This window comes from Artemia sp. Qi Xiang Cuo, chromosome 11 (genome assembly GCF_049724085.1).
Source record: "Artemia sp. Qi Xiang Cuo chromosome 11, ASM4972408v1, whole genome shotgun sequence".
In the NCBI taxonomy this organism is placed as follows: Eukaryota; Metazoa; Arthropoda; class Branchiopoda; order Anostraca; family Artemiidae; genus Artemia; species Artemia sp. Qi Xiang Cuo.
The window spans coordinates 30,654,149-30,726,237 of record NC_142804.1 but is presented as its reverse complement, the minus strand read 5'-3'; the positions used below and the strand labels follow the sequence as shown (position 1 = coordinate 30,726,237).

The 72,089-nt window shown below is 36.2% G+C and overlaps 2 protein-coding genes across 3 annotated transcripts in view; both read right to left on the bottom strand.

Moving 5' to 3' along the window:
* Nucleotides 1–30,708, bottom strand: part of LOC148946866 (glycoprotein-N-acetylgalactosamine 3-beta-galactosyltransferase 1-like) — a 73,906-nt gene extending 43,198 nt beyond the window's left edge. The window contains exons 1-4 of one of the 2 annotated variants that reach the window (XM_089096681.1): nucleotides 30,638–30,708; nucleotides 28,265–28,378; nucleotides 23,663–23,805; nucleotides 15,233–15,562 (exon numbers count right to left, since the gene is read on the bottom strand). In XM_089096681.1, coding sequence (XP_088952807.1) covers nucleotides 15,233–15,562; nucleotides 23,663–23,805; nucleotides 28,265–28,378; nucleotides 30,638–30,648 — 598 coding nt within the window. In that variant the 5' untranslated portion in view covers nucleotides 30,649–30,708. The remainder of the gene's footprint in view (nucleotides 1–15,232; nucleotides 15,563–23,662; nucleotides 23,806–28,264; nucleotides 28,379–30,637) is intronic. The other variant, XM_089096680.1, reaches the window with a different exon arrangement.
* Nucleotides 30,709–46,507: 15,799 nt separating this feature from the next.
* LOC148946865 (glycoprotein-N-acetylgalactosamine 3-beta-galactosyltransferase 1-A-like) lies at nucleotides 46,508–65,883 on the bottom strand. Its single transcript, XM_089096451.1, has 7 exons — nucleotides 65,470–65,883; nucleotides 63,881–64,134; nucleotides 57,181–57,461; nucleotides 55,036–55,293; nucleotides 51,576–51,683; nucleotides 50,580–50,743; nucleotides 46,508–48,166 (listed from the first exon to the last, which is right to left on the bottom strand). The coding sequence occupies exons 1-7, from the start codon at nucleotides 65,881–65,883 to the stop codon at nucleotides 47,897–47,899; spliced, it is 1,749 nt and encodes a 582-aa protein (XP_088952577.1). The 3' UTR covers nucleotides 46,508–47,896.
* Nucleotides 65,884–72,089: the final 6,206 nt, after the last annotated feature.

Genomic DNA, 72,089 nt, shown 5'->3' with positions numbered 1-72,089 from the left:
AATCCAAGTGTCATTATAGCTTCATTTTTAGTTGGTAAGATTTGATACACAGATAGCTGATTTTGTCGACCTTTAGACGCCGGTAGTGAAGTGTCTGTTTATGAAAATAGGTGACTGCTTGTCTGTCTCTAAGACAGACAAGCAAAATTGTAAATTCTAAACAGACAAGCAAAAATTGTAAATTGTCATATGTTTACGATAATTTTTTCCCTGAATTCATGGAAAATAAAAATAAGTTTTGTTTACTATAAATCATGACTTTTTACTAGTTTTTACTAGATTTCGGGAAATTTATTAGATCCTCTAAATTTACTAGATTTTTTTTTTTACTAGATCTAGTAAAATCCTTCTGACGGTGGCAACCCTGGAGGGGGGTTAGTTGCCCTCCAATCACTTTTGACAATTAAAAAGGGCAATAGCCTTTTGAATTTCGAATCTAATGAGCCCTTTTCGAAGTTTCTGCGACAAAGCTTTCTATAAAAATCTTATATGCCCCCAGGGCATAACTTAAAACCATTGCCCTGTGGGCTCTGAGGGGAGTGTCCTCCTCAAAATATAATTTCTATCGGGAAATCAACAACGTTGAACAAAATGGCTGTCTCACAATTTTGATTTGATGTGAATTTCCAATCGAATGTTTCTACGAAGTTAGCCTTTTGAATTTCGAATCTAATGAGCCCTTTTCGAAGTTTCTACGACAACGCTATCTATAAAAACCGTATATGCCCCCAGGGCATAACTTACAACCTTTGCCCTGGCGGCTCTGGGGGGTTTGTCATCCTCAAATACATAATTTCCAGAACTTTCAACTGCGTTGAACAAATTGGCTATCTCTACACTTTTATTGAATGTGTTTGGGGAAATAATGGGCGTGAGAGGGGGGTTAATTACTCTCTATTCACTTTCAACTATCAAAAAGGGAACAAGCCCTTTCACTTTCCAATCAAATGAGCCCTTTTTGAAGTTTCTACAATAAAACTGTCTACAAAAACCTTATATACCCCCAGAACATATCTTACAACCCTTGCCCTGAAGGCTCTGAGGGGGTTATCGTCCTCAAAGACTTAATTTCCAGAACTTTCAACTATAAAAACCTTATATGCACCCAGGGCATAACTTACAACCCTTGCCTTGAAGGATGTAGTGGGGGGGGGTTGTCATCCTTAAAGACCTAATTTCCAAAACTTTCAACTATTTTGAATATAATGGCTATTTAAAAATGTTTATTAGACATGTTTGGGGAAAAGATGGGCGTGAGAGGGGGGTTAGTTGCCCTCAAATCACTTTCAACTATTAAAAAGGGCACTAGCCCTTTGAATTGCCAATCGAATCAGCCCTTTTTCAAGTTTCTACGACAAAGATTTCAAAAAAAACCTTATATGCCCCCAGGCCATAACTTATAACCCTTGCCCTGAAGACTGTGGGGGGAGTGCCCTGCCCAAAGACCTAATTTCCAGAAATTTCAACTACGTTGAACAAAATGGCCATCTCAAAATTTTGATTGGATGTTTTTGGGGAAATGGTGGGCGCGGAAGGGGTGTTAGTTGCCTTCCAATCACTTTCAACTATTAAAAAGGGCACTAGCCCTTTGAACTTTCAATCGAATGAGCCTTTTATTAAGTTTCTACGACAACGCTTTCTTTGAAAACCTTATATGCCCCCAGGGCATAACTTACAACCCTTGCCCTGAGGGCTGTGGCAGAGTGTCCTCCTCAAATATATAATTTCTATCTGGAAATCAACTACGCTGAACAAAATGGCTGTCTCAAAATTTTGATTGGATGTGTTTGGGGAAATGGTGGGCGTGGAAGGGGTGTTACTTGCCTTCCAATCACTTTCGACTATTAAAAAGGGCACAAGCCACTCCAATCTCCAATCTAAGGAGCCCTTTTCGAAGTTTCTGCGACAACTCCTTCAATACGAAGTGCCCTGATCTAAAGGAACAAATTTAAAATAATACATTGTGCCAAAATCGTTCTTTACTTAGGTAACACAATTGCGCTGCCTATGGTATTCATCCACAAATGTCGAGTGTAGTTTTTATGCATCACTACACAAATATTTGTTAACTGATCTAGGCTCAATTGCTTTAGAAGAATGATTGGCAATATCCAACCATCATTGCAGTTCCGAATTTACATCGGACGTTAAAGTAAGCTTGGTGGCAAAATTGCCCTGTGCGTGTTTTAGTTCTTGAGCACTCAACGATTCCGCTTTCTGATAAAACAAAGACCCTAATTTCGGCAATAGTTTGGACGGGGGGCCTCGTTCCTACAGTGGCCATTACGGTAGACCCCCTCCCCTTGCACATTTTTTGGTCTTTCAAATGATTTTTCCAAATCCATTACGGATTAGGCTTTGGATAGTGTTTTGGCAACATTCTTGCCAAACATAAACTCCGTCACTTTGACGTCAGGAGCACATAAAGCTCAGTGAGTCCAGCTAGGATCTGGACTCACTTCGAATATCATCGCATGACGTCTTTTTAGACTGGAATCACAATCGATGAGGCCAAGAATGTGAACTATATCTGTTAGGTTTTTGACAACCTTTCCTTTGATATCATGATTTTCAAGCTCAAGCTGCCTCTAAAACATAAAAGGTTGAGCGAACAATAGTCCGCTGCACTTGAAGTGTCTTAGCATCCCACTGTTTAGCCCGTGATGAAAGAGTAGCCCAAATTTTACTGTTAACCTTGGGAACAACAATTTTATCGGTATTCTTAGGCCTAGTGAGGCGCTCAAATAAATCCTTCAGCTTCCTATTGCCAGAGGCTCAAAGATACCTCTCTTTGTAACTTTGTTAAGTTTTTTTTATGGATCTTGGGACCTTCCTTGGTACGAGAACGTTCTTCAGAAACCTTTATAAATAGAACGTCATTTGACGTGCTTTCTTTTAATCTTTTGTCTTTGTGCTTTTCCGGAGAAGCCTTCCACTTTCTGTCATTTCTATGGTCATGGGTTTCTTATGGAGCACGGAGTGCCAGTTCTGGGAGCTCTAGAACCCATTTGTGGGTTCCGAGAGCTAGATCTTGTGTTCCTAGAACTAATTTCAGGGCTCCGAGAGCCATATCAAGCACGAGTTCGAAACTCGGGGGTCCCAGAGCAATTATTTGTTGTTCGATCACCATCCGCTGCTGGGAAAATTGAAACAAGAGCACCTAGACTTTCGGCAAGTTCTTGAATCGTGGTAGATTCTTGACTAAGAAGCTTTGAAACATTTTTCTTTCCGACAGGAAAATACGCCTTGATCGGGAATCTAACAGAAAACACAGAAATTCTATTTGTTAACTTGAAATAAGAACTGACTTTTCCAGTTGAATCAAAAACCTCAATTCTGACATTGATTTCACTGTTTCATGAATGATGTTTTGACATTCTGAAAATAGCCTTCCCAGAAACAGTGGCTGATGAAACATCCAACTACATAATAAACCAATACCCTTTGTTGAAATAGGAAGAAAACGGGTTATATGAGTTTTGTAAGAACTCTTGGGGCTCCCGACGACCAATTTGGCATAGACGTTTAAACCTAGCAACAATCTACTTCTGATTTCAAACAAAGCCACACTTGATCATCAAGATCAACAAGACATGAATATAAAAACCGACAAGGTCAACAGAGGTCATGTAATGATTTTTTTCATTAAGAGAACCGCACACTATCACTTTCCATCTTAAAAGGGCAGTATTAAAACGCTTTTGTTTAACTCTAAGATTCAGAATAAATCGAGAAAAAACATTTTTCCCCGGGACCATAAAAACGGGAGAAATACAGTGTTTGCTTTGTTCTGAACTTGGAACTTCAACAATAGCACCTTTATGCAATAAAATATCAACTTCTTTTCTTATAGCGTGTAGTTCTTCAAAAGTAAGATTTTGTTCTTTGTTTCCAAAACTTTCAATGGTGTTTTGTCAAATTCAATCTTATAGATTGAAGCTACAATATTAAAAATATTCAAATCACTGGTTATTGACTGCCTTTTTAAGACAAACCTACTAATTCTCTACGTTTTAAAGGTATCAGTCAAATGTTGTAACTGGCTAGTGAAATTTACAACAAAATCCTAAAAATCAAGGGCAGGGTATGCTAAAAAGTACACACCAGATATTTGTGATCCCATTTCTAGAAGGTCTGGAGTTTCGGCCTTTTTTGAGGGTCCTGGCTCTAACTGAATGAGCGCAATATTGGTTTCTATGCTTCTCATGATCATAATCGGCATCCATGAAATTGTACAACAACCCGATCACTATCTTATCATAACACAGTAAAAGCAGCTTATACACTTATACTTTGCGTCACAATTATTCATTAGTTAGTTAGGTGTTAATTCAAGCGAAAGCAAACATCAACTGGTATTACTCTTGGTCAATCCATGTGATCGCAGACGTCTATCTCAGTTTAACTCCAAAGCCCAGCCTAGGTGCTCCGCTTTGGAGTAGAATTAACATCAAACCTCTGAGTAACTCTTTCAAAAAGGGCAATCATCAGAGTTGCCACGGGTAGTACCAAAGTACTACTTTTAGTACTTTTTGATCAAAGTAGTACTTCTTGAATACTTTCTGCAAAAGAAGTACTTTTTCAATACTTTTTGTCAAAAGCAGTACTTTAGACCGAAAAGGGAAATTTTACAAGCATATTAGAAATGGCAGCCAACAATGATAACCAAGATAATCAGCTAGATTTTTTTTTATTGTTAAATTTCAATAAAAACCGATCGTAATAAATTCAGCTTCTTAAAAAGACCCAAAAAATAATTTTAATTGCTCCCTTCCCGTTTAATTTTTTAAAGTGGCTTGGTCTCAGTCTCACTTCCTCCAGCCTTAAATTTGCATCGCTCCAACATGAAGATTTGAGGAATTCTGAGTAACAGAATTTTTGTTTGGTTTTTATTTTATCAAACAAAAAATATTTCAATCATTGTTTTCAGTTCCTATACGAAACAGTAGTTATTTTACATAAAATGACTTTTTTTCGTTTTAATTTGAATCATAACTCCCAACCAAAAGAAAGCAAGAAATAAAAGAAGATTATTTCTTCAACCACACAATTCAACCCCAAGAATGTTGGCCAATAGCTGTTTTGATGGGTCCTGCTCTTACCGTTGTGCTTTACTGATAAAAGTGTAAAGTAACTGAACATTCGGGAGTGGTTGAAAATAATTCACAAATTAAAAAAAAATTGTGGTTCATAGAAATAAATGGAAGATGGAACAAAAAGATCAGTGAGTTAATAAAACGAACTGCAAATGATTTAATTAAAAAAATAGGGGGGATAATAAAAAACCTATAATTTAATAAAGAGATGCCGAGAAATTCGAAGAAATTTACGTTTTCAGGTGCTTGGGGCCCCAGCCCAACCTACGTGGTCCCTATGAATCAGTTTTTAAATAAACTTTAAGCCTACCCTAACAGATACAAGAGTGTTTATTTTCTCCATAAAAATGAGCACTAGTCTAATTGTCTTTTTCTAATGCCAAAATATTTAGTGATTGCCCTTTTCTGAAGAAAACACGCTAAACACACAAAAGCAGTACCATTCAGTTCTTTGATCTATAAGACTTTAAGTGAGAAGAAGATGACAATAAAAAACTGCATATGATTTGCATCTGATAATGCAAATGTGATGCTTGGGAAGAACAACGGCCTTGCATCCCTCATAAAGAAAGATATTCTCTGGAAGGATATTTTTGGATGAATCGGTAACTGTTTTTCACTATGCTCTTATTGTGTTTTTGATCTGTTACATAGATAGATCGTCATATTCACAAATGATATATGCACTCATGTTTTGGACAGTGTCAAAGGGCTCTGTGAGTATAACGAATTCCAAAAGTTCTGTGAAGTAGCCGAGCATGCACTCCTGTACCCATCTGCAACTCGCTGATTAGCGTTTGAGGCCGTCTCTCAGAGGCTGGTGGAACAGTGGATTGCTCTGACGTTGTTTTTCGCCTTACCTGCGAACGAAGGTCGGGATAAACGGCAGTGAAGCTTTATATAGCTTTGATCGATCCCGAAGTCACGCGGTATTATCTTTTTTCTGAATTACGTTCTTCCTCTTGTAAACGGCCTGAATCTTGAATTCCAGAGCGCAGAAGTGAAAGTTCACAAACTTTTAAAAAGCGTGGGTAATACTCTCTCCGAACTGACAAGGAATTATATCAAAGACGAGCTTTTGGCCATACATTCAGTCTTCGAAATAGATTTTTCAAATTCAAGAAACTTCAAACCTATGGAGACGGATATGCATTTTGGAGCCGAATTTGAGCTCTTTGCAAGACAGACACCTAGCTGCGACAAAGAAAAATTGCCTTGCGTTTTATATCAAGGTGTGCTCTGAAATAAAGCGAAGAGTAAACAGTGAAGACCCCTTGCTTCGAATGCTAGACTGGTTAACTCCAGAAACTGTTTTATCCGGATCAGTTCCTTTTATAAGCCCTCTTTTCCGCATATTCAAAGACCGTGTCAATGGTTTGCTGGAGGTTCAAGTCCTAAACAGAGACTGGAGGCGACTAATATTCTTGAAGAAAGAGCTAGGGGAAGGGAAAGTGTCAGTTTTCGAATTTTGGAATTCAGTGTCCACCCTCAAGGATGGTGCTGGGGACTCTGCTTTTGGTCGCCTACCTATATTCATAAAGGGTATTAAGTCGGTGCCTCATAGCAGCGCTTTGGCCGAACGTCAGTTTTCGCTGTTAAAGCTAGTTCGGACCCCCATCCGGAACAGACTACTGCCAGAAACAATATCCGATATTATGCATAACAGAAGGGAAGAACCGAATCCCGAGACTTGGGATATTCTAACAGAGCGAGTCAGGAGTGCGAGAAAGTGGATGCGTGAGCTTAAATAATATTTTATTACTGTAAAGGTCTGTAAATAAAATTCTCTCACTGAACTTTTAGGGTGACGTCTTTAGCGCGCTGCCCCCGTTTAGTCCCATTTAGGCAAAATGAGACGGAAAATTGTAGTGTGGACTGCTTTTCCTGAAAAATTGCCAAAAAGGAGACAATAAGTGATAAATAAAAGTAGCTTTTAAATGTACTAGCTCTTAAACAGAAAAAAGGTTAATTGTCTAACTGATGCTTAATTTTTTTTTTTCAGGTTTTGACTCAGAAAAAAACAGGCTTGATACGGATAACTGATATACTTGTACAGATTTGTTTCAAAAAACTGCACATCTTGACTACTTTTCCTGCTTCCAGTTTTCTGTCCTATTTTCCCAGAAAACGGATAGTCTGGACGCCCTACTACCCTACTAGGCAATTACGGAGCGTTCATAGTGAACATCCAAAGATAACTTCGATGATTTTGATTGTAGTTGCTTCCGATATCAGTGGCCCTTTTTTGCCATATCGGAAGTCAGTGTTCGACTGGCTATACAGAAAAAAAAAATAAAAATTACTCTGGCTTATATGATAAGCAAAAGACAAACTCCGGTGCTAAAAGGCCGCGTGTTGCGCGACGCGCAACACGCGGCAAATTTTTAGGCAGGGAGTTAGTACTTTTCTGTCGTGGTAGTACTTTTGAGCTATCCTGGCTAGTACCAGTAGTTTTCTTGAAGTGGCAACCCTGGCAATCATGTTTGAACGGAGATCGGACTTAGGTCTACCGGCTGTGCCAAGATTACTGTCATCGACAAAAGTTATAAGTGTATCGGAGAAGGATGAGCTTTTCAAAGAAGAATCTTGTGTGTTATTGAATCAAATGCTTTTCGTACATCGAAAAGAGCAGCACGTATCAGACCAAAGTCAAGAGGTGTATGTATATAATTCAAGGGATTCGCACATGCATGCTCAGTTAAGCGCTTTGTCCTAAAACCAAACTGGGAATCATGAAAAGAATTTTTATAACTAAGAAAATCAAGAAGTCGAGAAAGCATAGCGTTCTAATAAATTTTACTAAACACTGATAAGAGAGATATAGGACGATACCTAGCATGGTCATTCCGTGAACCACCCTTAAAAAGTATTATAACACGAGCACACTTTAAAGCACTTGGGAAGACACCATTTTGAAAGAAATATTGACAAGTCTCGTAAGAGCAGAAACGATGACAGGAAGACCGAACTTGACAACCATAGTAAAATTACGGTCTGGGCCAGAAGATGAAGAACCCTTCAAACCATTAAACAATTATGGCTATTTCAACTTCATAGATAGGCTCCAAAGCCATTGATTTAAGACAAAGAGGTCCAAGATAAGACCTAAAATCATTTAGAGAAGAAGAAGGACTTACAGAAGAGACTGTAGTTTTTCTAATATTAGCAAAGTAAAAAGTAAGTGCTTCCTGCACTTTCAACTCACCCTCTACGATTTTAACATCAATCAAAACACTTAAAGAGACAGAAGGTGGCTGAGAATATGGCCTGATAATTGAATTGATTACTTGCCATGTTTTCCTAATGCATTTACCGCAAGCAGAATATTTACTAGAGTAAAATGATGGTTTGACCTTCCCACTAAGCAAATTGTAAAATTTTCTATAAACTTTGAAAAGTTGGAGTCGAAAATCGCGTGAAGATAGCTTAGAAGACCTGTAAGCCTTCCAAAGGTTATTTTTTTTTCCTTCAGTTTTTAAGGAGTCCAGGAGTCACCCAAGGAGTCAAAGTGGCTGTTCTTTTTGATCCAAGATTCAACTGGGACGCATAACTAGTATCCAATATAATTTCTTTCAAAGAGTCATAAAAGGAATTAAAAAGTTAATCTACATCAGATTTATTTTCAAAAATGCAACACGAATTACGTGTCAACCGCGATCTAAGAAGACTCAACTCCTGATCATTAACTTTTAAAGACGAAAAACCAACTCACTGGTGCCTGCTAGGTAAGGAGTAAGAAAAATCATACACGGAAAAAACAGGTAAATGGTCTGAGATTTCACTCATCAATGCAGAATTTTGTCAACGCTGAAAAAACATTATCAAACAAAGAAGCAGTAGCATCAGTTATGCGAGTTGGAATACAACTGAAGGTAATGTGCCACAAAAAAGCATAGCTGAGAGAAAATCCAAGGAAGATGATGACCTCCGGTCACACAAAATAGTATTGAAGTTACCCATAATGACAAGTTCACATGAATGTTGATGGATTGCTTCCAAAGCCTCATCAAGAATCTGAACGAAAGAGGGAACAGATCCACTAGGAGACCGGTATATATTACCAACAATCAAAGTTTTATACTTTGAGTCGAAAATCCCTTCTTCATTTCTTGACAGGTCATGTCTTACAGGGTGGCCGTTGTTTACCCTCCCTCCGGCGATGACCCCCCAGGAAAATACTCCCCCTGCAAAATGCCCCCCCGGAAAATACCCCCCACCGCGCAGTAAATACACCCCGCAAAATCTACCCCCCCGGTAAATATCCCCCCGGAAAATACCCCCCCCTCCCATGGAAAATAAGGCTTTCCAAATTTGAGAATTTTACTTGAGTTTTATTTTTTTAATTTCTGTAGGGGGAAGGAATTTTGGTACTTGTGTATTATGCGCCACTCGCTCAATTTTACGCTGTGTAAAATTCGAGAACACACGGAAATTTTCGTTAGTTTCTTTGTTACTTTGGAAATAAATTTGGGCTATAGATTTTCACATTGGGGGGGGGGGGGTAAATTAGAGTGGGTCTGCATGGAAAATGTGTTTGGTACAATTATTCTGCATATTAGAGAGATAGATAAATAAATGTATTTTAAAGCCAAATATACGGCCATGATCACAGTAAAATAACATAAATGAAAGGCATAAATAACATAAAATTTGATCAGCGATTATTATAAAACACTTAAATGAAACGCTAGATTAACCTAATAATAGTATTAAATACTTATAAAAACGGCAATTTAAAAAAAAACATTTAACGCTTGGAAAAGGCACTTAAATGAAACATTACATTTACTTTATACTGGGTTTTTTTATTTTTTTTTTTTGTTAACAAAATTTCCAGATACCTCTATATTCTTCTGTAATTTTTTAGTGGCCATATACCTAGAAAGAATTGTTTTCTGACTCCAAACTTTCCAAATACTTTATCCCCCCCCCCTATGTGCAAATATATAACCCAAATTATATATCTCCCATATATTCTGTCACTTGTCTTTGTTTTGTCTCGCGCTAAGCTGAAAAAAAACTATTGAAGAAACCGGGTTTGTTCTTTAGTTTTACACAGCGTTTTACGTTTTACACACCTGAGTGAGTTGCCCTTAATACACAAGTAACAAAACTCCTTCCCCTTACGGGAATTAAAAAACTAAAACTCAAAATAAAATTCTCAAATTTAGAAAGCCTTCTTTTCTACGGGGGGGGGGGGGGTATTTACCGGGGGCTAAAGTATTTGGAGAGTTTGAAGTCAGAAAACTATTCTTTCTAGGTATATAGCCACTAAAAAGTTACAGAAGAATAACGAGGTATCTGGAAAAATTTTTAAATAAAAACAAGAAAAAAAAGGAAATAAAATCCCAGTATAAAGTCAATGTAATGTTTCATTTAATTGTTTTTTTTTTCAAGTGTTATGTGTTTTATTTTTTCAATAACCGTTTTTCCAAGTATTAAATACTATTATTAGGGTAATGTAGGGTTTCATTTGTTTTATGATGATCGCTGATCAAAGTTTACGTTATTTGTGCCTTTCATTTATGTTATTTTACTGTGTTCATGGCCGTATATTTGGCTTTAAAATACACTTATTTATCTATCTATCTAATATGCAGATTTATTATACCAAACACATTTTGCATGCAGACCGCTATACTTTACCCCCCCCCCCCTTCTCCCTGAAGTGCAAATATATAGTCCAAATGCTTTTCTAAGGTAAAGAAGAAACCGGTTTGTTCTAGAGTTTTACATATCGTAAACTTGAGTAAGTGGCGTATAATACACAAGTAACAGAATTTTTCATGGAGAGAGAGTCGGATTTCCCGGTATTATTTAAAAATGATCAGAAATTAAATTTAAAAAAAAAAGTTTTTTCAACTGAAAGTAAGGAGCAACATCAAAACTTAAAACGAACAGAAATTATTACGTATTTGAAAGGAATTACCCCTTCCACAATAATTTCATATCGTTTTTCAAAACAAAATAGAAATCTCCTTAATGTGCAAACCTATTTTTAAAAATAGGTTTGCACAGAAATTCTGTCAAATTCCCTTAGTACAAGATTTCCCAAGGAAAGTTTACCCCCAGAAATTTCCCTCCCAATGGAAAATTCTCCCCATGGAAAACTACCCCTTCCACACATAAAAACGTTAATATGCATCCCAATAAAATGTTTGGATGTATACAAAGGGCAAATTTCCAAACTTACAGCTCTTTCCCCAAAGGCTGTGGAGGGTCATGGTGCCACCAGAGGCATAGTTGCTAGACCTTCCATTTATGCTGAAAGAAATGGTTATCTCAAAATTCTTGTCAGACGACGTTAGGGAAAAGGGGCATGGGAAGGAGAGTAGTTACCATCCAATCTTTTTGTTCACTTAAAAAGGGCAGTAGAGCTTTTAATTTCCGTTCAAATCATCCCACTTCCAATCTTCTAGGTCAATCGGGCCGACAAAACCACCCCTGGGAAAAATAAATAGTAAAAATAACACGCTCATTGGATTGGAAAATGAAAGGTCTAGTGCCCTTTCAAATAGTCGAAAATGACTGGAGGGCAACAACACCCTCCCCCCACGCTCTTTTATTTTAGTTTAAAAAAAATCCAGACACCCGACTATTTTTCTCTAATTTTTAGTGGCCATATACCTAGAAAGAATTATTTTCTGACTTCAAACTGTCCAAATACTTTACTCCCTGGGGAAAATACCCCCCACGGAAAAGAAGGTTTTTCAAATTTGAGAATTTAATTTGAGTTTTATTTTTTAATTTCCGTAGGGGGAAGGAGTTTTGGTACTTGTGTGTTATAGGCAACTCATTCAAATTTACGCTGTGTAAAACTCTAGCTAGAACAAAACCGGTTTCTTCGTTAGTTTTTTTTCAGCTTAGCGCGCGAAAAGTGACAGAATATATGGAAAATATATAATTTGGGCTATATATTTGCATATAATATTGCAATATAATATAAAGTAAGAATAACAATTCTTACTTTATAATATGCAGAATAATTGTACCTACTTTACCCCCCCCCCTAATGTGCAAATATATAGCCCAGATTTGTTTCTAAAGTAGCGAAGAAACCAGTTTGTTCTCGACTTTTACACATCGTAATCTTGAATCAGTGGCGTATAACACACACATCAGATTTTTTCATGGAGAGAGAACTGTAACGTAAAGAGCGAGGTTTTGAGGAGGAGGCAACCCCTTTCATATATTTAATAATTTCAGTTCGTTTTGAGGTTTGATGTTGCTCCTCACTTTCAATTGAAAAACTGGTTTTTCTTATTTAATTACTTACAGATAATATTTTTAATGGGAAACATAAGTCTTTTAAAGAGAAGTAAAGAGCCTCATTAAACCAAAAATGAGCAGAAATAAAGTCAAATAATCTTCAAAGTAAAAACTTTGGAGTATAATGGAAAAAAAATTAAAAATATACGAAGTATTTTTTATATGAAAAAGACTATTTCAATAAAAAATGAACAGAAATTAATATAAAAAACTTTTTCCACAAAACAAGTTCTTAAAGAATAATAAACAGCCTTGTTAAGCCAAAAATGAGTAGAAATAAATTCAAATAATTTTCCAAGCATAAAACTACCACAAATCACCCTAAATAAATGAATTGAACCCAAAACGAATACAGAGTACAATAAATAACCAATTCAAACTCAAAATAGCAACAATTAGTACGAATAGGGCTGACAACCCCCACGCCTCTTAAAGACCAGAATATAATTTGTAATTTACTGAAAAAAAAATACATTTTAAATGTTTTCACTTTTTTGACTTTAAAAAATAAAGAAGTATTAAGACTAAAAGTAATAAATATCAGAATATGTATATAAAACTGGCAATACACGGTTAATTTTTTTTTTAAGTAGATAACTAGCAGTGATCTTGTTTGATGGTTCTACGGGTGGTGTCAGCCATATTTCTTTTACATTGTAATCGTTTCGAGCTTAGCAAGGCTATTTATTAGAATTCGTATTAATGCTGGGTTTAGCTTTTTGTCGGTCGGGAATTTGTGGTAGTTTTATGACTGGAAGACAAGAAAAACAAACTCATAGAATTTGACAGTGCTTTTGTCCGTAAAAACTTAAACAATTTAGAATTTGTTGGTTTCCAAAGCCAACCATCCTTTCAAAGGATAGCCAAACGTTCTTAAACTTTTTGGTGCCATATGTTTTAGCTTAATTTTGATGATTGTTCTTTTAATTTGGCACCAGCTACTGCCAAAAATTGCAGAAGTTCATATAACCTACCTAGACAGTTTAATAAGTTATTTATATATACGTATGAGACAACTTATCTGTTGTTATTATTGCTAAGCAGGGCGTATCTAGACAATTTAGAACATTCAGAGGAATTCGTCAAGGATGTACGCTGTCACCAAAAATTTTTACTCTGTATATTAGTGATTTTGCAAAGTTCCTTGAAAACAGATGGGCCCCAGCAGTGTCACTAGCGAATGTTGTATTTTCGAGTTTGCTGTTCGTTGACGACACAGCTTCAGTGGCCGAATCACCTGAGGACCTTCAACCTCTCCTGAATCTAACTGAAGCTTACCTTGAATCGAAGAAGTTGAAGCTAAATGCATCTAAGCCAAAGATTGTCATCTTCCAAAGTAAGAAGCCCAATGAACTCCATGTTTATCCATTTACCCATAAAGGACAGCCAATAAAAGTGTCACCCCGGTATAAATATTTGGGATTTGTGGTTGCAGCAAGTGGGAATTGGACCGAGCATATTAAACTGAAGATTTCACGTGGTAAGGCAGCGGCTTGTGCTCTGCTTCGGCAAAAACATATCATGGGAATAAAAAATATGAAGATGCACAAGTATCTATTTACGACCTAAGTCCTACCTGTTGCTCATTATGGTTGCGAGTTGTGGGGGACTGCTGTGGTGAAATAACTAAAATCTCTTCAGTTTCTGTATTTTAAAAGGGGTATAGGCCTCCAAAATAATTTTAGTAGTTGGGTACTCATAGGTGACCTAGGCCTAATGGATCTGCGCCATATGAGGGTCATCCAAGTGTTAAGATACTTCTGGTGTGTAAATTCCTCTTTTTCCCGTTCCTTAGCAATTTTCAACGAAACTAAGAAAAAACTCGAATAAACGTTTCAAAATTTAGAAACCTTATTTCCCACAAAGGGCGGTGGGAGGGTATTTTCCGTGAGGATATTTTCCAAGGAGCGGTATTTTCTGCGGGGGTTAATTTTCGTGCGGGGGTATTTTTTATGGGGGGACATTTTCCAGGGGTTAAACACCCCCCCCCCAATTCCCTATATTCATTTATGCTATTTTACTGTGTTCATGGCCGTATATTTGGCTTGAAAATACACTTATTTATCTATCTATCTAATATGCAGAATAATTGTACCAAACACATTTTGCATGCAGACCTGCTATACTTTACCCCTCCTCCCAATGTTTAAATATATAGCCCAAATTTATTTCTAAGGTAACGAAGAAACTAACAAAAAAAAACCGGTGTGTTCTCGAATTTTACACAGCGTAAACTTGAGTGAGTGGCGCATAATACACAAGTTTCTTATTTTCCACAGAGCCTTATTTTCCAACGGGGGGGGGATTATTTTCTGCGGGGGGTATTTTACGTAGGGGAGGGGTATTTTCAAGGGAGAAATTTTCCCTGGGGGTATTTTTCGGGGGGTATTATCCGGGGGTATTTTCAGCGGGTGGGTATTTTTTGGGGGGGCGGCGTATTTTCCGTGGGTGGTATTTTCCGCGGGGAGGTATTTTCTGGGGGTATTTCTGGGGGGTATTTTTCGGGGGGTAATTGCCGGGGGAGGGGGTAAACGCATAGAACCGTCTTACAGAATACTGAAGATATTCCGAAACATAAACAGCAAGGCCACCTTTAGCCATCCTACTACGGTTCAAATACCCTATCTTATACCCAGGGAGATGCAATAGAGATTCAGTTTTCGAATCGAGGAAAGTCTCACAAAGATCAATGCAGAGACTGAAGGCAAAATATACTGAGATAGTAACTGATGTAGAGCTAAATGCTCTAGCTGAGAAGTTTTCCAGCCCTAAAATTGGGCTTGGCTCAGAAAACCTATGAAGTAGACCTTTTGTTAAATAGTACTTTCTTCGGTGAGTTTTATATATACAGATGATAGAATACTTACTAAATTCAATGTCTTTGTTGCCTTTGATTTTTGCTTCCCATTTGCCTTGATTTAGGCCGTTGACTATATCTTTAAGAGCTGTTCTACTCATGATAAAACCTCCACTGGTTGCAAGAAATGCAAGTTTTTCTCCGTGATTTACGCAGCCTATGAGGCAAGGTGTATCGGGGTCCTTTTTATCTAGCGCTAATCTTGCATTTTCAAGAATGACGAAAACATCTTGAGGGATGTAAAAGAACCAGTCTGCTTCAGAAAAGTTATTTTGATATATTTTTTGGAATAGCTCCATTTTCAGGTCTTCACGGCTTTTCAGTTTTACGTCAAAGAGTCCTGAAAGGAATAGATTATAACTAAACTTAGGCTGGCTCCGGACCAAAGTTGGCCGAACACCATTTTGTATCAGAATACCTTATGTAACAGCAGCCAAGCCGTAATTTATCTTACCACCATAATCCTCTTTTGAAATACAGAGTAGAAGGTCACTGGAGAGTACACCAAAAGCGGTTATCACTGAAACAGGGAAATAAGAAAACAGAAGAATAACCCTTGGCAAGGACATTTGGTCAAATTTTCATCCGAAGTCTTCTAATTTTCAGTGAGCCTTCAGATAAATACAGAAGAAGGGCTGATGGCGGTAGGCAGATCTAATTCATCACTAATTCATAATCTCTCCTCGTTTCACTGAATATTTTTTGGTCTTAATCTGTAATATGGTGCTGCAAGAGGTGAGGGAGTAACTGAACACTCTTGTAACTGAACCCTTATAACTGAGCCTTCAAGCTTTCGTGGACCTAAACCCCTGTGTAACAGAACCCCCTTACAAATGAATCCCCATGCAACTGAGCCTTCCTGTAACTGATCCCATCTGCAACTCAACCCATTTAACTGAATCCCCGTTCTCAATTTTTCAATATTCAACAAGTATCAGACAATATCATGAGTTAAAACACAATTCAAAATCTTTACATGTTCTATCTTGTTGTGATTGTTTGTTTTTTAAAGACATGAAATAAACGCATGTCCAGATCATCCATAAAAAAAGCTCTGTTGTGTTGTAAAAAAAGAGAAGAAAATCTGACGTCACAAACAATTAAATCAAGATTTAATAGTTCTTTTTAATGTCTGTTATTAAGGGTTCCCCCTCACCGAAGAAACGATGCAGCCAAATCTCATTCACGACTTTTTAGTTAATATAATACGTGTACTTCATCTAAATTAACTAAAAAGCATTTTTCGAAAAAATTTACTCAAAGAAAAGTAAAGAGTCATATTGAACTTAAAACGCGCAGAAATTAATTGCTATAATAATTCAAACTCAAAATGACCAGAAATTATTATTAAAGAATAAATTAAACCAAAAATGAACAGAAATTAAAATAAACAATTCTATAAAACATTGGGGTATTGAGGAAAACAGAAAAAATGGGATTATGGGGGTTAAGTCATCCCTGAAAAAATAGTTATTCGACTTCCGGGCTATTTGGATCAAGATGGGTATGCCAAAATTTTGATCAGATGTTTTTGAGGAGATTGCAGCTAATAAGAGCATGGGAGCGGGACTGGTTACCCTCCAGCTAATTTTTATCATTCCCTGAAACATGCCCTGAGAGTTTAAGCTTAATACCCTCAGCTGTTCTTGATGAATGTGAGTTTTCCGGATGCTCTCAAGCGTGCTCGGATTATTTTTTTGTGTAAAGGTAGACCAAGAAATGATCCAGCAAATTTTCGACCAATTTCAATTTTGTCAATATTTAGTAAAATCTTTGAAAAGCTATGCTTTTCTCGTCCCCTTACTTTTCCAAAATCTAAAAATTTTCTTCTGATTTTCAATTTGGTTACCTTTTGAATTGTATACATTCTACGATAGATTCGAGATTAATTCCTACTGCTATATTCCTGGATATCCGTAAGGCATTCGATTTCTTAACCCACGAAATTCTTCCATCGAATATTTCTCATTTTGGCAAAAGGAGAAATGTATTTTATTTGTTTCAGTCTTATTTGAATGATAGGTTAATTTCTGTTAGTCGACTTTTCCGTTTACCCTCACAAGAAAATTTTTGCGTTCCCCAAGGATCAGGTTTAGGGCCTGTGCTATTTGTGATTTATGTAAATGATCTTTTTTATGTAGTAAAAAAGCAGAAACTTATTAATTGCTATAAACTTTGTCATCCTAAGCCTTCCGTTGCCCATAGTGGCAATTATAATTCACCTTCATCTGATGTCCTTGTTACCTTGTTTCTTTTCCTGATGACAGCACACTCGGCACTTCAGGAAATTGCGAATTAGAGCTTCGATTAAACTTGGAAAATTTGTTTAAGAAAGTAGTTTTAAGGTTTGATACTAATTATCTTACCCGAAATTTTTCTAAATACAATTTTTGATTTTTCACGCGTTTCTCAAGTTTATCCCCAGTTATCTGAAATTCACCAATCAAATGGAATAATTCATAGATCTAAAGATCCATATGTTCGTTTTTTGGGCATTCTTGCTGATAAAAACCAGTATTTCAAACGTCACATTGATTTGATTAAAATGAAAATATGCAGGAGTCTCGATATATTAAGGAAACTTAAACATACTTTTCCTGGATCAACTTTGAAAATTCTTTTTCGCTGCTTGATACATCTTACGTTTATTACTGTCCAGTGCTATGGACGTCAACCTTTCCTTCACTGTTAAAACCACTTTTTAAGGTTTACAACAAAGCTAGAAACCTAGTCCAGGAAACTTATCGTTCAGGAGTTACCCCATTACTTGAAGTCGAGTCACTGTATATTCTTCCGTATGCATGTTTTTCTTTTTTTCCTTCATTGTGACCTTCCCCAGCCTCTAAATGTTCCGCCATCTTTTACATCTGATCAGTATAATTATAATCTTTGCAATACAAAAAATCATATTCAAGTTCCTTTTACTCCTTGTGTAAGGTCAGATTTTAATCCTTTAATGACGAGTCATATTGTATGGAATAAGTTGCCTGAATCAGCTCGAAAGTGCCACTTTTTAAAGCTGTTCAACAAAAAATGTGAAAACTTATTTGGCCTCTTAGGATTTATTTAACTATTTATTTGTTTATTTTTTATGTATATCTATTATTATTTTATCGGAGTCTATTTAATATACTTAATTAATTTTTTCAATTCAATCTATTTTGTTTTGTTTTCTATAGTTTTCGTTTTTTTATTTTCTTTTCTTCTCCTTTTTGCTCTTCTCTCTGTGAGTAAATGATTATTATAATATTTTTTTTTCTTCTCTGAGTAAGTAGCTCGTTTGTTTTCCCCATTGAGCCTTTAGGGGAATAGTAAAATGTAATATTGTATGTGTATTTCATGATGAATAAATCTTATCTTAGATATTGCAGATACACCTTTTTGAAAAACTGGGTGCACTTTCTATCTTTTGATTTAATTAAAGGTGACCCTCAAAATTCCTCGAACGTTGTGAGGACTGAATACCATCAGCCAATCCTTAGATGTCGCTTATATTTCTTTTTCACAATCAGAAAGGAAAAAGTGTGAATTGATTGAGTTTGGCCTCGTTTTCGACATTTCCTTAAAGTTTGAGCTTAATACTCTTAGCTTTTTTGGATACCCAGGATCAAACCTACCTTCTTTTCTTAATAAAAACGCTATGTGTTAACAATAGGTAACTTGTATAACAGCCCCTGCACCGGGGACTGAAGGATGGGAGAGGGGTTATCAACCCTGTAAAGCAATATCTTCAGTATTCTACAAATATAAGGCAATACCACGAGTTGAACGTAAGTAAGAATCTTCACATGTTCTATCATCGCTGTACTGTTTGTTTGTTAAAGCCATGAAATAAATGCCTGTCAAAAACATTCATCAAAAAAGCTCTTTTTTGCTGTCACACACACACAAAAAAAAAAAAAAAAAAAAATCGGACGTCACAAACATTTAAAGCCAGATTTATTTGTTGAGCGAAAGTTCAGTTAAATGGAGTTGAATTCCACGTGGGCTGAGTTGCATGGCGGTTTAGTTTCACGATGGTTCGGTTAAATGAGGATGAGTTGCACGTGGGTTGAGTGCCACTTGGGTCCAGTTGAATAGGAGTTCAGTTGCACGGGTTTTCAATTAGATGGGGTTGAATTGTAAAGGGGATCAGTTGCTGCGATGGTTCAGTTAAATTGGGTTCATTTGCACGAGGGGTCAGTTGTGTGGAGCTTCAGTCGCACAAGGGTTCACTTACATGGGGGTTCAGTTGACAAGGGTTCAGATGCACGGGGTTCAGTTACACAGAGAATTAATTACACGGGGGTTCACTTGCACGACGGGTTAGATGCACGAGGGTTTAGTTACAGGGGTTCAGTTGCTTGGGGCTCAGTTACACGAGGGTTCAACGGCAAAGGAACCACTGCAGGATGATAGCTCTAATTTTATTGCAGAAATATATTAAATGTAACGTATAATATTACATTCGTATGCTTACTTTCACTAAAGGGGGAGAGGCACGAAAGATCATCCCCATAATTTGTTCTTTATTCCCTTTAAAAATCGTGAAATAATGACTCATTTTGATGTTTTAGGCCTCCCCTCCCTCCTGAGAAACATTTGAATTGGTACAGTTGTACATGGAGGAATACCAATCTCGATGTGTTGTTATACGAATATTACACCTGAATATAAAAACGGGGGTTGAAGGAGTTTGTGGTATCATCCCTGACATTTAATACAGCCTTGAATCAAATAAAATCACAGCGAAAAACTATAAAAAAGATCCTTATCTATCGAAACCCAAACTCTAGAAAACAAAGTTTGGATTACAACAAATGCAACAACAAATCTATGATTCTAAAAATACAAAAATGATTAATTTTAAAAGTGTTCATCAAAAGCCATAAGCATCTGAGACCTTGAAAATAAAAGACAACAAAATTGAATTTTCCAAAAAGTGGCACGATTTTCCCGAAAGTTATACAATGAAACTCAACAAATATGATAATCCTAAGGCCACTCTTTACAGAGTATTAAATTTCTCATTTTTCCAGAGAAGGATGGTCATGCATGCAATTTTGTTTCTTAGCAGTGACTGTTTTGAACTTAAAGAGGGTTCATTTGAAGGAGATTAAAGCTCTAGTGTTCTTTTTAAGTAACAAAAGAAATATCACCGCAGGGAAATATCAAATTCTAGTACTTTGGCCCGTGAAACAGCAAATTCAGAACAAAAGTGCTGAGTTGTCAGAGGCCATACTAAGGTGTGATACTTCATTCGTTCCTAAGCGTACATACAGCCTACAATAAATGTACCGTTATTACAGCCATTTTCCTAACAGAACTAATGGACATACCTTATGGCATTGCTGCACGCCATCTTTAGGGTGTTGATCTATTGATTCTTTTAATCTCTTTTAACGATCAATAACTGTATACCTATTTATTTTTCTCGAAAACTGCCCGATATTATTTTTGGGACAATTGCTTTCTGGGATTTTCTGGCCAAAGAAAACGCGCTATATAGGTCATGAGTTGGAAAAAAAAATGTTAAGAGCCTTAATGTTGGAAAAAAACCGTGTGCGACGTCGTGATTATGAGCTCATTTCAAGAGCATACATACGTCATATTGGCCTCGGTAGTGTTTGTATCGTTTTAAGTGTCTATGATAAAGCGTTTTAAGCGTCTTTGGGCAAAACAACACAAGAAACATAGCTACGTATAAAATACCGAGTGTAATGAGTCTATTTGCAAAAGAAGTCTTCAGTAGTTTCATAATACCTAGAGGAAAAATGAATAAACTGGGCAATTAGGAACAAGAAATATACGGTTAGAGTACTTGCGACGACGACAATTACACCGAGTCAAAACTGAAAGTGGAGGGAAAAGAAATATCTGCTTAGAAGAAATTTGCGGTTAAAAGATAAGCGGCAGCAAGAATTACAAGCGACAGCGAGAATCAGAACTTGTCACAATATTTTGGGAACTTGGCATCCTGGGATTTCCGGCATACAACTTCCAGAAAATATTTAATTTATTCCCTTGATATGTGCTTAAAAACATACCATCATCATTTGATTTTTATCCAAAACTCGTGATCTATGTACATCACATAGATCACGAGTTTGAGAAAATTCGTTTGAAGCTTTAATTTTGGAAAAAAATCACATGATGATGTTATATTTATAAGCACATTTCAAGGGAATAAATTAAATAGTTTCCGCCTCCCCCCAGTGAGTGAACGTATCGTTTTTATATCTATGACGCGTGTAAAATTACAAAAGGAACAGAACTAAATATAAAATACCAGGTGTTATTAGTCAACTTACAAAAAGCGTTTTAAGCAGTTTTATAATGCCTAGAGGAAGATATGAAAAACCTAACCCATCAAGAGTGACAAGACCAATCCAAGCAGCTAAGGTAAAGGGTATTGAAAAAATGTCTAAAGTAATGATAAACGAAAAAGAAGAACAAAGAAATATAGTATTTGAATACTTGCGTTGGTGACTATTACAACGAGTCGAAAACCCAAGTGAAGAACAAAGAAATATCCAGTTCGAAGATGAGCAACAGAAAGAATAAAAACGACTCAAAACCAAAAGTGAAAAACAAAGAAATGTTCGGTTGCAGGACAGTGCGACAACGAGGAGTAGAACGAATAAAAAATGAAAGTGAAGAACAAAGAAATATGTGGTTAACAGATATGCAACAGCAAAAACAAAGAAATGTGCGATTAAAAGATAAGCAGCAGCTAAAATTACAAGGGTTGGCAAGAAAGCAAGCATCAGAACGTGCCCAAAAAGAAGTGGAGAACAAAGAATTGTGCTGCTAGAAGACAAGCGACAATGAAAATCAGAACGAGCCAAAATGAAAGTGAAGAAGCAAGAAATATTACTTCTAAGAACAACACCATTACAATCTTCGACGCCAACGAAAGCCGAGTGCCGGGGCCCAGCCTCGAAATCGGCTACATAGTGTTTTTTTTAAGACTGACATATTGACCATCTGGCCACAAAATGTGATCTAAAAAGGTTACAACTTTAAGGAAGAATTTTATTTTTCCCAGGGTGGTTTGTATCGAACCTATGGTGACGCCAGGACATCAAGATGAGGCTCAAATTGTCTGCGAGTAGAAGACAAGTGACAATGAGAATCAATATATACAAGCCTGTCGCGTAGCCATGCCAGGGCCTGGCCTCAAAATCGGCTACATAGTTTTTTTCTTAAAACTGGCACACTGCCATTTCTGGGCACAAAAACGATCTAAATAGGTCACACCTTTGAGAAAAAATTTGAATTTTTCTCAGGGTGGTTGTATCAAGCCTATGTTGACGCCGTGACATCAAGAAGAGGCTACGGCTAGAAGACAAGCGACAATGAGAATCAATATATACAAGCCTGCAGCGTAACCGTGAAGAAACAAGTTGAGATCGTTTAATTTCGCAAAGATATCCGACAAACAACATAGCTTGGTTAGCCATAAATCGTTATGAAGAAAAGCAGCAAGTTCACATTTTTGTTCGGTTAAGAATATTTCAATTCCACCTTTTAATAATAATAATTTACTTAAACTTTGGCCTCTTAACAACCATCTTACTTCTACATGTAATAATAAAGTTGTATAGACGGAATCCATATCCTCACAAAGATTTGAAAATAAATGACTGTTAAGGGCATGGCTCTTAATAAAATTTATTATCTTAACAGCATTCTGAAGCACATCGTTCAATTATGGTGCTAATTTTTATGCTGCAAGGGCCTCTCGGTGAATATGGCAGTGACTAAAAGTTATATGGTCATAATGAGTAGCTTAAAAAAATGATTTAAAGCCAATGTTTTTGCCCGTCATCGCTCTTGCACCATCTGCACTCCACAGCAATTTTTCCATTCTAGACCTTCAGTCTTTAAAAATTCATCAATTGTACAATATATGTCTTTTCCAGTAGTATGCTATATCTTGCATATTCCCAAAAATATATATAATGTAGATTTCTTTCAGTGGCAAGCCCAAAAACATAAAAATTCATATTTGGAGGCAATGCCAAAAGACTCCCTGGGAGGGAGTCTCTTTTGCTTCTGTTTAAAAACACAAAAAGCTACGACACGCGAAGTGAGCTTTTTGTGCAACTTAGAAAGTTGAAGCTCCTATACGCAAACCTGCCCCTAAACCTAGAGCATTCAAACTTACCATTTTTTAATTTTTACAAAATAGACAGAGAAAATGCTCAGGCATAGTCAGCCTGGCTTTTTTCGACCAAAGCTTCTTCTTTAGACATCTTACCTTAGGCATGAAATATTTGAAGGAATAAAAGAAAGAATATCTACTTTTTCAGATATATCAGTGAAAAAGGACCTCAGTATACCCTAAAAGACAGTTTCCTATGTGTTTTTAAAGAAAATATTTTTAGGAACTAAAAGACAAAATATATAAAAATGTAAAGCCTTTAATAACTCTGGGCAAGAAACATAACTGACAAACCTGTTTTATCTGGGAAGAGCACTAATGAATCACATCGTTTACCCCAAGTGTTTCTTATAGCTTCTTTAGTGTTATTGCTATCAAAAGTTGAAAAACATAGAATTTTTATGTTTTCTAATGTTGACTGCAAAACTGGATTGAATCTAGAAAATATGACAACAGATTATTTTGTTTATTGGGAAAAAACGACTTTCCTTAAGCAATTTCATCTCCTGTTTCCTAAATTAAGTCACCCCAAATGCAACTTTTTACACCATTCCAAAAGTACGATAAGATTTTTTCGAGAACCCACGATTTTGTTTCTCTACTTTCAAGTCTTTTAGGGTACTTCGAAATATCAGGTAAAATCCTATTGTGAAACCTATTGCATAAGAACTGCGGGTGCTGGGACTGAATTGACTACATTTTTGAATTCAGCACATAAGCTGCATCGGTTAAAATCCTAAACAATGAAATAGTTAAAAAAAAAGCCCTGGGCTTACTCTAGCTCTGTTTTAATAAATAAATATATTCAACTTGACTCCCTTTTAATAGTTCAAAGTAACCAAATTTCATGTGACAAAAACTTTTATATTGTGGGATAATCCATCCAAACACTTCGGATGATAAGAAAAAGCCCGATAACTTGTCATAAATTAGCACCCAAAAAAATCTAATACCAATCACCCTCTCAACAGCGCAATTTACTATTTTCATATATTCCTGGTTACTAGGAATGACGAAGCCTAGAATTTTGTTTTTGACTGCATTTCAAATTACGTTGACATTCTTCAAAGAAATAGCTCCTTTATACATCATATAATATATAATTTGTTTTTCCTTTCAGTTAATTTTTCTTAAGGAAATTGTTAAAAATTCGTCAAAATCAGATGTTTCCTCGCTATATAAATGTAGCACTGTGCCTTAAACTAAATCACCGCAAGCAAATCACAGAACAGACAGTACAAGAAATAAAAGATAACGGTTGCTCCGTCCAAGGATCCCCAAAACTTCCTTTTCCGCTGTCGATGTTCCTTTATCTGATTGGTATTCTTTCAATGAGGCCGAGATCTCTCCACCAGACCCTCAACTTGAACAAAAATATGTTGAAGAGGCTAACAAATTGTTGCACGCATTCCCTGATTCTGATAATACAGTATCTACGTCCGTGGCTGATGCTATTATATGCCTTAATCCAAAGCTGTCAAGAGGCATAGATGGAATTCACGCTCTACATCTCAAAAATGGTGGTCCTCCATTTTTAGAACATCTCACGTTACTGATGCAGATGATTTTTACACAAGGTTTGGTTCTGTCAACATTCTGTGTGGGAGATCTTTCTCCTATTCTGAAAAAAAAACGAAAAAGCTCCAATTAATGCACATCTTTCAGACCCATAATCGTAATAACCAGCTTGCTCATAAAAAAGCTTGAAGAAAAATGTTGCGCACCTCCACATCAATTTGGCTTTGAACAATTTTGCACTCTTGTGGTTGTTGCAAGAGTTTTGCAAGCGTTTTTTTTTTCAATTTTGCATATAATTCACTCGCCTTGGCGAGTCATGATGCTCGCCACGACTTTGATTCCCTGATTCAAACCCCTCATGCTTTTAAGGGCTAATAGTGAGGAGTCAGTCCGGCTGTCATCAGATCTCAAATAGATATGTATGCTAAGCTACGAGTCTGTCTTAAAATCCCTCTTAAGAGACACGGAATGGCAAGGTCACTGGATAGACCTGTACCATCTAAGAAAGGAGCCAAGCAAGGTACCATTGCCTCATTTTGTTATTTCAATTATTATATCATCGACGTTCGAGACCAGTGTCAGATATCCTGCATTTTATCTGGCCTTAATATCTCCCTAGTTACTTATGCTGATGACATTTTTAACATCAGCCGGACTTTGGACAAAATTTCTGAAAGTTTGCAAAAACTCCAAACAGAATTATTAAAATCTGATCCCGAATTGAACGCTGAAAAGTGTGACGTAGTGCTTTTTAACTGAAAAGGCCCGCTTCGCGATGAAACTGTGTTTGGAAATTTAAATATCTGCCCGCCTGACCAAATTGTTTATTTTGACATTTCCATTGAAAATACAATTTTTCAAACTCGTCATCTCCTATCAGAACACATCAAACGCCACATATCCACTTCATATGCTTCCACAGTCTCTGCTAAGCTTCGTTTCAATTGCCGCTATCTGTCAACGCTGTACAACACTACTGCTTTCTCCCAAATCTTCTACATTGTGCCCTTCTGGAATATTCTTGCACACGCTGATAAATTGAAAATCCGCGCCACTTTCTTCCGTTTCGCAAAATACCTACTGAAATATCCAGTTTGGACACACAGTTAAAAGGTCATCAACAGTTCTAATATAGCAAATCCTGCTATAAATGCCGTTAATGTTAAAAAAAAACACAGCCAAAAGATTTCAAAACATGCTTGGAACCAACTCCTACACTAGTTACAATGTCGAAGTTATATAGTGCTCTTTTGCTTTTTTTTTGTAGTGCTCTGTTATTTTTTTTTTTTTTTTGTATGAAGACGCGTTTGCAATATATAACATTAACAATAATAATGGCTAAATTATGCACTTTTATCTAAATTGAAGCTGGAAATATTCTTCACGTGGTGACTATTTAGCCTAAAATAGGCCGTATGTAGAGTCTTAAGATTGATTTAGTGGGATCTTAGGAATAGGAGAGGGTGCGGAACGAGGAAGAAAAATGTAAAATTGGGTGACGAACAAATGGTCCATATAGATAACTTTATTAACCTAGGTAACTTTATTAACAAGGATGGTGGATACACTAAAAATCTAAAAAGTAGCATTGTGAAGACACATGGTGTTTTTTTTTTTGCAGATGATAAAAGTTTAGAAGAAAAGAAAGATGAGCCTGTGAAGCGAAATTGGGATACTTGAAGCCACTTTAATGACAGCGGTAAAGTTGCCTCTGAAATGTGGGTGTTTTGACAGGTTGAGGAACATGCGTTAGAAGTTTTCCAGAGGAAGTGTGTAAAGGTAATTTTAAGCACTTGTTTGAACGATTGCTTATCAAACAATAAACTGTACGAAAAATATAATGTTGCTTTATATAACTTTCTAGGACTATAATATATGAAAGATAAAGATGGTTACCTCGTTTACAAATGAAGGATGATTTTATCCCATCAAATCGACTGTATATCTTGATAAGTATTGGGTATTGTAGGACACCAATTATTTATCAGATGAATGACCTTTCTTTGCCTTTTGCCTTTGTAAATGCCTTATGTCATTCTTCATTACAAAACTAAGAGCCACCTTTCCCAGGTGGCACAGCTGAAAGTCAAAGATTTTTCAGGTCACTAATTTCTTTTCCTCCAACCATCTTTTATATTGACGGCAATGTCCATCTCGAATCGACCACTTGTCCCATGCAACCGACGTTTAAGTAAAAAACCAAAAGCTGTTGTTTTGTTTTAGTTTTACAAAAGACTTGATTTGAATAGAAACGAGTCCCTTCTTTTGTATTCATTGCCTACTCTTACCATACTTTCTGGTCAGAGTGGCAAATACTGTTAGGTTACATTTTATCTAACTAGAAAAAGTTGAATTCTTAGTATTGTTTTTGAACATGAGGGTACCAGGGCGCTACTATATCGGAATTTAAGGGATTCTCCTCCAGGACGATTTCTGCTCGGTTATACTTATGCTACGTACGCCCCTACTCGGACCTGACTGTCTAGGATAATATTAATCGTTAGTTCTATCTTTTACTAAGACATGACATCAACTATAGCAAGTAACCCCGATTCGAGTTTTATTTTCTGAAGGTTCAAGGCTACAGTTGTTAACCCATAACTATAGTGTATAGCTATTCTTATCTGGATGGCAGACAAGCCCATTGGTTTTTTAGTATACTTATTCAAAAGTGAAGCAAGCGGTGGTTTTTTGCTGTCCAAGATTGGGAATAAGTAGTCCTGATTTACTTGTCTCAGTAGCTTACCCTGATACCTACGCAATATCGATGGCCTGCAAAGACTACCAACAATAATGAAAATCAAGACAAAATCTTTCAACAACCTTGAAAAAAGTGAATTTTTTTTTTATAAAAGCCTAATGTTATTAAGATCCCAAATGAAATCAAATGTGGAAATTGGAGAAATATGAACACGCTTCAAAATACATAAAAAAAATACCGCCAATAAAACACTGGTTAGAAGATCTAATTAGTAGGCAGCTTAATAAATCTGAGCTCTCACTAATCAGTCTCCCGAGGATCTCAAAGGAACAGCTTGATTCCCTAGGGTCAAAACTGTCAACTCTCTTCTGGACAAGCTAAGGAGTCTACTGGTGACACAATAGCCATACTTTTTAAGGGTCTTGTGAACAGTGATTGTGAGTTTTCTTTGAATTCACTAGTTTGTTCTTGTGCCACACTATAATTAGTGCTACAGCCTTTCGAATGGGCTTGAATGAAATGCCTTTTTAAAGTATGCTAAGCAGATATGCTACAAGGTTACAGAGCATGACAAAAACACAAAAACGGATTAATAGTTATGGAATTTACCTAAAACATAAAACTGATAGCGAACCTTTTGGAAATAGTTAACTGACAGTGTATTAAGACTTATTTACCTTCTAGATTCTTCTCTGCTTTTAACAACTTCAAGAATTGTACAATCGTCAAAAAGAAGAAATGCTAAGCAAGTTGCCAAAAAGATGAGTTGGCATTTTTTCGCAGCCATTAGCCTAAAATCATTAATTGTTAAGACAAATAATTAGGATAAAATTGAAAAATATGAAGTTGAAATTCTAGATTCTTCTCTGCTTTTAGCAACTTCAAGAACCGTACGATCGTCAAGAAGAAGAAATGCTAAGCAAGTTGCCAAAAAGATGAGTTGGCATTTTTACGCAGCCATTAGCCTAAAGCCATAAGTTTTCAAGACAAATAACTAGGATAAAACTAAATAATATGAAGTTCAAATTCTAGATTCTTCTCTGCTTTTAGCAACTTCAAGAACTGTACGATCGTCAAGAAGACGAATGCTAAGCAAGTTACCAAAAAGATTGAGTTGGCATTTTTGTGCAGTCATTAGTCTAAAATCATTAATTTTTAAGGCAAATAACTAGGATAAAATTGATAATATGAAGTTGAAACTGATTGATGTGCTCTTTATAGGGCAGTTTATTTTGTAGTAAAATTATGTTTCATCAAAGAGAAGATATTGGAAAAATGAAAAAAATACAAATTCCAATCTTGAACTTAAAACTCGTTTTACAATATTATCTAAGAAATATTATTTTTCAGTAGATAGAAAATCATTTCGGTTTTAAATCCGTAGTACCAGTTTTTTTTAGTTCCTTATGTTCATTAAAGCAACTTTTAGTCTTTCTTCAATTTGCTGTTAATGATAAGGACTCAACTACAATTAGAAAATCAAACGAAAATAAAATACTGCTATAAAAATCAAGCAATGAAATAACCTACAGATCTGCAAAATGAAGCAGCAACATAATAGCTTAGCAGCATATTCAAACATTTTATATGTGAGCAAACAATGGTTTCAAAAGAAAAAATTAGGTAGCTGCTGTCGTGTTACCTATATTGCACTTTTGAACAATGAGTAGTCTGATTTTTGGTTGCCATAGGAGAACTTACCGAAATACTATTGTTTTTTTGGTGTAGCCTTAGAATAGCGCGCTAAAAATAAGGATTCCGAAACTGTGTAAATTCTTTTTGTCTTATACCATTCAACGATTTAAAAAAAGGGAAATAACAGAGATCGCTGAACTTAAAAAAAAGCTGTTATACAAAAGAATTAAACATTAACTAGAGATGTCTAGTTTACCTTAAAGTTATCCTATGAAATAATATGTCTTTTTTAATCAGGGTCATCGGTCAACATTACTTAAAAGCGAAACTCAGTGACATGAGATAAAACGTTATTTTAAAGACATCTCTGATACCTCTAAAAGAAATTCTTAATGTAACAGAATGAGGTGTCGCTTGGAAAGGTGTAAACTGATAAATCTTGGATGTCATGATTCACTTTCTGTATAACACGTAAGGCAATACCGAAAGACATTAAAATATATATATTTTAGTAAAAGCTGAACAGATTGCAGAAGGGGTGTGCATAGACCCTTTGTGCTTGTGGGTAATTTTAGCTTTCATTAGTGTTTAAATAAAATTACATTGGACAGAATCGAAAGAAAAACTAGACTTGAAAAATGGAAAAATCAGCCACGAAATAAAATATAAATTCTGTATTAATAAAAAATATGTAGGGGAAGGCAATTTGGAGGGGAAATCATTAGTAAAATCTTAATATTCATACTATTGAGGCATTTTTTATTGGGGCGCCGCCAGAACCCTTGATGCGGCCTCCGTGCTATGTTTTCATGCAGTAAAATAACACTTTATTTTACTGAACAAATTTGAACATAAAATCATTGGTTAAAGAGACAATCTTTATAAGAAATAAACTTTTTATGCAGCGGGGAGCCAGGTGTTTTCCTTACAGGTGTCAGTTGGGCTTAGTGAACTTGTCAGGTGGGTTATTTGCTCCTGAAGAATGCTTTAGATACTACGACGGAGTCTGCAGCCTCCCAGGCCACACCTTTCAACTACTATTCTTGGATGCGGGTTTATTTTATCGTGGGGACACGCCCGAGATACCTATATCATTTATGTACTATATACAATACATTGTGAGCATGATCGGATCCATTTCATTCACAAAAAATGTGTTATGGGCCTCCGGGGGGGGGGGGGTAGAAATCAGGGTGCGTGAGGTTGACATTATAAGTTAACATTTACGACCGGATTGCATTTACGTTAAATATTCTACAGTCCTATCGTTTAGAATGTACCATAAGATGGTATCAGCAGCCTTTTGCTATACGATCGGATGGTTAATCTTACGACCCGACTGATTTGCTAGAGAATCAGAAGAAAAGATTTAAACACTGAGATAGCCAAAGAAATAAAACTAATAATTTGCCTACCTGCTCATCATACTGAATACACGCACACGATTTCTTGTAAATTTTCAATCAAAACGGTTATAGCCCAAAGAAGCCGGGTAGTGTTTACAAAGTACCATATGCTACTAACGTCAATGACCCTTAATTTATAATACAATAGATGAACCCTAAAATTCTAGTAAACTAAAATGAGGAAGGGTAAGAATCCCCCACGTGTAAAATAGAGCAGCCAAAGGGAAAGCAAGACAAATAAAAAGAATAAAGAAAAGATGGGAGGTACTTGTGTAGAATTTGACAAACACGCGAGAAGTGCAGTTTCGTTAATGCTAATGAAATAAAACAAAAAAGAATGAAAATATGATAGTTTAGAAACAAATTTGGGCTATATGCAGTGGCGGATCCTAGGGGTAGGGGGGCGCGCGCCCCCTAGCGTAGTCTGAAGTAGTGTAATTTAGTTAATTAACTCAAGTTTGCGTCAATTAAACTTGCTCCTAACGCAAGGTTATCGGATCAACCTATTTTGCCCCCCCCCCCCATTTTTTTTTATCGGATCAGCCTATTTTGCCCCCCCCCAAAATAAAATACGGGATCCTCCCCTGGCTATATATTTACACATTAGGAGGAGGGGGGGGGTAAAGCATAGCATATATTAAATACGTAACCTAACCTCTAGTCTAGAGTATTCTACCTAAATTCCAGAATACACATAGAATATACGGTGTGAATTGCTCTATAGTATTTATTTTTATATTTCAGTTTCTTTTAATTGTTTTTATTCCGTCTTTTGAGGGGTTTGCGGTTGAGTTATCATAGCAGAGTTAGATAAAGGTTAAAGAAAATAATTTAATTACTTATTTGAACTAATGAATTCTGCTCATTTTAAATTTGCTTGGTTCTGACTTGGAGTTTGACTCCGTGCTATTAAAAAAAAAAAAAAAAAAAAAAAAAAAAAAAAAAAAAAAAAAAACGCCACTTAAAGATACTTCATACGGCAAAACCGTCTGATGAACGCCGAGTTCACGTGTTCTCGATCGCAAGGAGTGAACTGGTATCATATAGGCCTAATATATATGTCGGTGCGAGACCAAGTCCACGGGAAGTAATTACTTGTACATATTTAGTCCCTGCCTGTGTCTGTTTTTCCCTTCCATCCCAGCCCAGGGCTGGTGGGGCTGTATTCCGGTTGTTGCTCCCCAGCAATTGTTTTTCTCAGTGGTGATCCGCACACCCTACAGAAAGAGGACGAGAAACTGCTGAGAATAAGTTACTTTAGGTAATGTAAATACCGAATATAGCTCCCTCGGTCATACCACAACAGGAAAATTGTCGGAAATTATTTGCTGCCAGATACCCCGACACAGCTATCTTAACATGCTTCTAACCTAGTATGGAAGACGCGAGATCATTTTGGCCCACATGACCCACTTCAGACCTAGTTATATGCAAAGTACGCTGTCTATTCTGTTCTTTTGTGGTTGTTCTCTATTTTGTTTTTACCTTGTTATTTTCTTCATCCTTTTCCTCTTGTTTATATTGTGCTCTGTATTTGCTCTGTTGTATTTGCGGATAAAAAAATAAATTGATTCATTCATTCAAATAAACAGACATCCTTTCAAGGATGTCTTACAGAAGAAACAAACGAAGATCTTTCTTCTGGCAAAAAATACAAAATTTCATATTTTTGTAGATAGGAACTTAAAACCTATACACTAAGGTTTCCTGGCATTCTGAACCTGATGAAGGGATTTTTATTGTGCTCGCTAGACTTTTTGGTGGTGTTTTCCTCCTTTTTTCGAAAATGAGGCAAATTTTCTCAGGCTCGTACCTCTGATGGATAACATAAAGCTTATATATTTGGAATTATATATTTGAACTATATATTATATATATATTTTGTGTTATATTATATTATATATATTATATAATATTTATTATATTATAAAATATATATATATATAAAAAATATATATACATATATATATATATATATATATATATATATATATATATATATATATATATATATATATATATATATATATATATATATATATAATATATATATACATATATATATATATATATATATATATATATATATATAATATATATATATATATATATATATATATATATATATATATATATATATATATATATATATATATATATATATATATATATATATATATATATATATATATATATATATATATATATATATATATATATATATATATATATATATTTTTCTGATAATGTACCCAATAGCTGCAGTTTATTACCAATGACCAAGGCCGTACCCAGGATTTTTTTTGGAGGGGGTTTTACTTAAAAAAAAATTTTCGGGTGAGATTTAACACAAAAAACCCTCAAAAAAATGCATACAAATTTTTTTTATGTCAATTTTTGTTACGTTTTTATGAGCCGGACAAACATTTCAGGGGGGTTCAAACCCCCTTAACCCCCCTCTGGGTACGGCCTTGCCAATGACAGTTCGATTATATTATTATATGGTAAGCTGATCGATAAATAGTTACATGAAATTTAATTGTAGCACTTGCATAAATGTTCCTTTTGAAAATTCAAGAAGAGTTTCACCTAGTAAAGGGATTGAATATGCTAAGGCCAAATAAAGAAAAAAAACGAAAGGAAATTTGAAAATATCACAAGTTGAACAGGACATAAAAGCGTATGCCAATCCTGGTTTTGTCTTATGGTCATCTAATGTTTTTGGCTTCTAAGGTGTATTCAAGGAGGCATGGGCGCCCATATGGGGGGGCAGGGGGGGCTCTTGCCCCCCCCCTGGCTGAATGATGCTGCATTATTTTTATATTTTTGTTCTGAGATTTCTATTATATAGCATTAAAAGTAGCAATTAGACGAAGTTTGCCCCCCCTGGGATTCAGCTTATGGGCGCCCATGCAAGGAGGTGCCTTATTATAGTAGAAAAAAAAAATAATTACAAATTGTTTAATACTTAAATATCCGAAGACAATTCTAAACGCAAAAAACTCCCATACTATCTTCGTTTAAGTATTTATTCTCAGCCACCAATTTCTAATTTCACAAAATGTTTTTTACACAGTATTGTTCTTGGTGGCACAGGCCCCCTTGAAATAGGACTAGAAATGGGACGAAAATTTCCATCTTCTGGTCAGCTTGGTACTTATATCTGGAAGTTATTGGACCAAAAAAGACAACAAATGTTGGTTTGATCAAGGCCAAAAAGGTGTCCAAAATTTCTTTTCTGAACAGCTTGAAACTTGTTTCCATAGGTTGTGAAGTCAAGGGGACTCCAATGCACAAAAATTTACTTCATGATTTGGTTCAGCCGAAAATGGGACAACAACCTCTTTTCCTGATCAGCCCGGATATAATATTTTGATCAGCCAAGAACAAAAGGAGTTACTAGGCTCAAATGTTTTAGATCTGCCAAGACCAAAAGACTAAAATATTCTTGGACTCCAAAATAGGCCTATAAATTCTGTGTCTTTGATTGGTTTGAAACTTAAGTCCATAGCTCCCTGGGCCAATGGGATCCCAGTGCACAAAAACGTCTAAACAATTCTGCTGAATGGTTCAAAATTTGGCCGAATTTGTGACGTAAAAATATTAGAACGAACTTTTTTTTCTCCAGCTGGCTTCAAACTTACAGGGAATAAACAAGTAGACAGAGACAAAATGACCTCAATGGCAGAGTGACCAGATTTTCTCAGACCCAATGCGGGACATACCAAAATTTGAAGAGCGCTGGAAGGAGTAGGAAGTGTGTGTTGTTTCATAAAAACACTCAAAAATGTTTCTTAAATTTTTATCGTCTTATGTCATTATATTTTTATTTTAATTATATTTGGCTGATGAATGCACCTTTTTTAGAAATACAACATTGTTTTCGATTTCCTTCTTAAACTCATCACACGGTTTCTTTCCGTTAAACTTGACAAACACACAAGATTTCAGTGTGTCCAGTTCCAATTGTGATTTTTCCGAGGGGGTAATAACTGACCGTAGCAGGTGTCCCTTCCTTCGTGCCTCCGGCTGTGCCTCCGTGCCTCCGGCACACCTGAAACAGCGTGTGCCTGGAAGCGAAGGAACACAGTTTTACCTTTGGCTTATGGAAAGCGTACGGCGCGTTTTTTACGACGGCAAACTTTCTCCTCTTGAGAGGTTATCTTTACTTGGTCGTGTTGTTTACTCCGTTCGACATTGGAGATCCTGGGTCCCAAAAAGTGAAAATTATGCTTTGAAGGAAAATTTTAGTACCACAAACCTTTAACATTGCATAGAGATAGATATGTGTTGCCTTGTGCCTCTCACTCTTCGATTCAAGTGGATTGGACTCGAAAACCCTTTCAAACTCTCCGACATGAATAGACAACAGTGTGAAGATTTTTTTAAGAAGATGCGGTCTCAAACCAGCATTTACAGTACTGTAATAAACTTTTCGTTCCTCCAACTTCTACATTGAATTCGTGGATATGAAAGTATAACGGATTTTGAAGCTCAATATTCTAATGAACAGTTGTCCTTGCCCATGGCCAAGCGAGTTAGATCCATTGGTGTTGTGTCTGTCAGTTCCGATTTTTCTTTGCCCGGGGACGATGAAATCAAGCTCGAGCTAAGGCGAGCTTGTATTGAAAACTGGCGAATAATGAAAGCCTTGATACCGGACGACCTACTTTCTGCTTTCGGTCCCCAAGTACCGAATTGTTCGTCTTTCTGTACTTCACGACAGTGACTCAGACGATGACTCAGAGGAAAATACTCTGTCCTATAAGCAGGAAAAGGCTTCCGCGACTGACACTGAATCGGGCTCGGAAAGTGACGGCATCTTTGAAGATTTGTCAGTGATTGATCACTGTGTGAAACACCAAGTTGAGAAAAATTGGGTTAGTGAGCCTGTGACAAGCATGAAGAATTCTAGGTTTTGTCTTGTCAAGACTTCTGGCGGCTCCATAGCACCAATAAAAAAATCCACGCTGTTGTGGCTTCTGAGGGAAAGCTCTGAGAAGCTGAGTAGTGACCGATTAAAACGGGTGATGGTCCAGGGCCGACGAGTAGGACTACGTGAGTCGCCACAAACCAATGCAGAGATCGTTGTGAAATCGGAACTGCGTATCAGTGAATGATGTGTTTACAGACCGGTTGACAGGGGAAAAAGAGTATTAGTTGGGCGGGTCATACAGTTTGGCTATTTGTCTGAGCTATGAGCTACTCTGTTGACACGCAGAATATGACGATGCCGTTCCCTGACGACATAGGAATTCTTTGCCAGTGGTTCCGGCTGAATGCTGATCTCACATTAACTGCCGCATTGGTAGACCAGGGTTACTGTGACTCCAGCCTATATATCATGCATTCAGCAGAACCCGTTTCTATGGAAATCGGCACCAACATTATCTTTGGCTTTGACTCAGACGTCTTCACAAAGCTGAATTCATTTATCCAGAAGAAAGAGTTCCACTTTTTTTAATGTCTCGTCAGTATCGCAATCATCATGTTAAAAATGGCACCTAAACCCAAAACTGACCTCAAGACCATAACCACCACCATTGCCATGTTCTGTGTGTCAACAGAAGGAATTTCCCTCCCCTCCTCCTCTCCACTCGGTGATATTTTAATACAAAAACATATAAATCTTACAACTTTATACACTATCATATCAGCTAAACTGCAAAAAAAAAATTATTATATACCAGTCAATGTATTAGTGGACATGAAGGCACACTACCATTTAACTTTTTTCTTGCCAAATATCTATCGCTCCCCCCGTTCCAGGGTGTCCTTCCCCCTCTAGGAGACGCTTTTCCGGTGGCATTTTTACTTCAATTTCTTAAAATTCATATCCTTCAATTTTAACTAATACGAATTCGAATTTTAAAGGTGGTATTCCAAAAGGATTACTCTTACAACTTTAAAATTTTTTAACGCGAAAAAAACTATTTGCTCTCACGTAGACTGGGCGTCTTCATACAATAATAAACCAATTCTTGTTATTTCAATGTTTTCCTTCTTTTTTTTTCAGCTATTTTTGAGACAAACTTTAATCAACAAACAAACCAAAATACAACCAACCCATCAACAAAAAACCAAAAATAACCTTAATACCGATTTGCATGAGGGACTATAACTGAACAGAAGCTTAAACCATGTCTCCTACGGATGAGGAGGCCACCCATGGCGGGGCTTGTCCTTCCAGCTCAAGTGCGTGTGCCCCTCGTCCCCCATTCGCTTGAGTTCTTGATATAATTTTATGAGTCTCGAATGCATTCCGAGATCTAGGGCAGAGGAAGCGATGAATACCCTCGGAAAACTTGTTATGCTCAGTAGAACACTTAGTAGTAGAAGACTTAGCCTTTATACTTGTGCTAACCGAGCTTAGTTTGATTTACTGAAGCTCATTTGTCCAGTTTCTTAGGGTTGTCATTTGAGCTGTGATTATCGAGATGATTACTGAAACGTACCAATAAATATCTGAGAAACTAGTTATTTTTTTAGTTGGTTGCTTTACTTAGCGCTTTTTACTAATAACTCGGTAGTAACAGTTTTTCTGACTGTTGCTTTACAGTTTTCTCTTTAAATCCCCGAAGGCCTGGGTTTAATACCAAGAAAGTTGGATTCTAAGTACATTCAGGAAAAAGAGATCTGTGTTTCTTCCGGATTCTGTCGTGTCAAAGCAGCAGATTCCTTTTTTTTAGTACAATTAAGAATCCGAGGTCCAAGGGTGCGTCTTGGCACAGCCACTAAACAGAAAAGCACGTATGATAAAAGGGAAAGGGACGTGTGAAGACGTGATAAAAGGCAACTTTTACCGCTGGCCAAGCCATATTGAATAGGGCTGCGAAGAGTGACGTCAATTCTTGGGCGGGAAATTCAAATAACGATGAAACGTGGATGCGTAGACACGTTTTTTCGGAACTTTGGCGAATTGTTTTGGCCTAAAATATTTGTCGTAGATCCTACTAATCCACCAAAACGTTTTCACGTCGAAATAATACTAGGAATATTGACAATGAGTTGTTAGTTACAACTAGAAACCAGGTTTCACGGTACTTTGAATTTTGCACCTTGCTTTTTACGTCATCACCGCGCAGCCCTATGTTGTATAACTTAAAAACCGTGTTCCGGGATTTTTTTGAAATTTCGGGATTTTTTTTGAAGAAAAATCGGAATTTTATTTTTGAGCTGGTGGCAACGCTGCATGTGTAATAGGAAAAAGTGACACCATCAGTGCCATCACTTGGGGGGGAGAGGAGGTTACCAAAGGAAATTATTCTTTGACAGCATTTAAGTTTAACATTCAGGGTCTCTCCTCGTCAATTGATAATTTAAGACAAATTGTTTCTGATGGAGAGCCTGATGTTGTGGGTTTATATGAGACGTTTTTAATTAATTTTTTAATATACAGAGATGGTTAGGAGCTAGGTTAAGTTGGGTCAGGTATTTAATATAATGCGTTGTGCGTGGCCTGCTTTCCATAATTCTTTATCGTAGTTTTCATAATTTTGTTTCGAAAGTATTATATTATCACCATGTTTTGGTATACATCATTAGGATTAACGTAAGTTCTATTTTTTGGGTGTGTTTCTTTGAATTGACAAGTGCCGAGTTTTCATGATTCTTATCAATTTTTTATATGCAGTGAATTCAGTTAAAAAAGTGTCTAGCCAGGTAAAGAATCTTCATTTATCGATGTAACCATACACAATATGTATGCAAGATATTTATGCATTAGTGGCCAAAAATTTCAGTGGTCCATTTGTACATCGTAAATAATTTCTTTGACTACATTGCATTTCCAGCTATATTTAAAATGACAAGAAAGTATAAAAACGAGTAAAACTTTTGACAATAAACAGTCATTTGATTTTAAGTATATTTATAAATTCATTACCAACACCAGAAAACAACAGAGAATAGTGATAATGAATAACAATCTACGTTTTAATTTAACTCCACCAATTATCTTTTCGAAAATAGTTTCAGGACTTTGTGCGTATTTATTGGTGCATGTGTGTATGCTCCGTAATGCTCCTAAGGAATAAATACAAAAAAGGTCTTGGGGCTTAGTGTCCTTCTTTACTCCTTGTATATGGTCAGATTTTAATCCTCTAATGGCGTGTCATATTGTTTGGAATAATTTGCCTGAATCAGCTCGAGGGTGCCACTCATTCGGTTTTTTTAGGAAAAAAAAAAAAAAAAAAAAAAAAAATTGTTAAAAATTTTTGGCTTCGTAGATGTTATTTTTATTTATGTTTTTATTTCATTTTTTTTTTTTTTTTTTTTTTTTTTTTTTTTTTAGTCTGTTTATCTAATTAATTAATTTAGCTTATTTATTCTATTTTTTCTATAGTTTTCATTGTATCTATATTTTCTTTTCTTCTCCTTTGTATGTGAGTAAGTGTTTTGTTTTTCATTGTTGAGTAAGCATTTCATGTCTTCCCCCTTTGTACAGGCCAATGAGCCTTTGGGGGAATAATAGCATGTAATATTGTATGTGTATATATAATGAAGAATAAAACTTATCTTATCTTATCTATCTTATCTTATCATAGGGTTACCTAGTTTTTGCATGGATATCAAAACTTGCAGTCCTCCGTTCTTCTTCTTTAGGTACATATCAGTTGTTTTCAGTCTTGGGGGTTCTTTTCCTTGCCAAATAAACCCGTAAATGATTTTTTCCAAGTTTTAAAAGATTGCTTTTAAAGGTGCTAACATATTTGACGGATATCGAATAACAGGCCAGCTGTATATATCTACATATTGCGCCCTTTGTAATATTTGATAAATTTCCCTCTCTGTCCATTTTTAATGCCTCCGGCATGCCTCCGGAGGCATGCCTCCGTGCCTCATGCCTCCAGGTGTCCCTCAAAATGCCCAGTTGTTAACCCCTCGGATTTTTCATCCGTCCAAAAGTTATTTATCAAAGAAAAAACTCTTTCTAAAGCTGCGTTTGTGCCAGGCAGACTTAGGAAAAACTCTACAAGTAACGCTAAATTGTTGAATGGAATGAATTCCTTTTCAAAAATGCAAATATTTCCACCCAAATCAAATCAACCGGCGTTTCTTCCTCAGACCATGTTTCCATTTTGGTTGCATCACAGAAATTCCGGGTGTAAATGAACTCATCGAACAGCTTGGACTCATCAAGTGTCATGTCGTTTGTGTATTTGTGGAACAAGTCAATAGAATCACTAATGTCTGACCATCCCAGTGGTGCTTTCATTAAAATCCATTGGGCGCAATTGAACAAGTGAGGTATGCTAAATACTTTTCCAAGTAATTAACAACGTTTTCATAGAAATTTACGAATGTTTTCGTAAACGATTCGGTGGTCCATTGATTTCCACTTGTTTCACAAACATTGCTGATCATTTTTCTTAAGATAGTTGGAATAAATTTCATCTCAGCTCTCGACTTGAATTTCAAAAAAGCAGGACATTTTGCGGGACGTTTTCGAATGCAGGGCGAGGTTTCGGAATCCGGGACTGTCCCGCAGAATGCGGGACGTCTGGTCACCCTACTTAATGGAGAAAAACAGACAAAAAAAAAATTGGTTGTATCAATTCACGCCGTACGAAATTGGCTCTTTTATTTGCTTTCAATCAGATTGCTATTCACGCGGCATGGGTACTGGGCAAAATAGATCTCAGTCAGAAAAAAATAATAAAGGAATAGGTAGAATCGATTCGCGACACGCAAAACTTGATTTGTTTTCCCCAGTGTGCATGAAACTTTGAAGCTATGTAAACAGGGTCAATAAAACCTAAGTGAAGACAAAACCTTTTCAAAACAAACTTGGATTTTCTGGAATTATTGATTTGTTATGTAGATTTTTTGTTTCTTAACTTTGGAAAACAGAAGTACTAGATACATGGGTACCCATAAGGGGGGGGGGCATGGGGGAAGGGGGGGGCTCCAAGCCCCTGGCTATTGACGCTGCCTTATATTTGTATTAATTTAAAAACTTTTCCCACAAAATGAGCTTTTCAAAGAAAGGTAAAGAGCTCCATTGACCCAAAAATGGGCAGGAATAACGTCAAATAATGTTCCAAGCGTAAAACTACCACAAATCACTATCAACAAATAAATGAAACTCAAACGAACAGAAATTAGAATAGATAGCCGAGTCAAACTCAAAACGAGTAATAATTAACATTACTAGGGCTGAATAACCCCATGCTTTCTCACGACCAGAACATAGTTTAGGCTTTACTGAAAAAAAAACATACAAACAAATCACCGTAGTTTGTCAGTTTATTCCTTAAAGTCTTAATTTTTTTGTTTTTATTTAAGTAAAAAAAGTGAAAACATTTGAACGTATTTTGTTTTCAGTTTTATTTCAGTATTGTTCGTATTTTGCTTCAGTAACGAACTGTAAGTAAGGAGCGACCCGGCTCAATAGTAACCGAAACTCTAAAACACAGAATTTTGATACCAATAGATGCATCAAAAGAATTAGATTTTTATGCTACTTCAAATATATAAATTTCATCAAGTTTAATCATACCCATAAAAAGTTACCGTACTCGTCTGAGAAAATTTGCCTTATTTTCAACAAAAAGGGGGAAACGCCCCCTAAAAGTCATAGAAACTTCATGAAAATCACACTATTAGATTCAGCGTATCAAAGAACCCTACTATAGAAGTTCAAAGCTCCTATCTGTAACAATGTGGAATTTTGTATTTTTTGCCTGAAGAAAGTTCACGGATGCGTGTTTATTTGTTTTTTTTTCCAGGGGTGATCGTATCGACCCAGTGGTCCTAGAATATCGCGGGAGGGCTCATTTGAACGGAAATTAAAAGTTCTAGTGCCCTTTCAAAGTCACCAAAAAAATGGAGGGCAACTAGGCCCCCTCCCATGCTCATTTTTTCCCAAAGTCACCCGATCAAAATTTTGAGATTATTTTCAGCATGGTCGATACAGTAATTATGTCTTTGAGGATAACTTAATCCCCCAAAGTCCCCGGGGGAAGGTGCACAAATATGAACTTTGCCCAGTATTGGTTACTGGGAAGTATACAAAAGTTTTCAGGGGGGATTTTTCTCTGGTAGTTAGGGGGAAGGGTCGGGGGTTAAGTGGAAGGATTTTTCCATAGAGGACGTTTTCATGGGGAAGAAACATTGCTATGAAGGGGGTGCCGGATATCCCAGCATTATTTAAAAAAACGATCAGAAATTAAATAAAAAAAACAACAACAATTTTTCAACTACAATTAAGGAGCAACATAAGTAAGGAGCAAGTAAGGGTCATTCTTAAAGAATTGGAACAAAATTTGAACTTTAGCGTCAAGAGCAAGGTCTAGGGGGCGAACCCCCTAATGTACGTAATGAAATATACGAATATAGAAGTTCGTTACGTAAGTTACGTCAGATAAAAATTTCAAGAAACCCATTTAGCCAAAAAAAATTAAAATTAATATGCGAATTTCGTTTTAATTATTCGTTGATGGTGAGCCAAAATCAAAGCTATATTAATTCGAAAACGTTCAGAAATTGAATTAAAAAAAACAAGTTTTTTTTACTGAAAGTAAGGAGCGACATTAAAACTTAAAACGAACAGAAATTATTCCGTATATGAAAAGGGCTATCCCCTCCTCAACGCCTCACTCTTTACGCTAAAGTTTTTTATTGTTTTAAAAAATAAAGTTGTGAGACAGAGTCAAACTTTAGCGTACCGGAATAGTTTCTGTTCGTTTTAAGTTTTAATGTCACTCCTTACTTTCAGTTAAAAAAAAACTTGTTTTTTATTTTATTTAACTTTCTATAAGAATCCATAGTTTGGCTTGCTATTTGTATGTTGGGAGAAACTTTTTCAACAATTTTTAATCCTGACACAAATAGTATTTTTAATTTTATGTTATACCTCCTCAAGTTGACCTGAAAAAATAAAACTTAATATCATTCCCAAAAGATTCTATCTATGCTCTTTGACAACCTGGATAGACTTACACTCTTTATATTTATTATATGGTAAGAGCAGAAGTAGTAATGGTAGTAGCCCCAAAAGCTTCAACTTAATACCCACAGTTGTTCTCGATATATTGCTGAGGTGTCTTATTGGCAACCGTAAACACAATGCTTTTTTATTTGGTTTTAAAGTGGCATTTAATTATATAGCATAGTGGACCAATTGTATAATTGTGGGGGGGGGGGTTGACATGCCCAATATCTCTAACGACATAGTTGCTGGATCGTGCTACTATCCTGAACAAAATTTAGTTGTCTCAAAATTGCGACTGGATCTGTTTGGGAAATAAATCGGTTTGAGAGACAGCTGATTGCCTTCCAATCTCTTTTTACTCTTAGAAAGGACACTAGAACTTTTAATTTTGAATCGAAATAGCTTCTTTAAATGTTTCAATGATATTTCTAGCTATTGTAGAGTGGTACCCCCAAAATTTTTATTGGAAGTGTTTGGGGAAATGACAGGCGTCAGGGGGGGGGGGCTGGGTGCTCTCAAATCACTTTTGACTATTAAAGAGGGCACCTTTCAATTTCCAACCGAATGAATCCTTTTTGAAGTTTCTACAACAACAAATGCCATCTTAAAATTTCTATCAGATGTGTTTCGGGAAAATACGACTTGTTTGTGCTGGGGGGGACATCTGCCCTATGATTACTTTGACTCTTAAAAAGAGTACTATAACTTCTGATTACCAATCCAATGAACCCTCTCCGAAGTTTATACAACCACCATTTCTATATAAACCCTATATGCCCCCAGGGCGTAACTTACAACCCTTGCCCTAAGGGCTATAGGGGGGGAGTGTTCATCCTCATAGACATTGCTGGACCTTTCAACTACGCTGAACAAAATGACTATCTCCAAAAATCTGATTGGATGTTTTTGGGGAAATGATTGGTGTAGGGTTGGGGGGCTTTTTAACCTCCTATCACTTTTGACTGTTAAAAAGGTCAATAGAACTTCTGAATACCAATCAAATGAGCCCCCTCCAAGGTTTATACGACCACCCTTTCTATAAAAAACTTATAAGCATCTATAGTGAAAATGCAGTAATAGAAGTTTGCACCCAGGGCATAACTTACAGCCCTTCCCTTGAGGGTTGTGGGGGGGCGTCATCCTCAAAGTCATAATTTCCGGACCTTTAAACTACACAGCACAAGATGGCTATCTCAAAATTTTGATTGGATGTGTTTGAAGAAATGATTGACGTGGGAGGGGGGTGGGGTGGGGTTGGTTGCCCTCCATAAGCTCTTTTTGAAGTTTCTACGACATTTCTTCCTTTAAGAAGTGCCTTGGTATAAAAAATAAAAATAAATAATATATTGTGCCTACATTGCTCTTTACTTAGGCAGCACTATCATGCTGCCTATGATATTTTGTTTTGAAATTTCTATTATACAGCATTGGAAGTGCCAATTAGACCAGGTAAGTCCCCTCCCCCTCCTTAAAATTCAGCCTATGGGCGCCTAGACATGACCTATGCCTGCATTTTTTTTTACAAAATATTAACAGTTACAACAAAACAGAACTTGAAGAGATTCTTTTAATAAAAAGATGGATAAGATGTATCTACATTCAGAGATATCACAGAATGGAGCCCAGATGGCTTCAAACCAACAATTATACAGATTTTGAATATGTATGCTTGAAAATCCGCTTCCCAATCAACCCTAGATCGGGCCAGATCGTATGGAAAAAATATTTTTAAAAAATATTGCACAACACTATATCTGAAATACTCTGATTGAACATCTAAATTTTGCCGAAAATTAAATTTAAATCCAATATTTTACTTCATTAACAAAAAATCTGAGAACACTTTAAAATATTCCTGCAATCAATCCATGTTAAATCTATGTCAATAAAAAAACAACTAATTTAAGAAACATTCTCCTTAAAACAAGTTTTCAAAGAAAAGTAAAGAGCGATATAATAGCCTAAAACGTGCAGAAATTAAGTTATATAATAATGAAACATACAATAAACTGAAATTAAATGAATAATCAAATTAAAAGTAAAAATAACAGACACTACTGCAGAAGAATAAACAGAATTTAGAACAAGCAAAAATTATACTGATTAATCAAGTCAAACTTGAAACCAACAATTATTACCTTAAATAAAAGTGAGGCTACTTACCTTAAACCCTCTGAAGGCTAGAGCGTCATTTTTTGGTTAAAAAAAAAACGAAATATATTCTCAACAATTTCTCTTAGTCATTATAACACTGAAAAATTAAGAATTGTTCACACTTCCGGGAATTCGTTTTTTACTTTCATATTTTAGTTAATTAATATAGACTCATTAGTGGGATATACAGTAATGTTCCATCAATACATCCTTTTCTATTCATACAGTCCTTTAAAAATCACGATTGCAGTGACAGCTGCAACCTAGTAAAGAGCGAACCCCAGCCCATAGTAACCGAAAGTTTTAAAACGCATTTTGTAAAAAAGTTTCTTGGAAGAAAACATTGTCATTTGATATTGATTCAGGAATGGTAGTAATTATTTCGATTAGTACTAATAGTAAATGTTTATTGTGAAGACAAATTTATGGAAGGTTTGGAAAGAAAAGCTTGAAACCCCTCAAAAATGGTGGCGGATTGAAAAGAAAAGTGTCCATTGGATTCATCATAGTCAAAAAACCGCTACAAGAGAATTACAGTCCCCACCTTGAACAACAAGCAAAATCACCTGTTCGTCACGGGTGCATCTTGCTATGAGGCACGGGGGCAACTTTGCCTTTATGGTACTATATGGCTCACTTCGATTTTCATTGTCATTTTCACTTGACTTAGGAAAATCAGCTCCAACTTTGCCCTTCCTCCATTATTTTGACAAAATTACGCCACTGCTGTATGAAATGGTAATATGTCGCCTAATATGTCACCTAATGTATCACTAATGTGTCGCCTTTTCAAACAGTTCGTGGTAACGAACTGTAAGTAAGGAGCGACCCGGCTCAATAGTAACCGAAATTCCAAGGAATAAAAACCGAATTTTGATACCAATAGATACATCAAAAGAATCTGATTTTTATGCTAATTTCAAATATATAAGTTTCATCAAGTTTAATCTTATCCGTCAAAAGTTTAGCGCCTGAGAAAATCTGCCTTATATTCAAAAAATATACCGAAATTATTCCGTATATGAAAGGGGCTGTCCCCTCCTCAAAGCCTAGCTCTTTACGCTAAAGTTTGACTCTATGTCACAACTTTATTTTTTTAAATAATAACAAACTTCAGCGTAAAGAGTGAGGCGTGGGGGAGGGCACAGCCCCTTTCATATACGGAATAACTTCGGTTTGTTTTAAGTTGTAATGTCGCTCCTTACTTTCAGTTTAAAAAAAACATGATTTTTTTTTATTTTCCTAACAAGGATAGCAGGCTGCGACAGCACCTTTGAGAGTTACTTAGTGGTTCATTTAAAAGCTACTATTCATATCTACGTGCCTTTTATAACACTTGTCTTGACAACAGCACATGATACCATAAATGACCGTTTTTGGTGCCATTTCTCGAGTGGAAAGGCTGGTAAGCATACAAATGATACAACTTTGATCTTCGTGATTGAAAACCATAAACTGGATGCTTAGATTCCCTCACAGATTCCCTGTTGTAAGTTTCATAAGTTGTCTGCTGACTGACAGAACTAGTAGGCAACATCACCATCATAGAGAGATGCTTAATGGCTGATTTTGAAGCTTGATCATATCTTCGTGCTTTTTGGAAATTCGTCTTGAAAACATCTTCACGAAGTGGCATTCGGCAACACAAGGCGTAATCTCCACGGTCGTAAACCTTTTGACCGCAGTTTTACAACTCCCCCTCTTGTATACTTCCCACCCAGCCCCTTAGAAAGTTAAATTAAAAATACTTCTTGAAAAAAAAATGTCTACGAAAAAAACTATTGTAACCTTTGAAATATCAACTGTTACCCATTGTTTCCTTAACAGTAAAAGATAATTAAGAAAACGAGTTTTCGAAAATTTCAAAAAAGCGTTTGAGACGTTTCTGTGAAAGGGCATCGTAAGATGACATGTGGCAAAAAGGAACTTGTTATGTCATCTCTGGAGTGGATAGGCTTGGAATCATAATAGTGGATATTAAAAAATGAGTTTTGCAAAAAAAAAACAAAAAAAAAAAAAAAAAACACCCCAGTGAATTTCATTTTAATTTAGAGCTTATAGAGCAAAAATGGTAAATACTATTCATGTTTATACGCATAGTAGAAGTAAACTACGAAATCGCATTTTCTGGGATTTTGGAGAAGAGTTAGAAAGCCTAATGTTTCTTGTTTTATTTTCTCCAGTGATAGCGAATTATCATTGGTTCGCTTATTCATAGTATTTATTCAACAAACTAAACGCCCTACTTCAAAATAAACGATGCTTGTTTTAAAAGTTTAATTTAGGCATGAATTTCTAATACTTTCAAAAGAAACAGAACAAACAAAAAGCGCTTAAATGATAGAAAAAGTTTTAAAAATAAAATTAAACTAAAAAGCCACAAACGAAAGTATTCTAAAAAAAATTCTATCTTATAACACAGATTAGTATTGTGATTCGTGTTTAGTTTTATGATTAGTATTTTGACAAATAAAAAACACATAAATATACACCATTTTCATTAAAGCACAGGTGACACTCAAGCACTTAAGAGGATTTGAGAGGACAACAGGCTCGCTCTTTTTTATGGTAGATCTTTCTTATAGCCTTTGCTTAGCACTGTAATTCTCTATTTCTGCTGTTGTTATTGATGCTATAACAAATAAGAAACATGCTGTTTGAATTACGGACCGTTTTCAATAAACGGCAATATGGCACTCTAGCCCTTACAAGCCTTAACGGTATAATAGCCCCACCCTTTTATAGGTATTAATTTCTGCTCTGTTTAAGCTTGACTTGATTATTTATTTTACTTTCGATTCGTTTTGTGTTTCATTTATTTATTCACATTAAGTTCTGTTTGCTTCAAGCTTGACCTCGCTCAAGCTTAATCTGAAACCTGAGTTGTATCGCTCTTTAATTTTCCTTGAAAATTTTTTTTTTGAAAAATATTTTTCCCAATTAATGAACCAGAAAAGAAAAACTATATTTACGAATGTTAAAATTTCCGAATTGAGACAAATCACCAAAAACTCACACTAATATAAACTATTTTCAAAAATTCATCACTCCATATCGTGCTAATTACAGCACATCCTTATCTTTTGTTCCACCAAGATTTTCCGTAGGTTTTCACGGCAGACTGGGTCGATTTCATATGCAGTTTTAGTGTCATTGACTGGCTGAGGTATTTCTCAAACTTATGAACTATCAGACTTGTGCTCCTTAAAAATATTTCGAATAAAATTTATATCTGATTGAAGTCTGCTCCTTCTTGCCTCTTTATTTAGGAACTGTAATTCTGTCAGCGTTTCGTCTGGAGGAGGTTTTGGCGGACTTTCAGAATTATCTAGAGACTGTTTTCCATAAGGTCGTATATTGTAAAATATATTGTAGAATAAATACTGGTCTTCAGGGCTTATATAGTGGAAAGATATTGTAGTATTTGAGCAGCAGTCTCCTCCAAAATACTGTAAATCATAATGAATAAATGTTGAGTCAGGAAAAAAATAATGAATATAATTTAAAATAATGAATAAATGAAGTGGTACTAAAAATGAAATTTTAAAACAATAGTGTTGAGAGAAGGCATCAGAAATTACGTAATAAAAAGAAAAAAATTTCTTATAAGTGGGAAACGAAAAACGAAATATTTCCATTACTGTTACTACTACAAACCACCTAAGCCCCAAGCCACCTAAGGCAGTAAACAACTGCGCACGCTACTCCTCCACCATGAATCTATTCAAAGCTTCACCCTTAAACATCTCCCCAAAGAAGTCACTCCCAACCTTCTCTCACCCCATTCGGGGACCACCTACTTTTCGTGTGGCACTATATAGATGACCAAAGAGAATGATCTTTGCAGTCTGTCTCCTTCATTCGCAAAACAGGTCCTTGTCATCTCAACCTTTCTTTCATTACAGCCCTAAACAGTAAGATAGAACCAGATTGTTCGTACAGCTTGTACTTTGATATACGGTGAGCCAAATGGCAACCCAAAGCTATCTGTAGACATTTCCTCTGGAAAACATCTAACAAATCATCCACCGTCTTCCAAAGCACCCACGTTCCAGAACCATACTTAATCAATGTCAATACTGTAACTTTTAATACTCTAGTCTGGTTCACCGACGTATTTCCCTATTCTTCCAAACATTTTTTCAACAGCAAAAAATCCTCCTGGGCCTTGACTATTCTACTTTTTGCGTCTTCAATACATCCCACCATCTTTACTACTAATGCTGTCCAGCTAAGTGAAGCTATCAACTTGAACGATCTTTTCGCGACCCAACATCCCCTTTTCACCTTCACTTGTTACTACTCTAAGCAACCATCTGGTATCAAACAGTTCGCGGTAACGACCTGTAAGTAAGGAGCGACCAAGCTCAATAGTAACCGAAACTCTAAAAACTTGATTTTGATACCAATAGATACATCAAAAGAATCGGACTTTTATGTTGATTTTAAGTTTATAAGTTTCATCAAGTTTATTCTTGCCGATCAAAAGTTACGAGCCTGAGAGAATTTGTCTTATTTTCGAAAAAGAGGGGGAAACACCCCTAAAAGTCATAGAATCTTAACAAAATCATACCGTCAGATTCAGCGTATCAGAGAATCCTACTGTAGAGGTTTCAAGCTCATATCTGAAAATATAGAATGTTGTATTTTTTGCCAGAAGAAAGATCACGGATGCGTGTTTATTTTTTTTTTTTTAAGCGGTGATCGTATCGACCCAGTGGTCCTAGAATTTCGCCAGAGGACTCATTGGGACAGAAATTAAAAGTTCTAGTGCCCTTTTTAAGTGACAAAAAATTGGAAGGCAACTAGGCCCCCTCCCACGCTCGTTTTTTTCCGAAGTAACAGGACCAAAATTTCGAGATTGCCATTTTGTTCAGCATAGTCGAAAAATCCAATACTATCTCTTTTGAGAAGTACTTAATCCCCCACAGTCCCCGGGGGAAGGGCTGCAAGTTGTGAACTTTGCCCAGTGTTTACATATAGTATTGTTTATTGGGAGGTATACAGACGTTTTGAGGGGGATTTTTTTCTCATGGGGGGTCAGGGGCTACGTGGGAAGATTTTTCCATGGAGGAATTTTTCATGCTGGAAGAGAATTTTCCATGAAGGGGACGCCAAGTTTCCAGCATTATTTAAAAAACGATCAGAAATTAAATTAAAAAAACAAGATTTTTCAACTGAAAGTAAGGAGCAACATTAGAATTTAAAAAAAGAGAAATTATCACGTATATGAGGGGGCTCGCTTCCTCGTCAATACCTCGCTCTTTATGCTAAATTTTTTTAGTACTTTCAAAAGAGCTATTTATTCTAATTAAACGACCTTTGTGATTCAGGGGTCATTCTTAAAGAATTGGAACAAAATTCAAACTTTAGCGTAAAGAGCGGTATTGACGAGGGTACCGAATCCCCTAATATACGTAATAATTTCCGTTTGTTTTAAGTCTTAATTTTACTCCTTATTTTCAGTTGAAAAAACTCGATTTTTTAAATTTAATATCATACAAGGCTATGATCTTCAATAGAGCAGTTCTATCGGCTGAATCAAACACCTGTTTATAAACTATAAAACTGAGGACTAAAGCTGTTTGATAATTAAGGTATTTCTGACTTAATCATCTAAAGGTGAAGATTTGTCGACGCATTCTCTCCCCCTTCCTTCCATTCTCTCTCCCCTTCACTCCCCTTCCTAAAATCACGCTGTTCTTTATCTACAGCACAAAAAAGTATCATCATACTAAGTAATTTGCTTCCTACAGAAATCAAACTAATACCTGTAATTACAAAACTCACTCTATCATCTTCCTGATAAAAGGGTTTAATTTAAGTTTTCCAGAAAATAATAATAACTGGTTAAATTATTACTGTTTCATCCTTGTAATATGCTGCTGACCACCACCAGCTTCTTCGGTTCTCTTCATTTTCCAAAGGTTTCAAGTGGAAAAAGGGAGACAATGGTAAAAACCTATGAAGTGCATTTTCGTCACGAGTGTCAATCAATTTCACTTGAAGCTTCTCGAAGCACTTTCCTTAAATAGAATTTTCCAACCAATTAAATTATTTTACAAACTTGCACAGAACATTTTGACAATTAATTCTTTCTTAATCTTCCCTTTTTAAAATAACATAACTTAAATTTTGAAATATGAATAGGTATGTACATAAGACAATAAATAAGACAAGAATTGGGTTTTTTTTTCTAGGCAAATCACAAGAAATAAATAACTGGGCTATAAATGTTTAATTGAACTCAGGGCATTCCTGCTGTTTTCTTAAACATTGTTGTTTATTTTGCTTTATTCCATAAAAATTCAATAAAATGGTTTATTTGCCCAATATAGATCTTAGTTTGAATTCGGAATATTCTTGCCAAGTAGTACTAAATTTTTGTACGATGAGGTTGACAAAAATATATTATTCCCCCGTCTCCTACTAATTATAACCCGAAATAAAATTTAAGCCCAATCACGAGCATTTTTGAAGTACAATTTTTGGCACTGCCTTACTATTTTTTCTTATCTCCAACTTTCAAATTACTGGAAAATAATAACAATTATCATTTTTCTCTTCCTCTCATTCCCTCATGTGCTTTCCCTCTGTTTTTTTATTTTAAAAATCATCTTTGTTCATCTAGCATTACCTCCGGTGTTGTCACTCGTACCGATTTTCCGAGAGACATACCGAATTCCCAATCCATCTCCCCAAAAAAAGAGAAGATACCCAAAATCACCGAGGCCTTAAAGATTGTATGAAGAGAAAAGTCGAACAATGGTTACTAAAAATTACATTGATCTCATATCCTCCAAATCCAAGGGAACGCCTTCGCTGTTCCCTCTCGTTTGAAAAGTAATAATGACTAACCTATTTGGAGGTCATCCGCCCAATCATTGATCTCAGGATAGCAATAAGTGTTGTCCTTTATGGCTTCTTCGACAAATATCTTTACGGCTTGCTTACTGAAAATGTATCCTAATAAAAGAAAAGAAAAAAAGAAGAATACATAAAAACATCGTTAAATCAAAAGTTATCGTTTGCATGAATTAAATTGTTTGGCTAAGAGCGCTGTGAACGAGCAAGATAAGCAACTTCACTCGCACGATTTTAAAATCTTCAATTAAGATTGGACGTGTTGAACTATTCAATAAAATACTAAAGATAAATAAAAATAAACGGTGAAAACGTGGAATCTGTTCTTTATTTTATAAGAATCCCATAGCTCACGCTCTATAGCCCTATTTTATTCAAGCATATGATCCCCTTAGTATTTTTTTTCGAATTCATTGTTGAAACCTTTTTTCTTAATTCCATTGATCTCTCTCTTTCTCTTTTTTAACTAAAAAAACTTCATTTTTATAATTAATTTTTGCTCGTTTTTAGATCTTTGTTTAGCGTAAGTGATGAAACTAAAGATGTCAATATAAATTCTCTTGAGAGGGACTGTAATTTTCTTCTTGATAGCTTTCGAATATAGAGATTCCATTGGTGCACTTTTTATTTCGATCCACCTCCAGTGTTGATGGGTTTCAGGGTATTTTCCGGAATTCGGGTAAATTTGTCTTTTTGCAAGAAACATTTACTATTAAGCTTAACCGTAATAATAGCTACTGTTCCTGAATGAGCTTCAAATGGTAATTTTTTCGATACGACAATAACTTGTAAAACGTATTTTTAAACTTTATTTCACCGTTGGTCATGGTTCGCTCTTAACCAGATTGCAGCTATCTTTGCAACAATGATTGACACTTCTTTAGATGGATTAATCTGTGCCGTAATTTGACAAGTTTGAGTATATATGGCCGACAAAGTAAAGCTTTCGAGTATAGCCAGTAAAATAATCTATGGCTAAATTACCTCTCTCAAACTTTCCCAGAGGATATATTCAATTTTGTCAAATAAGTAAAGAGTTCGAAGAGTATGTTGTCATCAGCATATTTGAGAATTTGCTCTTAGAAATTCATTAATTTTCATGAAGATGAAAATAAGTAAATGACATTTTTAATTAGGCAGTATTTTTTTGTCAAAAGGTGTTTTTTAGTTTTCATTATAGAGGGGGATGGGAGGCGATGCATGTATGAGCAGGAATTGTAAACCTCCGATACAAGGTTTTTGACTATGAGATTACAATGGTACTTATGTTATTCTTCACAGCCTTTCCACTCCAGAAATGACATTAAAAAGTGTCATGTCTTCCAGTCAAAGGTTTCAGACCATGATTAATCGATTTGCTATATTAGAATTTCCATTTCCAGGCATTTTGACCCTTTTTGGGCAGAGTTGATGTTTCATGGCACAAGATGACAGAAGACACCACTTTACTACTACTACTACTACTACTACTACTACTAACAACTCTTAGTAGCACCAGGTCACCTGAGGCCAACACAGCTACGCACACTCCTCCTCCACCCCAATCTATTCCAAACGTCCCTCTTCACACCCTCCCAGGAAGTTCCCATTTCCCTTAAATCTTTTCTTAGGACATCCTCCCACCCCAAAAGAAAACAACCTGCTATTTGTTTATCCCTACACGGTTGGCCGAAAAGGACAATTCTTGACTACCTGCCATCCTTCATCCGCAGAACATACCTTAGCTATCTCAACCTTTCTCTCATTATAGCCCTTGAAAGTGGGACTGAACCACACTTTTTGTGCAGCCTACTGTTTGAATACGGTCAGTCAGGTACCCAGAATAATCCGTAGGCAATTTCTTTGGAAAACCTTTTGCAAATCTTCATCCGCTTTTCGGAGCGCCCATATTTGGCCACTGTCATCATTGTAGCTTTCAAAATCCTAATCTTGGTGTGCAAACTTATCTTCCTATTCATCCAAACTTTTTTTCAGCTGTGAAAAACACTCTGAGCCTTGGCTATTCTACTTTTAACATATTCACTGCTCCCACCGTCGTTACTAATAATACTACCAAGGTAAGTGAAGCTGTCCACCGGATCAATCTTTCCGTTACCCAACATAACCTTTTCATTTTCATTTATTCCTAGCCTTAGTGAATTAGTTTTCTTAACATTAATTTTCAAACCATTCTTGCACCCTAAACAATAGCACTATTCACTTTAATGTATTAGTTTAGTATACCATACAAGGATACCCCTTTCTAAAGCCTTTGCTGACTCTAGGTGGGGGCAAGGGGCGAGAGCTAGGCCTGGAAATTTCCGCGGTAGTGGTAGAGTTCTAGGAAACAAAGCTTGACTTGCTCTCACACAATCTCTTTTGTTGCTTAAAAAGGGGCACTAGATATTGATATTTGCGTTCCAATGAGCCCTTTTCATATATGGTATAACCACTGATACGATCGCCATTTCAGGAAAAAAAAGAAAAAACCCGAAACAGATCAATGCTCCCATGTAAAAAGGGGATTTTCCTTGTAATCCTCTTGTGTATGTCCAAGTTTTTGTTTTTATACCCAAGCCCTGTTTTACCCCCAAAGCACTATCACAGGAGTTTTTATTTTCCTTCATCATAAAAAGATGCAGCTTGTGATTGCAAAGATGACAGTGCTAACAACTTCATTCACCTGATCATTTTCGTTGAAGTTTTGGGATCTAATGTCTAAAAACAGATGAACATTTCTTGTTCTCTTTTTCATAAATCATATCAAGAAAAACTAAATTTTACTTAATCTCTGCACCTTTCTGTGGCAAAAATTTTTACACATGAAGACAAAATGAAACTTCAATAAAGAAGTTCTTAGGGATTTTGGATATAGAAAGTTTGATCACTCTTTCTCTCCCATTGAGCCTTCACTTGATACACAGTGATTTTATTTTACTTTTTTTATATTAAGTTGTGGAATTGAGATGTTGAACAACAAAGAATCACTCATCATTTTTTTTTTCTCGCCATGGAACCAGGGGACATTTATAAAAATTTCCCGGAAACCGACACGAGATCCCAAAAGCAAGGTTTAAATTATTTAGCAATCTACCTAATTTGAAAGAATTGATGATGTTTTCCTTGGGGGCTTCAAAATCAATTCTTAGAGAACTTGAGAAATTGCAGTTTACTTTTCTGCCTTTTTAATTCGAGATATGCGTGCTGAACTCAAATGGTCATCGCAGTCAAATAAAAATATATCCATAACGCCATTGGTTTTTTGTACTATGGACCTTTCAAAGATTGTTTACGGGCAAAAAAATTAAACCAAAGGTTAAAAGGAAGAAGATTAAACCTCAATCTAAGTGCGGACGGGATAAAAAATCCTCAAAATAAATCCCAAGATATACAAGAATATCATGCATTAGGACAGCAGAGAGCGACAAGGCTCGGGAAATCGGTCCATAAGAATGTTAATGTTGATACTGCTTACCTGCACCGCCACTTAAAAACACGGGCGTATGTAACATTTTCATCTTACATCCTATCCAGAGTGGCTCCTTTGGATCATATCGTGACAATAGGTGGCGAGCATTTTCAGGGAAAAAGAGAGTATCATCGTCAGCTTTTAGTATCCAATCAAATGAGTCCAAGTAATGATTATATATGTATTTTAATGCCTCTTGTGATTTCTTCCAAAGTTGTCCCCTTCCATCTTTTACTGGTAGAATGATATAAGGCAGATTTGGATCTGAAAAAAAGTACAACCCTAAAATACAACCCAATATTTAGTACATTCTTTAGGTGAATTTCAATTTTAATGCAAAAGACTCGTTAAAACTTACTTACTTAGTTCAAAAAAGAAACATTTAAAAAATAATAATAGCTGAATCTCCACAAAATCAATTTTATAATCTCCTTTTAAATCAGCCAGATAATCTAATATGGCTAATAAGCATCTTGTTATGAAACTATCTCTTACAGCCACGTAGCTATTATTTTAAGTGACATAACATATGGTTTTTATGCAGAGAAATACTGTCAAATGACTCTATGATGCTTGTTACTACTACTAACAACTCACTTCAGCGCCAACCCGCCTGAGCCCAACTTCACTGCGCAAGCTCCTTTTCCACCCCAATCTATGCAAATATTTGTTTTTTATCCCTCCCAAGAAGTTCTAATTTTACTTTAAATCCTGCCTTACGACCTATTCCCACTCCACTCGGGGATGATCTGCTTCATAGTTTGGACTAAGATGGATGGCCGGAAAGACCGATCTTCGGCAATCTGTCATCCTTCGTCTCCAAAATATGTCCTAGCCATTTCGAAATTTTTCGCTTTATATCCCTAGAAAGTGGGATAGATTCACATTTCTGGTACAAAACTTTTTATTTAATAAACAATCCGTCAAACGGGCACCCTTAACGATTTGTAGAGAACTCCTCTGAGAAGCGTCCAATAAATCCTCATCCATCTTCCAAAGTGCCCATGTTTCAGAACATACTCGACCGGTCTAGGTTCGCAAATTTATCTTTATATTCTTTCAAACTATTTTCAACTGTGGAAAAACACCCAAGGCCTTGACTATTCCACTTTTTACGTTTTCACTGGATCCACTATCATCACTAATAATACTACCTAGATAAGTGAAACTACCCACTGGATCGACCTTCACGTTACCAAACGTCATCTCTTCACCTTTATTTATTCCTAGTCTAAGCAACTAAGTCTTCTTAACATTAATTTTCAAGGCTATTCTTGCACACTGACCTCTCTAAACCTCCAAAAATTCATTCATTTAGCCTTTGTCGAGTTCCCTCTAAGCAGCCCAGATTAACAAACAAAACACAGAAGAAGAATCCATTAATTAGAATCCAGCGCAATACTGTTTCGTTTATTATAATTTCCTCGGGTGCCGCCACTCCTCAAGGTTGCCCTGTAGTGCCATTTGCAGCACTGGTTTGGCTAACTCATGAGATGAGTTAGGAGGAAGGACCATCATGATCATCATCATTGCGTGGCCACCACCATGAATGATGATGGCCACACAAGTAGTTTTTCCTTTCGGAATAGAGATAGAGGAAGGAGCTTACGACAGAGACGAGGCCCCAATCATCTGACAATACTGGAACAGTTCCAGCGTTTTATGTCAAGACTGTCCTCGTCAGGGCCTATTTCTTGTCTTCTTAAGCGAAAAAAAAACATATCTAGAAATGACAAATCTATAAAAATTGAGAGACAAGTGTAGTCAGGACCATGTAATGCTAGTACCGGGTCCAAGAGTACATTTTTTGTGAGCCACCTCCCCTAAAAAGCTTTTTCAAGATATTTCCTAATTCGGGCTACATAAAGGCGCGAAAATGCTAATTTTTAAGACCATTTACTGCGTTGTTTGAAGTTCTGAGGCTAGATACATACAAATTTATATAACCATATGTGATCCAAACACTAGTCATCCCCCTACGCAGCCAAAATCCACTAGATTCTTCTTCCAGGCCCCTCGTCATGATTCAGTGGCCTTTAACCTTTTACGAGCTGCTTTTCGGAAGTGCCGAATAAGCCAGGTAAGTCAAATCGGTTAAAAGTCCATTTTTTTATTCCGAGGATAGAAAAAAGGAGTAAAACTCAGAAGAACCTGGTTTTGTTGTCATGAATACTAGGGCGTTGCATCTTTTCCCCCATGTGTTCTTAATGTGAATTGCTTTCAAATTGTGATTTTTTGGTGAAGTCATAACCCAGCAAAGCAGTCTCACTTTTTTCTTCATTTCATCTGCTCCATGTTCACCAAAATCATCAAATCTTGAGTAGTCTAATGAAATTAAGGTCTGCTGGTGGTTTTCAGAAGTTTCATATAGTCTGATAAATTTGAAGACACTTATACTGCCAACTAAAATGCATAGTATTAACAATGGTGACCTGAAAAAGAAAAATATAGCCAGTGGATTATAACTATACATTTGTGTAACTATTCAAAAATCAAAATTCGAATCCTAGGTATCTTCCCCTCCTCTTCTGTACGTATCTAACGTAAACTGCCGACTGATATTACGAAACTCGATCACTGATAATAGTGCAGAGCTGCTTAACCATGAATGAACGGTTTTGACATTAGGAGCCATTTTTCTATAAACTGTCTCAAAGTTTCCTTAATACGGTAATATGGGTAACAGCGAGTGTCACAATTTGCCGCACCAATTTACAGATAAAGAAAAGGTTTTCGAACACCCTTTAAAATGATCTGCGACCTTAAACATAAGTTTGTCCTATCCTTCAGAAAGATCCTAATCGTTCGGACCCCCAGTTCAATATCAGGCACTATTGATCAAGCAAGCTTAGTGATCGCATATACGCGCAAAAGGTACCCAAAGGTAGGAGCCGAAATGCTTTGCGTATGTATTTAATCATAAGCAGCGCAAAAGCGCCACTTAAGTCAAGAACGATATGGCTTCACAGGTTGTCATTAGAGCGTATCTGCAATATCTTAGGAACGTTTACCGGTGTTAAGTTAAATTTTTCAGGGCACATTGAGGTGAATCTTCAACAAAAATCAAAAGGCAATATGTATCTAGATGTTCAAAATGGCGTAATTACAATATTTCAGGAATGGCTAAGTTTATTAAATTGCAACTTTCAGAGAATGTTAAGGGGGATTTTAAACTAAATCTATAGGAGATCATATTCATCCAGGTTGTCAAAAGATCGTATCCAAACTATGGAAGAAACAACTGAGGGTATTACGTTGGAACTTTCTGGGCGTTTTGGAGGGGATGTTGAATTAATAAAAAGACAGAACGTGAATCCATATTGTCTAAAGAGAGTATTTGCAATATCTGAGGAATGTCTAACGGTATTAAGCTGAAACTTTCAGGGCTTGTTGAGGGAGATGCTGAAATAAATTCAATGATGTCATGTGAATCCAGGTAGTCAAAATGGTACATCTGCAACATCTTGGGAACGTCTAAGGGTATTAAGTTGAAACTTTTACGGTTAATTGAGTGGGATGTTGGACTATATTAAGAGACACTGTGTGCATCCATGTTGTCAAAAGGGTGTATCTGCACTATCTCAGGAGCGTCTAAGGGTATTAATTTGCATGGAATAGCATGTTGAGGGGGATGTTGAGCTAAATCATAAGACACTGCGTGAGTCCAGGTTGTCGAAAGGGTGTATCTGCAGTATCTCAGGCACGGCTAAGGTATTACTTTAAAACTTTCGAGGAATTTTGTGTAAATCAAAAGGCACTGTGAGTATCCAAGTTGTCGAAAGGGCGTACCTGTAATTTCTTATGAACGGCTGAGAGTATTAATGTGTAACCTTCTGGACATGTTGGGTGGATGTTGAACTAATTAGAAGACAGAATGCGCATCCAGGCTGTCAAAAGAGCGCATCTGCGAGGTTTCAGGAATTGCTAAGGTCATTAAGTTAGAAAACTGGGAAAATTGAGCGAGATAATGAACTAAATCAAAAGACTTTATGACTTCATAAAAGTTGAAGAGATTCTAAACTAAATAAAAACACTATATGTATTCAGGCTGTAAAAAGGGGGTATCTGCAATATCTCAGGCTAAGATACCCAGATTAACAGTTTAAGGGACCCAGCTTAAAATTTGAAGGAATATTGGACCAGAGGATCAAGTGCACTTTTAAAGTTGGGGGACTAGTGCAAAATCCTTTTTTTTTATTGATTTGTTTTAAATTTCTTGCCATGAAGACGCCTTAATTAAAGTTTCAGAACCAAGGGAATCTCAACTGGAAAACAAACTGCTTGCGTTGATTTTTGACGGCCTGTTTTTGGTTTTCAAACAACAAACCAAATGTCTTCTTGATAAATTAATTTTAAAAAAAACAAAGTTTTTCCGAGGGGAGTAACGAGCGAAGTTGAAACTTAAAACGATCAAAAATTACTACTTCACATCCTATCTGACATATATCAGTAAAACTAATGCAAATAAATCAACTGGTGGTATTTCCCTATGATTGTAGGATTACAGAAAAATAGCACTTTACTGAAAACACAAAATAATGTAGAAGTTTTGGTACGGTAAAATTAAACCTTTTAAGGACACTTTTCACACTTTAAAAGTAAAGCATTTTCGATTGTTGCTTTATTTATTTTTTTCGTTTAAATTGGCATCACTTCTGCACAATGAGCTCACTTCAATGATTGACTGTCGTTTTGGATCTGAAAAGGACATTTCATGATTATTTTGTAGACAAGTTCGAAGTGAAGGAATCTTATTAGGACTACAAACTCGCTTTAAAATTTGTATCACAACTTAAAATTCTCCGTTTTATAGAGAGAAATAATTGGATCTCCAGAGTTCATATTACGGTTGATATGTTCTTCATTTCGAGTAATACTAGGTGAGACTTCGCTCTTTACTTCCCTTTGAAAAACTTTGTTTTTTTTACACTAATCTATGCTCGTTTTTGAATAAAATTCAATTTAGAAACAACGCTGCTGTGACCTTTTCTATTTATACGGAATAATTTCTGTTTGTTTTAAGTTTTAATGTTGGTCTGTAGTTTCAGTTGAAAACATCTTTTATATAATTTCTAATCACCCCCAATCTAGGGGAGATAAGACACCTCAAACCTTATTAAGGAGCTGAACTAAGAAGCCGTACAAAAATTGAAGGAAAAAATAATCTTAGAGTGGAAAACATCAAAACATAGCGTCGTTTCTTCTTGTAAAAAAAATTGAAAAAGAATAAATAGATTTTGTATTAAAAAATTAAATCTAGTCACACTTAAGAAAGTAGCTCCAGGTGAGTAGCTTCGCCACAAAAGGTTAACTGAGCGGACAGGTTTGTATATCGACATGCTTGCGGAAAATTTTGCTAGCTCAAAAGAAATGTGACTTTAAGCTTAGGGATTTATTTTGTCCCTAAATAAAAAGCCACTCATTACTCAGAAATGGATGGAAATTTTCATAAAAAGACCATTTCCTGTGTAGGTACGATAAATGGTATTACAAGCCAAGTTTGTTTTCATTTCAAAAATTTCCTACATTCTCCTACAGAACTGTTTCCATTTGTCTTTCTTCCTCTCTGGATGCACAATCTTACGTATGGAGAGAATATTACGGTGGAATTGTCAAGTAAATAATTTGAATAAGTAAGTATAACAACAAGTAATCCTTCTTTTAATATACAACTTTGAGTGGTTCCAGAACCACATACCTACGCTTCTCCAGCCACTTAGTGGTAAGGGGTTGGGGCCAGGGGCATAATTTACTATGGGGAATATGGGAAAACTTCCCCTCCCAGACCTCAGTCTTTCTCCAGACTCCGGTTTGGCCCTTCCTCCAACTCCTCTCACCTGAAATTTAGTTTCTCCAAAAATGTTGTCAAAACTAAGATAAGCCTACATAATTCAAGCATCCACTGAAACAAGTCAGCTTTATTTAGTACATCTTTACCTTTTTATTATTATGGCTAGTTTTTAAGTTTTCTCTGCCATTTTCACTTGATCTAGGAAAATTGGCTCCACCTTTGACACCCCCCCCCACCAAGATTTTGACAAAAGTACGCCATTCGATGGGGTATGGGCTTAGAGATCTACTCAGAATTTCGTTGCAAACATAAACTGGATGACCTATATTCCCTTTTGAATCAAAATGCTTCATCAAATAGCTTTCAGGTACATTCCTTGAAAAATGAGTACATCGCATTTACAAAAAACAGTGAAAATATATGAAAATGATTACATAGAAAAGAGAAAACCATAATTAAAAAAAAATACCCAAGCATGAATCGAATGCAAGACACTATTTCAAAGTCGAACGCTATATCCACAGGTACACGTCTTCAATAATCGGATTTGATGTGTTAGTGCGTTATCTTAATTGCGTAGCTTATTAAGGTAACGGCTTGGAGGAGGAACATACGAGAGGTGTTCCTGCAAACCTCCAGTTACGGTTTTTGGACCATAATTATTACAAGGATCATTTCGTTTTATACCTCCAAGCTTTCCTACTTAAGAAGGGACATCAAAAGTATTGTTTTTAGTGCTATAACACCACTTACAGATGGTAGAATTGATAAAAATCACGCAGATATGAGCAATAGCTTTCAAACGAGCCAGTAAACGTCACACATAAAATATTGGTAGCCCACTAGCCTCACCTTTTCCACTTGAGCCATGACACCAAAAGTGCCGTTTTTAGTGCCATTTGGAACCTGCTGATAGTTGAATTTATGATAAGAACGTAGATATGAGCAATATCTTTTATGTGTTATTAAAAATCTGTCTAAATACCTGCGATACCAATACGCCCAATAACAATATGCCAATACCGATACGCGTGATATCAATATGTCCAATACTGACACAGTGTGCAGCCCCTTTCCCAGGGACTAAGTAGGGTCATATCATCACCAAAACGAAAGATATTTGACTTTTGAACCATATTGAACAAAATGGCTATCTCAAAATTGGAATTGGATGACTTTGGGGGGGGGGAGGGAAAAACATGATTAATGGGGATGGGAGGGGAGGGTAAACGGGAGGGCTTCTTGTAAACCTCTAGGGAAGAGTTTTGGAACATGATAAGAGTTTGGAACGGTACGATGGTACCGTTTTATGCTTCCAAGTTTTTCCACCTAATAGGTGGCACCTAAAGTGTTGTTTTTAGGGCTGTATCGCACTTACCGATGGTAGAATTGATAAAAGCGCGTAGATATAAGGAATGGCTTTAAAATGAGCCATTAGACACCTCTCTAAAAAGTTCTTGTAGCTCACGTGCTGCAGCTTTTGCACTTTAGACATGCCACCAAAAGTACCATTTGGAATTTGCAGATGGTGGAATTTATAGGAAGAACGCAGACATGAGTGATATTAGCTATTAAATATCGGTCTACGATGTTCTGGTAGCCCGATAGCCCCAACATTTGAGAAATGGCATAAAAAGTGCCAATTTCAGTGCCATGTGGCACTTGAAGGGTATACGGGAGGGGTTCTTGGAAATCTCCAGATAATGGTTTAGGACCATAATTGTTACAATGGTACCGTTTTATACTTCGAGGCATTTGAACTTAAGAAGTGGGACAAAAGGTGCCGTTTTTGTGTTATTCGGCACTTACGGATGACAAAACTGATTAAAACCACGTAGATACGAGGAATAGCTTTCAAATCAGCCATTTAACATCTCTCTAAGAAGTTCTGGCAGCCCACTAGCCCCTAGCCATTCTATTTGACACATGGCATCAATAGTGCCAGTTAGTACTTGCAGGTGGTGGAGTTTATAAAGAAAATGTAGATATGAGAAATAGCTTTTATGCTAGCTATTAAACATCTGTCTTTTGTTGCCCGCTAGCCCCACCCCTTGAGAAACGGCACAGAATGTGCCATTTTTTGCCAAATGGCACTTGCAGATAGTGGAATTCATGAAAAGCACGTACTTGTGAAAAATAGCTTTTTAATGAGCTATTAAGCATCTCTCTATGATGTTCTGGTAAACCTCTAGCCCTGGAAAAAAAAGAAAAAACGGGAGACAGATCAGTGCTACCCATGCTAAAAAGTGATTTTCCTTGTTGTTCAAGGTTGGAGACTGTAATTTCCTTGAACAAGTTTTCGACTATGTTGATTCCAATGGTACACTTTTCATTTTGATATGACACCATTTTCGAGGGGCTTCAAGCTTTTTTTCTAAATAACCTTAAATTTCTTTTGGCAATAAACCTTTGTTTTTAATTGGAATGGAAATAAAAATTACTATTCCTAAATCAGTGTCAGATGGCAATTTTTTTTCACTAGGCAGTTTTACTCTAAACGTGTTTCTTAGCTTTTGGTTACTATGGGCTGTTGCTCGATCTTTACTAGTTTGCAGCTACCGCTGCAATCATGATGAGCTACAAATCCATTTATTTAGACTAACAAGTAGGTAAAACAGAATAATACAATAAGATTCTTATGATAAAATGGTCGATTAATATTTGTCTATATTCAAGGCTGTGCAGGATGGGGTTCAGGCTAGGATGTTATTGACTATTGACAAGTAATACTACTACTACTAATAACTCACAGCAGCACCAAGCCACCTGAAAAAACACAGCTACGTACACTTATCCTCCCTCCGAATGTATTTAAAAACTCCCTCTTCAAACCCTCCCAAAAAGTTAAAATTTTTATTAATCCTTTCTTCCAACCTCCTCCCGCTCAATTCTGGGACAACCTGTTCTTGGTTTGGCTCTAAAAAGTTAGCTGAAAAGGAGGAACTTTGGCAATCTGTCAGCTTTCATTCGCAGAATGTGTCCTAGCCATCTCAGCATTTTTCTCATTATAGCCATTATAGCCCGAATCATCAGCCTAACCTAAGGTTAGGCAAGTTTTACTTTCCCGTTTGATTCCAAGCTCTCCTATAGCCTTCACAATGTTCCTTAGGACGCAGTCCATCAGAATGATCCATATAAATGGGAATAGGAGATAGAACACAACCCCGGTTAACCCCTGATTCAGTGCGAAACCATCTACTAGCCTCGTTTCCCACCTTAGCCGCAGCAATGTTATTCTCATGCATAGGACTAATTTTCAAATATTTATCTTGTATACCATTTGCTAAATCTTGTATCAAACACTTGCTCATAATCTATAAAGTATAGGAGTAAAGAGGTCTGCTGACTCAGGTATTTCTCAATTATTAATCCAAGAGTAAACATTTGATCGACGCATCCTCTCCATTACATAAAACCACTCTGTTCTTCTTACCACTCTGTTCTTCTTAAGACTAAAAAGTATCAGCATACTAAATAATTGCTTCGTACAGAAACCAGACTGATGCATGTATAATTACCGCACTTACTCTTATTACCTTTCTTAAACAGGGGTTTAATTAAACTTTTCCTAAAATCACTAAATATTTCCCCTTTATAAAGCAAAATCATATCCATAATTTTCAGTAATTTATCTCTAACTTCACAACCAACATATTATAAAAACTCATTAAGCACACTCTTAGCATCATGAACCTTATTTTTTTTTCCTTTTAGTACTGTCTCCGATTCTTCTTCGAAAAATAAATCTTCCTCCACTTTCAAAGTGTCACAAACTTTTTTTATATTATTTCCTGTAATTTTATCACAGTTTGACACATTCTCAAAATATTCTACCTCTTTAACTGTTTTCTTATCAGGAACTAGACCCCGTTCCTATTTTAACTGCAACAAGTCCAGATTGACTGTTCCCTCTCAATTTATTAACATGCCCCTACAGTATTTTACTATTATGCCGTCTGGTTGCATCTTCTGGTTCTTCAGCAATTTTATCCATGGCTTCCACGTGACATCTTCTTATACCATATGTTAATGCTATCTCTACTTTCTTTACGTTTCTCTTGTTTTCATATTATTTTCATTTCTCAAATACTCTTATACGAGCCTATCCTTATCTCTACTAAATTTGAAGCGTTTTCACCCATATTCCTATCTGCGTATCCAACTTTCCTCCCTAAGACGTCGTCTGCTGCTTCACAAACTATTTCCTTAAAATTATTCCATACATCTTCCAGACTGTCCAATTTTAGACTATTTAGTTTAATAATCAACTTTTCCTGTAGAGTTTCTCTCAAATTCCTACCCTGCAGTCTATCAACGTCATAACTTCCAGCAGGTAGTTACTCTTGTTAAATTTCAGCTTTAGATTAACTCTACACACTACTAGATAGCGATCTTTGATTTTAATACCCATAACAACACTTCTATATACTTTGATATATTGTATCGATCCAGCCAGTCTTTGGTTTACAACATCATAATCAATAAGGTTGGCCGTCTCACCATTATATGAGTACCGTAATAACTTATGGGCTATTTTATAATCAATAATTGTTACTATGACCGTTACTATTTTTTTTTTCCTACATCAAATTTAACTAGACTCGAACACTATATATTTCTTTTTCTGCCAAGAAAGACCTTATAAATACCATATTTCTACCTGAGATCCTGTCTGTTTGTTCTTGTAGCTGTAAGTAGAACTCATCTGAGCCACTACTATCTCCATCAGTCGGTTCTGCCAGAGCATATACTACTATGAGTGATACCTTACCCCTTTTAGTTATAAAATGAGCAAATTGAATTCTATTATTAATACCATCCCACCCTAGGCAAGACTTCGCAGCTTCCTTATTCATCATGAGCCCTACTCCCTGCCTATGCATCCCATACTTCCTGTCTGAATAAATACATTCTATATCACCTAATTTCATGTTTCCCAGCCCTGGAATATGGGTTTCTGAAACTCTTAACAAGTCCAGTTCAAAACCTCTGAACTCGTCAGTCAAAATGTCATTGCGATGGTTATTTTTTTGCGTTGTGATATTCAAAGTTGCAATTTTCATACTATTTAAATTTTCGAAATCTATGTAGTATTAGGAAAAATAATGGCTCCTAAACCAGTGCAGGAAGAAAAGCAAGACATCTTTTCAAGCCCATACGAAGCACATGGGCCGGCTTAGAACCGGAATCAAGAAGTCCCTGTGACCTTCAGTATGAATGGTGGCTTTGTACAATCCTGGGCCTATCTTGGTCACAATTAAATAATAAAAAAAACAATATTTTCAACTGAAAGTAAGGAGTAACATTAAAACTAAAAACGAACAGGAATTATTACGTATATAAGGGGGTTACCCCCTCCTCAGTATCTCGCTCTTTACGCTAAAGTTTGACTTTTTGTTCTAATTATTTAATAATGAGTCCTTATACACAAGGACCATTTAATTAGAATAATAATCTTTTTATAAATTCAAAAAACACTTTAGCGTAAAGAGCGAGGTACTGCGGAGAGGGCAACCCCCACATAAATGTAATAATTTCTTTTCGTTTTAAGTTTTAATGTTGCTCATTACTTTCAGTTGAAAAAACTTTTTTTTTATTTAACTACTGACAATTTTTAATTAATGCTGGGATATCCGGCTATTTCTCCCGTGGAAAATTCCCTTCCCCAACAGAAGCTCCTCCATGGAAAGATCCGCCCACGTACGCACCCCAACCAGAAAAGTCCCCCAGAAAATATCTTTACGCTTCCCAATAGCCAATACTATATGGAAGCAACGGGCCAAACTTGGATAAAAAAGGGGAGTGAGAGGGGGCTAGCTGCCCTCCAATATTTTTGGTCACTTGAAAAGAGCACCAGAACTTTTGCTTTCCATCGAATGAGCTCTCTGTCGATCTTCTATGATCACTGGTTCGGTACGATCACCCCTGGAAAAAAAACACGCTATCAGTGATCTTGCTTCTGGCAAAAAATTCAAAATTCCACATTTTTGTATATAGGAACTTCAAACCTTTACAGTAGGGTTCTGTGATATTATGAATATCATAGTGTGATTTTCAAAACGGTCACTTGATTTCTTAGGGATATTTCTCGCCTTTTTCAAAAATTAGTAGAAAATTCTCAGGCTCGTAACTTTTGATGGGTAACATTAAACTTCATGACTTTCATAGATTATGAATAAGCATCAAAATTTGATTCTTGTGATGTCTCTATTATTATCAAGTCTGTTTTTTACAGTTTTAGCTACTATTGAGCCGCATCGCTCCTTACTTACAGTTCGTTACCACGAACTGTTTGGTATGGTTTTCCACACTTGACGATGTTCTTCTCAAACCGTTCGTGGTAACGAACTGTAAGTAAGGAGCGACCAGGCTCAATAGTAACCAAAACTCTAAAAGCCGTAATTTTGATACCAATAAATACGTCAATAGAATTGGATTTTTATGCTAATTTCAAATATAGAAATTTCATTAAGTTTAGTTCTACCCATCAAAAGTTACGTACCTGAGAAAATTTGCCTTATTTTCGAAAAAAGGGGAAAACAGCCTCTAAAAGTAATAGAACTTTAACGAAAATCACACCTTCAGCGTATTCAGCGTAACACCACTAACACCAGATTCAGCGTATTAGCCCTACTATAGAAGTTTCTATAAAACCCTACTATAGACGTTTCAAGCTCCTATCTGCAAAAATGTGGAATTTTGTATTTTTTGCCAGAAGAAAGATCACGGATGCATGTTTATTTGTTTGTTTTTTTTTGTTTGTTTTTTTTCCCAGGGGTGATCGGATCAATCCAGTAGTCATAGAATATCGTGAGATGGCTCATCTGAATGGAAATTAAAAGTTCTAGTGCCCTTTTTAAGTGACCAAAAAATTGGAGGGCAACTTGGCCCCCTTCCACGCACATTTTTTTCCAAAGTCACCCAATCAAAATTTTAAGAAATTCTTTTGTTCAGCATTGTCGGAAATTTAATAAATATGTCTTTAAGGATGACTTAATCCCCCAATGTTCCCGGGGGAAGGGCTGCAAGTTATGAACTTTGCCCATTGTTTACACATAGTATTGGTTAATGGGAAATATACAGACGTTTCAGGAGGGATATTTTTCTGTTGGGGGGGAGTCTGGGGAGGATCTTTCCATGGGGGATGTTTCCGCGGGGGAAGGGACATTAGTAGAGAGGCCTCTCTACTAATGTTTCTTGTATTTGATCACTGAGGATGTTGTTATATTCTCTTTGGATTATTGCTCTGAGGATTGTGGGGGGGAGGGGCTGGCATTCTCAAAGTCATAATTTCTGGACCTTTAAACTATGCTGAACAAAATGGTTATCTAAAATTTTTGATTGGATGTGTTTGGGGAAGTGATTGACGTTGGGGAGGGGGAGCTGGTTGCCCTCCATAAGCTCTTTTTGAAGTTCCTGTGACATTTCTTTCTATAAGAAGTACCCTGGTCTAAAAAACAAAACAATATATTATGCCCACATTGCTCTTTACTTAGGCAGCACTATTGTGCTGCCTATGATATTGTGTCTTGATATTTTAATTATAGCTACAGCACTGGAGGTGCCAATTAGACCAGGTAAGCCCCCCTCCTAGAATTCAGCCTATGGGCACCCATGTATATTTGAACATTTTGGGGGGGAGGTAAAGTATAATAACTTGCAGTTAAAAAGTGTTAATTACAACAGTCTGGAGAAGGACATGTAGAAAAGGAAACATGTTAAGAAAACAATTCATAATATGCAGAATAAGTGTAGATAACACATATTGTATGTATCTCAGCTATATTTCATCCCTAACTCCTTCCCCTAATGTGCAAATATATAACCCAAATTATATATTTTCAATGCGTTCTGCCACCCATCAGTAACTTGTTTTTCTGGTTTTTGTTTTGTCACAGTTGATTAAATTTACTGGTACAATGGATGAATTTTCCAATGGATGAACAATGGATGGTACAATGGATGAATTATATTAATCATCAAGTATGAATTGTTTTCTTAACATGTTTCCTTCTCTATAGGTATTATATACCATTACAAGTAGAGAAATCTACATATTACAAAGTATAAATTGTTCCTTGACATGATTTTTTCGCAACAGACCCAATTCTAGACTAAGCCTAGGCCACAAACAGGTTGGGCCAGATCTGTCAAATATATCAAAAAAGGATAGATCTGCATAAAATTCAAGTCTTGCCTTAATCTTAGCAGCAATAAAATTCCTTGTAAGACTCCTTACGCAGAGCCATCTCAGCCATGCAGAAATAATTCTTAATGGGGAAGCGTATCAGAATAGAAAGCGTTCCATGTGCTAAAAGAGGACTCTTGTCTTTTTGGTGTATAGCCACGGCTGAGCCACCGTGATTTTTTGGCTGGTTCCAAACTTTCGGTTAAAATAAGCCCAAAATAAGCCCATTTTTTAAAAAAAGCCCACGTTCCCGCCCCACGGCCCTCATGCTCACTCCAAAATTCAGCCCGCCCCTGACGGCTAAAACAAGCCCACGGGGCGGAAAACAAGCCCATCTGGCAACACAGACTCCCACAGAAATAAGCGTAAAACAAATACTATTATACAGGGCTCGATAGCGCAGTGATTAGAGCGCTTGCCCGTGGCAGGGGTAGTCTAGTTTCGAATCTTAAACGAGATAAAAACTTGTCTTAGACAAGACGAAATGACTATTTTAGTTTTAGAGAAGACTAAAAATGAAAAAAAAATAATTCCAGAATGGACTAAAAAGTAGAGAATTTTTTCTAGAGAATCTATTAATATAAGTGAAAATGAGGGGCGCAAAACGGATTTGGCTTTACATAAGTTAATCTTTTTAAATCATTTTCCTCAAATCACTGACTCATTCAATTTATGCATTTATAAACCATAAAAATTCATATCTGTGTTATATAGAGCTCAATCCGTTTTGTACCCCTCATTTTCACTTCTATCAATAGGTTCTCGAGAGACATAAGAAATTATTTTCTACTTTTCAGTCCATTCTGAAAACGAGCTTAATTTTTTTTTATATTACTTTTTATCATTTTGTTTTTATTATTTGACGAATGCCCTGATGAGGATAGGCTGGGTACAAAAGGTAGGGGTTGTTTTGGTGCTGTGAGATGGTTTGAGTTGTTTGTTCAGTCACGAGCTCCTTCTTCCGTCCCTATCCCTGAAAGGAAATCCTGCTTGCTTGGCCTCATAGTGACGTCAGGGTGGACCTTTCACGAGTTTTCACCATGACTGTAAACGGCGCTGCTGTGTGACCTTAAGGTATTGTGCCCTTCGAGAAAATTATAGCCTTTTAAACGACACAGCATTTGTAATAAAGTCTGATTGATGGATAATTCGTCTGGGTTTTGGTTGTTTCCGTGAACTTTTTTTGACAGAAAAACTCTTCCTGGCTAAGTTATCTATTAAGGGCTGCCTCCCCAAAGTAGTATAATAGTTAATGTTTTTAGACATGAGTATATAATGAGTTGGAAGTATTAGGCTCGAGATAACGTGTGCAAGATTTCGACTCTTGTTGATATTAAATAAAAAAAAAGTTTTTTTTAACTTAAAGTAAGGAGCGACATTAAAACTTAAAACGAACATTTATTATATCGTATATGAGAGGGGTTGTCCCCTCCTCAACGCCTTGATCTTTACGCTAAAGTTTTTTATTGTTTTAAAAAATAAAGTTGTGTCACAGAGTCAAACTTTAGCGTAAAGGAGGCGTTGAAGAGGGGACAGTCCTTTTCATAGACGGAAAAATTTATATTCGTTTTAAGTTTTAACGTCACTCCTTACTTTCAGTTAAAGAAAAACTGTTTTAAAAAATTTAATTTCTGAACGTTTTTCAACTAATCCAGCTATGATTTTGGCTCACCGTGCATGAATAATTAGAATGAAACTTGCATATTAATTTTATTGTTTTGGCTAAATGGCTTTCTCAAAATTTTGTTATGACGTAACTTACGAAATAACTTACGTAGCGAACTTCTATATTTGTATGTTTTTATTACGTATATTAGGGAGTTTGCCCCTAGTCAATACCTCGCTCTTTACGCTAAATTTAGAATTTTTATCGAATCACAAACCCCGGAATAACAAACGCCGGTTAATTAGAATAGAAAGCTCTTTTGAAAGTACTAAAATAACTTTAGCGTAAAGGGCGAGGTATTGACTAGGGGTAGAACCCCTTCATATATGTAATAATTTATGTTCGTTTTAAGTTTTAATGTTGCTCCTTACTTTCAGTTGAAAAAACATGTTTTTTCTATTTAATTTCTGATCGCTTTTTAAATAATTTTGGGAAATCCGGCGCCCCCTTCATAAAAATGTCAGTAGAGAGGCCTCATGAGCTCGTGGCAGTACAAAATTCGGTTATCAAAAGAATGTATCTCGTGACAGTACACCTAATATGGGCATAGAGTCCCTAGGGAGAAAGATTGCGTAATCAGTCAATGACCTCTTTTTCCAAGATCGATTTATTTGTTGTTTCTATGTGTAATAACTCCGGGACGAAGGTTGCACATGCGCATTGAATTCTAACGGGAACAATGTTATTGATCTAGGACTCGAGGGGGAAGTGAATTTCCGAGAACTTGATTGCATAATCGAGGGGGGAATGTATTGATTCACGAAAGGAGAATTAAGAAACAAACATGGCTTCTTTGTTGTTTGGTTAGCCTAACCTGAGAAATTGATGTACATAATCGCTAAGGGAATGTATTGATTCACGAAAGGGGAATTAAGAAACAAACATGGCTTCATTGTTGTTTGCCTAACCTAACCTGAGAAATTGATTTACATAATCGGCGGGGAAATTATTGATTTACGAAGGGGAATTAATAAACACACATGGCTTCTTTGATCTTCTGGCGAAACTAAGCTGAGAAATTTATGTACCGACTCGGCGGGGTACTTATTGATTCAAGAAGGGGGACTACAGAAACAAACATGGCTTCTTTGATCTTTACGCCAACTCAACCTGAGAACTTGATTTACATAATCGCGAGGGGAATTATTGATTTACGAAACGGGGAATAAAGAAACAAGTATGGCTTCTTTGATCTTAGGTCTGAGGGATAAACGTTCTTTGGGTCAGAGAGAAAAATTAATATTCTATTTTTAAATAGGGCTTAATTGATCTTTAGTGTCAGGAATTTGAAATGACATCACTTGTTATCTTGGAATTATGCAGGAGTCTAAAGAGATAGAAATTCTATTTTTAAATACGGCTTCACTGATCTTTAAGTCGGAGAGATAAATTGATATTCTAACGAAACCTTAACA

Excerpts from the sequence above, each read along its gene's own strand:
- LOC148946865 (XM_089096451.1), bottom strand. The coding sequence starts at position 65,883 with ATGAAAATTGCAACTTTGAATATCACAACGCAAAAAAATAACCATCGC. Across the intron at positions 55,294-57,180 it reads ATTCATGACAACAAAACCAG|ATCCAAATCTGCCTTATATC; the intron begins GTTCTTCTGAGT and ends ACTTTTTTTCAG. Across the intron at positions 51,684-55,035 it reads GTTTTTAAGTGGCGGTGCAG|GATACATTTTCAGTAAGCAA; the intron begins GTAAGCAGTATC and ends TTCTTTTATTAG.